General features: G+C 36.3%; 1 protein-coding gene across 2 annotated transcripts; it reads right to left on the bottom strand.

The window, feature by feature from the left end:
• Nucleotides 1-30,466: 30,466 nt before the first annotated feature.
• On the bottom strand, nt 30,467-66,702 carry LOC141513389 (Fc receptor-like protein 2). 2 transcript variants are annotated; one of them, XM_074223140.1, is made up of 14 exons: nt 66,605-66,702; nt 52,821-52,841; nt 51,436-51,672; nt 48,314-48,580; nt 47,699-47,983; nt 46,075-46,362; nt 45,051-45,329; nt 41,842-42,120; nt 41,151-41,267; nt 34,309-34,336; nt 33,110-33,174; nt 32,649-32,774; nt 31,262-31,308; nt 30,467-30,995 (listed from the first exon to the last, which is right to left on the bottom strand). In XM_074223140.1, the coding sequence occupies exons 1-14, from the start codon at nt 66,633-66,635 to the stop codon at nt 30,876-30,878; spliced, it is 2,190 nt and encodes a 729-aa protein (XP_074079241.1). In that variant the 5' UTR covers nt 66,636-66,702; the 3' UTR covers nt 30,467-30,875. The 2 variants fall into 2 exon arrangements, with proteins under 2 accessions (XP_074079241.1, XP_074079242.1); XM_074223141.1 differs by lacking the exon at nt 41,842-42,120.
• Nucleotides 66,703-67,191: the final 489 nt, after the last annotated feature.

Below are 67,191 nucleotides of genomic sequence, written 5' to 3'. Positions count from 1 at the left end.
GTCTAATTGAATTTCTGTCATTTCTGACATGGAACAGAACTTATGGATGGGTTAAAGAATCATAACGTAATCAATGACACCTTTATGTATACATGTGTTACTTGATCAACTGAACATCAAAATTTATGATCTTTTGTTAAAATTCTATAAATATTAGTTATTCATTTAGTGTTGTTGGCATTTGCAAGGATGCCATCCACCCATGGGTTTTGTAAGATGCTAGTGAATTAGACTTCATTTATAAAACTAGCTTTGCTATTTCATTTTATTTAGCTTAAGGAAATTACAGTTCATATTTGGTTGCAGTTTTGTACTTAGAGAAAGAACTGCTTATGGAGCCATATGGAAGAACAAATTGGGTATGATCCCAATTGTCACTGATTTTCATAACTTTCAGAACACCTTGACTTCTATCTGTAGGCTTGGTCTTCTCAGAATTTCTAGGTCAATGGGAGGGGAAGGGAAGGGAAAGGAAAATACTGGGTGGGAATATAGTGGAACAAGATAAGGGACAGAGGAAAGAATAGTCAGGGAGTGCAATGTACCTTGTCCTCTTATGGGTTCTTTGTGTTGTTAGCTGTAGAAGGAAGCAAAGTTTTGAGTTGTGAGTAATGACTTTCCCATTTAAAGCCCATGTTTGATCCTTTTTGGTCACTCTTGCCTCTCTTGACAGTACTTTCCCCCCATACTGGTCCTTATTCCACTAAACTCACCTTTTTGCTTTGTCCATCCATTAACTCTGTCTTTTGCCATGTTTCTCAGAAGTCCCATTGATCTCTAATCTTCCCCAATATCAGAAGGACAAAGATGTTTAGAGGGTATGGTTTCCAGTGTCTGTGATCACAGTAATTTCCTAATAAAGGCTACTTCTAGGAACTATCTCTGATTTTAGATTTGAATATTGAGTACTTAACTCAGTGCTTGCAAATAGTAAATCTTTAATAAATCCCTTTTCATCAGTTTTTATTCTTCCATTTATTTCTTTGAGCCAATTCTCAGTATCCTGGACAGGGAGCTGCAATAAGAGGGAGGGGCCAGATCCTTTAACCAAGCACATGAAAATTTGGATTATCAGGAGAGAGAAACAGACCCCAAGACACAGCAATTTCTCACAAAGACAGGAAAAAGAAGTCACTCAGAGATGTCTTAATGTTTCTTTCTCTTTTTTTTTCCAGGGGGACCTGGAGTGGTTAAGATCTCCTTCCCAACCCTATGCCAGTAATTCAAGTTTCCAGCAATTAGGGCCCAGAATGCCACTAGCTCATCCAGAATACAGTAACTAACCCTTAGCTTCTATTATTTTTTTTAAGAAAGATTTTATTTATTTTGAGTTTTATGATTTTTTTCCCCCTTATTCTTGCTTCCCTCCTCCCACCCCCCATAGAAGGCAATCTGTTAGTCTTTACATTGTTTCCATGGTATACATTGATCTAAGTTGAATGTGATGAGAGAGAAATCATGTCCTTAAGGAAGAAAAATAAAATACATAATAAGATGACAGTTTTTTTCCTAAATTGAACGTCTTTGGTCTTTGTTAAAAATCCACATTCTTTATCTGAATACAGATGGTGTTCTCCATTGCAGATAGCCCAAAATTGTTCCTGATTGTTACATTGATGGAATGAGCAAGTCCATCAAGGTTGATCACCCCATGTTGCTGTTAGGGTACACAATTGTTTTCTGGTTCTGCTCATCTCACTAAGTATCAGTTCATGCAAATCCTTCCATGCTTTCTTGAATTCCCATCCCTCCTGGTTTCTAATAGAACAATATTGTTTCATGACATACATATACCACATTTTGTTAAGCCATTCCCCAAATGAAGGACATTCACTTAATTTCCAGTTCTTGCCACCGCAAAAAAAGGTCTGCTATGAATGTCTTTGTGCAAGTGATGCTTTTACCCTTTTTTCATAATCTCTTCAGGGTATAGACCCAGTAATGGTATTGATGGATCAAAGGGTATGCACATTTTTGTTGCCCTTTGGGCATAATTCCAAATTGTTCTTCAGAAAGGTTGGATAAGTTCACAGCTCCACCAACAATGTATCAGTGTCTCAAATTTTCCACATCCCTTCTAACATTGACCTTTCTGGTCATATTGGCTGGTCTGAGGGGTGTGAGGTGGTACCTCAGAGATACTTTAATTTTCATTTCTCTAATAATTAATGATTTAGAGCAATTTTTCATATGGCTATGGATTGCTTTGCTTTCTTCATCTGTAAATTGCCTTTGCATATTCTTTGACCATTTGTCAATTGGGAAATGGCTTTTTTTTTTTGAAAATTCAACACAGTTCTCTGTATATTTTAGAAATAAGTCCTTTGTCAGAAATACTAGGTGTAAAAATTGTTTCCCAATTTACTACATTTCTTTTGACCTTGGATATAGTGATTTTGTCTGTGCAAAAGCTTTTTAATTTATGTAATCAAAATTATCTAGTTTTTTTTTAAATGATGTTGTCCATCTCTTCTTTGGTCATAAACTGCTTCCCTTTCCATAGATCTGACAGGTATACTATTCCTTGATCTTCTGGTTTGCTTATAATATTGTTTTTTATGTCTAAATTCTGTATCCATTTTGATCTTATCTTGGTATGGGGTGTGAGGTGTTGGTCTAATTCAAGTTTCTTCCATACTAACTTCCAATTTTCCCAACAGTGTTTTATTGGTGAGAGAGTTTTTATCCCTGAAGCTGGACTCTTTGAGTTTGTCAAATAGCAGGTTACTATAATCATTTCCTGCTATTGCACCTAGTCTATTCCACTGGTCCACCACTCTATTTCTTAGCCAATACCAGACAGTTTTGATGACTGATGCTTTATAATATAATTTTGGATGTGGTAAGGCCAAGCTACCATCTTTTGCACTTTTTTCATTGAATCCCTGGAAATTCTTGACTTTTTATTTCTGCATACGAATTTACTTACTTTTTTTTTTCTAACTCTAATATTAAAGTAATTTTTTGGAATTTTGATTGGTAGGGCACTAAACAAGTAGTTTAATTTTGGTAGAATTTTTATTTTTATTATATTAACTTGACCTATCCATGAGCAGTTGATGTTTGCTCAGTTATTTAAATCTGATTTTATTTCTGTGAGAAGTGTTTTGTAATTGTTTTCAAAAAGTTTCTGAAATTGGGGCGGCTAGGTGGTGCAGTGGATAAAGCACCGGCCCTGGAGTCAGGAGTACCTGGGTTCAAATCTGGTTTCAGACACTTAATAATTACCTAGCTGTGTGGCCTTGGGCAAGCCACTTAAGCCCATTTGCCTTGCAAAAACCTAAAAAAAAGTTTCTGAGATTGACTTGGCAGGTGGACTCCTAGGTATTTTATATTGTCTGAGGTTACTTTGAATAGGATTTCTCTTTCTAGGTCTTTCTGCTGTATCTTGTTAGTCATATATAGAAATGAGGATTTATGAGGGTTTGTTTTATATCCTGTGACTTTGCTAAAGTTGCTAATTATTTCTAGTAGATTTTTTAGATGAGTTTTTGGGATTCTCTAGGTATACCATCATGCCATCGGCAAAAGGTGAGAGTTTTGTCTCTTCCTTACCGATTCTAATTCCTTCAATTTCTTTTTCTTCTCTTATTGCTTAAGCTAACATTTCTAATATGATGTTGAATAGTAGCAGTGATAATGGGCATCCTTGTTTCATCCCTGATATTATTGGGAATGCTTCTAGCCTATCCCCATTGTATATAATGCTTGTTCATGGTTTAAGATTGATACTGCTTATTATTCTAAGGAACAATATGTTTATTCCCACACTCTCTAGTGTTTTTAGGATGAATGGATGCTGTATTTTGTCAAAATCTGATTTAGCATCTATTGATATAATCATATGATGTCTGATAGGTTTGTTATTGTTATAATTAAATATGCCAACAGTTTTCCTAATATTGAACCAACCCTGCATTCCTGAGATAAATCCTACTTAATCATATTGTATTATTCTAGTGATAATTTGTTGTAATTGTTTTGCTAAGAATTTATTTAAGATTTTTGCATCTATGTTCATCAGGGAGGTTGGTCTATAATTTTCTTTCTCTGTTTTAACTCTTCTTGGTTTAGGTATCAGTACCATATTGATGTCATAGAAAGAGTTAGTCAGAGTTCCTTCTTCATCTAGTTTCCCAAAGAGTTTATATAGAATTGGAACCAATTGTTCCTTAAATGTTTGATAGAATTCACTTGTGAATCCATCTGGCCCTGGAGATTTTTTCTTAGGGAGTTCAATGATGGCTTGTTGAATTTCTTTTTCTGAGATAGGGTTATTTAGGTTTTTTTAATTTCCTCTTCATTTAATTTGGCCAACTTATATTTTTGTAAGTATTCATTCATTTCACTTAGATTGTCAAATTAATTGGCATAGAGTTGGGCAAAATAATTCTGAATTATTACTTTAATTTTCTCCTAATTATTGGTGAGTTCACCTTTTTCATTTATAATACTAGCAATTTGGTTTTCTTTCTTTTTTTAAATCAATTTAATCAAAATAAGTATATCAATTTTATTTTTTTTCATAAAACCAGCTCTTGGTTTTATTTATTAGTTCAGTAGTTTTCTTACTTTTGTTTTTTTAATTAATTTATCCTTTAATTTTCAGAATTTCTAATTTGTTATTTTATTGGGGGTTTTTAATTATTTCTTTCTCTAATTTTTTTAGTTGCATATTTAGTTCATTTATTTCTTCTTTTTCTAATTTATTCATATAAGCATTAAAAGATATAATATATCCTCTGACAGCTGCCTTGTGTGTATTCCATAGGTTTTGGTATATTGTTTCATTATTATCATTTTCTAAGATGAAATAATTAATTCTTTCTATAATTTGTTGTTTGATCTACTCATTCTTTAAAAAATTAGTTTCCAATTAGTTCTGGGGTCTATATCTCCCTGGTCCAATATTGTACATGATTTTTATTGCATCATGATCTGAGAAAGATGTGTTAACTATTTCTGCCTTTCTGCAATTCATCATTAGGTTTTTATGCCCTAATCCATGGTCGATTTTTATGTAAGTGCCATGTACTACAGGAATAAAAGTATATTCCTTTCTAGCCCATTCAATTTCCTCCATAAGTCTATCATATCTAGATTTTCTAACAATCTATTTACCTCCTTACCTTCCTTCTTGTTTATTTTATGATTAGATTTATTTAAATTTGAGAGTGGAAGGTTGAGGTCTCCCACTAGTAGAGTCTTGTTGTCTATGTCTTCCTGAAGCTCTTTCAACTTCTCCTCCAAGAATCTGGATGCTATACCATTGGGTACATACATATTTAGTATTGAAATTATTTTATTGTCTATGGTACCTTTTAGGAGGATATAGTTTCCTTCCTTACCTCTTCTAAGGTTATCTATTTTTGTAACTGGTTTGTCTGAGATAAAGATTGCTACCCCTTCTTTTTTCACTTCAGCTGAAGCAAAATATATTTGGTTCCATCCTTTTACCTTTACTCTATATGTATCTCTCTGTTTCAAATGAGTTTCTTGTTAGCAGCATATAGTAGGATTCTGGTTTTTAATCCACTGTTCTATTTGCTTATGTTTTCTGGGAGAGTTCATCCCATTTTTATTCAATGTTATAATTACTAACTCTTTATTGCCCTCCATGCTATCTTTCTGTTTGTATTTTTGTCCCTTTTCCCTTGATATATATTCCCCAGTGTTTTGTTTCTGAATATCACCACATTCAGGGTGTTTTCCCTCCTATATCAATCCCCCTCCCCTTTCTTTCCCTTTTTCCTTTTCCCCTTCTTCCCTCCCTTCCTTCTGTTAGTTCCCTTTTTTTCCCCTTCTCTGTTCCCCCCTCCCCCTTTCCCCCTTTTAATACTTGAAAGGTGAGATAAGTTTTTCTTAACTTAACTGAGTGGGTGTAAGTAATTTTAAGCCAAGTCTGATGAGATGAAGATTTAGGTGGTTCTCACCTTCTCCTTTCTCCCCCTCTATTGCAATGGGTCCTTTGTACCTCTTAATGTAGTGAGTTTTACCCCATTCAATCTCCTCAATCCTCCTGTCTTCTTACTGTCCCCCTTTTAAGGAAGTATTGTTTTTAAATCATTCTGAGTGACAGAAAATTTATGAGTGTCCATCACATCCGGCTAAGTATATTCTCTCTAATAGAGTTACAATTCTCAAGTTATTAGAATCTTTCTCCCAGGTAGCGATTTAAACAGTTTCATCTTATTGGATAACAGTCTCACAGATAAGTCATGAGTGACCATCACTTCTGGCTAAGTATATTCTCTCTAATAGAATTACAAGTCTCAAGAGTTATGAAAATATTTCTCCAAAGTGGGGATATAGCTAGTTTCATCTTATTGGATAGCAGTTTTTATTAACTTTTTTTTAAACCTTTTCATGTGTCTCTTGAGCCCCCTATTTGATGTTTAAAATTTCTATTTAGTTCTGGTGTTTTCTTCAGAAAACATTGGAAGTCTCCCACTTCATTAAATGTTCATCTGGATTCTTGGCCACATTCCAAGGTCCCTTGCTCTTCAGAATATCTCTTTCCAGGTCCTTCAATCCCTTAATGTTGATACAGCCAGGTCCTGCATCATCCTTACTGTGGCTCCTTAGTATATTGTTTATTTCTGGCTGCTTGCAGGATTTTTTCTTTTATCTGATAGTTCTGCACAACATTCCTTGGTGTTTTCATTTCAGGATCTCTTTCCAGAGGGGATCAATATATTCTTTCAATAAGTCTTTTGCCTTCTGATTCCATGATATCAGGGCAATTTTACATCAGTAAATTCTGTAATATTAAGTCCAGGCTTTTTTTTTCTCTTCAGTGTTTTCAGGGAGACACATAATTCTCAGGTTGTCCCTTCTTGATTTATTCTTGAAGTCAGTGGTTTTGCTGATGAGATATTTTACATTTTCTCCTGTTTTTCAATCTTTTGGTTTTGTTCAACAGAATCTTGTCTCATGAATCTTTAGTTTCCACCAATTCCATTTTTATAGAAGAATTTTCTTCATTTACCTTTTGCAACTCCTTTGCCAGTTGGTCAATTCTATTTTTGAAGGAGTTTTCCATTTGCCCAAGTTTAGTTTTGAGAGAATCATTTTCTTTTTTCATTTGCCCAATTGAAGATTTGAGAGAATTATTTTCTTTTTTGTATTTGTCCAATTGTATTTTCAAAGGATTTGTTTTCTCGTTGTGAGATGTTAATTTTCTCTTGCATTGTGTTAATTTTCTCTTGAGTTTCTTTTCTTAAGTTTTCCAATTGATTTTTAAACTCCTTCCTGATTTCTTCAAGGAAGTCTTTCTGGGATGAAGACCAATTCATATTCTCCTCAGGAGTGCTAGATCTTTCTGGGTTGGAATCTATTTCTTTGGAGTATTTCTCCATGGCCCCCCTTTTAACTGGTCTTTCTTCATCTTCTTACAATCTTGTGTTGGGGTGGGATTGGCTCTCAGAGGTTTGCTTTTGAAGATCCTAGAGGCTTTGTTCACTTGGTTTAATAATTACAAGGGCTGGCCAGTAGGGAGCGGTAGTTGCTTTCTCTGGAGTGTTTGAGGCCTTCAGCAGCAGGGTCTGAGTTAACCTTTAATAATGGGCTGAGTAGAGAGTTGATCTCCCTTTCAGTTGAGTGAACTCTGTTGCCCACACCTGAGTCTGAGGGTCTGGAGGTTGTTTACCATTTGTTATGAGAAGAGGGCTCTGCTGAAAGTATGGAGCTCGGGTCCCAGCCTAGCTGGTTGTTTTCCAGGTCTGCTCTGAAACTCTCTGCTGCAACTCACCCTCTCCGTAGCTCCTCTCCCTGCGGCCAAAGATTCTGTGACTAAAGGTGGCTCTCACCACACACCAAAGCCTCTGTGGCTAATGCTGGCCCTCTGGTTTGTCCCCAGCTGCTGTGCTGGCTCTCTAGTCTCCATTCCTGGTTCACTCGTGGTCCCCTGAGACACACCTTGTTGGTAGATGTTCTTCTCCTAACTTTTCTTTCTGGGTTTTGTTAATCGAATTTCTGTTAAAATGTTCCTTTCATGTTATTTTTTAGGAGAATTAGGAATACTTAACACCATGCCTGTCTTCTCTCTGCCATCTTGGCTGGAAGTTAGCTTCTACTATTTTTTAAAAAAAACTTTTAATTTATTTTTATTTTTTGCATTTTTTTACCCCAGCTACATGCAAAAGCAAGTCTCAATATTTACTTTCAAAACCTTGAGTTCCAAATTTTCTTTTTTCCTCCCACTCCACTCCCCTAATGAGCAAGCCAGCTACTTGATATAGGTTAAAAATGTTTAGCCATGATACCTGTTACTACAATAGTCTTGTTGTAAAAGTAAACATATCTACCCCCAAAGAAAGAGAAACATTAAAAAAAAATAAAGTGAGGAAAAAAAGAGTGTGCTTTAGTCTGTATTCAGAGACCATTAGCTCTTTCTTTGGGGTGGATAGTATCCTTTATCATAAATCCATCAGAGAAATTGCTTCAATATTTTTTTCCTCACAGTTCTATTGCTAGTTATATTTCCATATATCCTATTCCCCCACCCCCATTTATTCTATTCTCTCTCTCTTTTCACCCTGTCCCTCCTCAAAGGTATGTTGTATCTGACTATCCTCTTTCATGATCTTTCCTCTTTTCTATCACCTATATTCCCCCTTACCCTCTATCTGTCCCCTTTCTCCCATCCCTTTTCTCTCCTATTGTCCTCCAGGGTAAGATAGATTGCTATACCCAATTGAGTGTATATGCTATTTCCTCTCTGAGCCACTTCTGATATGTGTAAAGGCTCACTCTCTCTCTCTCACCGTTTTCCTCTTTCCTCCATTGCAAAAGCATTTTTCTTGCCTCTTTTATGTGAAATACCTTACCCCATTATACCTCTTCTTTCCCTATCTCCCAGTATATTCCTTTCTCATTTATTAACTTTATCTTTTTAATATATATTATAACTTCAAATTCAACCCCCTCTTGTGCCTTGTCTATATATGCTCTTTCTAACTGCCCTAATAAATGAGAAGGTTCATATGAGTTATCGGGAATATTTTCCCATACAGGAATACAAGGAATTCAGCATCATTAAGTCCCTTATAATTTGCTCTTTCCATCTGCTGTCTCTGTGCTACACTTGGGTCCTATACTTGAAGATCAAACTTTCTGTTCAGCTCTCGTCAATTCATTGGGAAAGTTTGAAAGTCCCCTATTTCATTGAATGTCCATCTTTTCCCCTGAAAGAATATGTTCAGTTTTGCTGGGTAGTTAATTCTTGTTCTTCTGCTTTCCAGAATTTTATATTCTAAGCCCTATGAGCCTTCAGTATGGAAGTTCCTAAATCTTGTGTTAACCTGACTGTAGTTTCATGATATTTGAATTATTGTGTTTTTTTTGATTGCTTGTAATATTTTCTCTTTGACTTGGAAGTTCTGAAATTTGGCTATAATATTCCTAGGAGATTTTATTTTGGGATCTTTTTCAGGAGGTGATAGGTAGATTCCCTCAATTTCTATTTTACCCTCTTCTAGGATGTCAGACCAATTTTCCTGGTTATTTCTTTTTTCTTTTTTTCTCTTTTTCTTTTTAGATTTTTCAAGGCAATGGGGTTAAGTGGCTTGCCAAAGGCCACATGGCTAGGTAATTATTAAGAGTATGAGGTCGGATTGAACCCAGGTATTCCTGATTCCAAGGCTGGGGCTCTATCCACTGCTCCACCTAGCCGCCCCTGGATTATTTCTTGAAAAATGAAGTCTAAGCCTTTTTTTTTTTTTGGTCATGATTTTCAGGTAGTCCAATAATTTTAAAATTATTTCTTCTGGATTTGTTTTTCAGGTCAGTTGTTTTTCTAATGAGATATTTCACATTTTCTTCTAGTTTTTCATTCTTTTTGCCTTTGTTTTATTGTTTTGTGTTTCCTCACAAAGTCATCAGTTTCCCTTAGCTCCATGCTACATTTGAAAGAATTATTTTCTTGAGAGAGCTTTAGTATCTCCTTTTCCATCTGACCAATTCTGCTTTATTTTAAAGGCATTCTTGTCCTCATTGGCCTTTGGACTGCTTTTTTCTATTTGATCCATACTGGTTTTTAAGATTTTTTTTTCTTCAGTATTTTTTTTTTTTTGTAATTTCTTCTTCAAACTGCTGACTTGGTTTTCCCTCATCACTCTCATTTCTTTTCCCATTTTTTTCTTCTACCTTTACTTGATTTTCAAAATCTTTTTTGAGCTCTTCCTTAGCCTGAGACCAATTCATATTTTCCTTGGAGGCTTTGGATACAGAAACTTTGGCTGTTATCTTCTGAGTGTGTATTTTGATCCCCCATAGGACCATAGTAATTGGCTATCGTTGGATTTTTTTTTCTTCTGTTGTTTGTTCATTTCCCCAATCTGTGTCTTGATTTTAACTCTTTTTTTAGTGTGGGACTGTGCTCTCAAGATGGAGAAAGCACTGTTTCAAGCTTTTGAGGGTTTTTGCAGCTATTATCAAAGATCCCTCCCGCAGGGACCTCAGTTCCTCCAAGATCTTATGAGAGACTATGACTGTACTCCTGACCTGTGCTCTGGTCTGTGGTACCACAAGTACTCCTTTCTGCCCTGGAAATTGTGAATAGTACCCTGTTCCACTATGGAAATAAAGTTCTTTTTCCTGAGACTGGGACCCTAGACAATGACCTGGACTCGAGTTTGAGAAAAGCAACAGAGTCCTGTCTCAGGGATAGCAAAGAGACCTCTGCAATCTCCCCTGACCCCTTTTGTATCTGAGGGCTGAGTGCTCTGGAAGCAGCTGTTGGGTGATTCACTGAAGGTTGGCTCCCCAGACCTATTCTTGGTTCCCAGGTCTGGGTCTGTGCTAATGTCTGTACTGGGATCCCCTCTCACTCTGGTAAGTTTTCATGCTGAGCTTCCCAATTGTCCTTGGCAATTCCTGGGCTGAAAGGTCTGGAAACCATTTCAGCTTTCTTGGACCCAGGCATCTTCAGGGACCCAGGCACTCCCAGGGACCTAGATGCCCTACAGGCTATTCCTGGATTCCTGAATCCATTTCATTCTGGCTTGACTGGCCTGCACTGCAGGTCCTTTCTAACCCTGATGTAACAGACTTTTCACACAGATATTCCAAGTTGTCTTGGGCTAGAAAGTTTTTTTTCACTGTCTTTTTGTGGATTCTACCACTCTAGAATTTGGTTAGAGTCATTATTTAAAGGTATTTGAAGTGGTTTGAGAGAGAACTTGTGGGAGTTCCTGCCTCCACTCTGCCATTTTGGCTCTGTCCTCCTAGCTTGTACTTTTTGACCTGGATAGTACATAGCAAAAATAGGAGAATAAAATATAAAGAAATCAGCATGTGAATGTACTGGAAAGTGCTACCTCATGTAGAGTAGGTACAGAAAAATCTGTGGAGGTTTCCCTGAAAGCCTGTGAATGTTTAGGGAAGACTCCCTAGAGGGAGGATCAAAGAAGCCTGAGCCACTCATCAGAACAGGATCTAACTCAGTCCTTAAATCTTTACCTAAATTCTTCTGCCTCCTTATCTGCCCAGTGGGAAAACCTTGGAGGGATTTTCTCCCAACTGGTGAATCCTTCCCAAGGGACACCATTTTCGGAAGGGTTCCATGTTTTCCTTCCTTCCTTCCTTCCTTCCTTCCTTCCTTCCTTCCTTCCTTCCTTCCTTCCTTCCTTCCTTCCTTCCTTCCTTCCTTCCTTCCTTCCTTCCTCTTCCTTCTGCTTCCTTTCACTTCTTTTCTTTTCTTTTCATTTCTTTTTCTTTTCTTTTCATTTCTTTTCTTTTTCTTTTTCTTTCTCTCCTCTCCTCTCCTCTCCCCTCCCTTTACCTCCCCTGACTCCTCCTCTCCCTTCCTCTCCTATGTCATAAAGCCTTCCATGAGGCTCTCCTACTGGATATTACATTTCTTTCTCTTCAACACTTTTTAATTCTCTTACAACACCTTCCCTAATCCTGTTTGTATTATAGTTAGTGGTATTCTTGCTTTATGTCCTATTAGGGATGATGGCGCTTGGACCTTAGTTTTTGCATCCCTTTGCACTTATAGAGCTAGCAGACCAAGTACAGAGCTTACAGACAGGAGTCACTAGATAAACATGTTAGTTTAAACCATTGGATGATCATATAAGCTTATTTTCTTTTCCACATTCTTGTGAGAGGCCTCAGAATAAACCACATTTCCAGCTACAGGATGTACTAAAAAAGGAGACAAAGTTTTCCAGAACATACTGGCCAAGGCTAATACCACTCCTTTTCTTTTGGTTTGGTTTTGTTTTTTTGCAAGGCAATGGGGTTAAGTGACTATTTGAATTCAGGTCCTCCTGACTCCAGGGCCTGTGCTCTATCCATTGCTTCAACTAGCTGCCTAATATCATATACTCTAAAGAGACTTCAGCGGTCATCTAATCCAAATCCCTTCCCAATGCATTTCTACAACTATCCTATACAAGTTATCATTAGCACTAGGGAAAACCTCTAGTGCTGGGGAGATTACTATTTACAATGAAGCATATTTCATTTTTAGACATCATTATTTACTGTTATACTCTGAAATCCAGTTAGATAGAATTTAGAATCACAATCACTTCCCCTTGACTCACCTTCACTTGCTTTTCCCTTCTAGGTACTCTGGAACTCAGAATAAACTGTGTCCTTAATTTAGGATTCCCTGTAAAGAAAACAAAATTGATCAAAAGATCTTGATCAAAAGCTTGGACTACTAATCATATTCCTCAGAATTCTCCTTACTTAATGATGATCGACCAAACTTAGGGAGAGAAGAGAGGTAGCACATGCTAAGCAAGTTAATCTACAGCAATTGTCTCTATCATCATCCCCATTGAAATCCAGAGAGAATCAAACTAGGACCCTGATTTCAAGAGCCTTGGAGCCTATCCCACAGACCACTGGTGCCTGCTTTGCCAACTGTATCATGGGACCTTTCCATCTGACTTGCAGGAAAAACCTTTATGTATTGTCTATGCCCATTAGAATATGAATTTCTTGAGTGCAGGGATACAAGCATTTATATCACAAGCAGTTAGCAAAATGATTTGCTTATATTAAATGTTTAATAAATGATTCTTTCATTCATTCATGATCAGTTCATTGATGTTGGGTGACTGAACCTTTAGTATCTACAAGGATTTAGCCTTGCTTGCCTCATGTTCCCTTTCTTCTCCTTTACTCTACTCACAGGACCCAAATCTTCAACCCTTGTCCAAAGGTGATGTCCTTATCTCACCTCACCCTTACCATACATTGGGCAGATGAATTTCACCAGACAGATTCTTGAAGATTCTAGATGGGAGAGGCCCTTTGGGAAACAGGAACACAAGCTTTGCCTTAGAACAGAAATGTAAGTGAATGTAAATAAATCATGGGTTGAGTCCTGGAAACAAAAATAATAGAAATGGTATTGAATTTTAGGGAAATCGAAGTCAAAAGGTCACTGAAAGTTCTGGGTAGTCTAAGAGGTTATATTTATTCCTTAGGACCACAGGCATCAATTACACAGGAAACACATGGGTTCTTCTAAGAGAGGAACAATAAGAGGTAATCAAAGAGGAAATACTCTTAAGTTGGGATGATTTGGGAACAAGATGAGTCCATGAATAAAAATGCCTCACTGATGGAATGGGTACTCTTAATAGTTAAAATATCTATTCTTTACATTATCATAGCAATTCTCAAAAGGAATTAATTCAGCATCTTTATTTGTCTTTGTCTGGGTTAGGCTATTTATAGAATCAATAAGAAAAACAGTCTATGCTACTTGGGATCTCATAACCTAAGAAGCCTTGACAAACAAAAGGTTAGAGGAATATAGGGAAATGAATAGCATAGGTCAAGCCTTTGAGTTATATAATCATATCAATATTAATTAGAACATCAGTATGTACAACTCATGCCTCCAATCATTTGGTTGGTTGTTGTGGTGCTCTTTCATACTGAAGGACTACTGGTATTTAGTATTCTTGCTTTATTATACATACACACATGCACAATCATATACACATGCTCAGACACATTTATGCACAAACACATACATGCACACACAAACACAGATCCCGCCTTTCAGCTTCTTTTTATGTATTGCCTTTCCCCATTACATTATGAACTTCTTCGGGCAGAGTATCTTTTAGCCTCTCTTTTCCCCAGCAATCATCACAAGGACTGGCATAGAGTGACATTGAAAAGCTTGTTGATGTCCAAACCATGAGAATCTCAGGGAAAGACTAGTCAGATAGGATAACAATTGACATTTCTGTAACACTTCAAAGTTTACAAAGCTCTTTACATCTAATTTCTGCTTCCCAACAACATTAGGCTTCTTGAGATTTGGGTTGGACTACATGGTCTCTGAAATCTCTCCCGTCTTTTCTGTGTTTCTGTGATTCTATGCCACTAGACACTTGCTAACTTAGCTAGAACACTGTGTCTAAAGATAAGGAAAGAGTGTCTTTCCTGGAAAATGAATTCTTTGGGGGTGGGGGGAAGAGACAGCTAGATGAGACCTTGGAGAGGTATTGGACTTGAAGTCTAAAAGACCTGAAATATTTAACTGTTCTCTTCCTCAGTTTCTTCATCTGTAAAATGGGGAAATAATAATAGCAATAACTTTCCTGGACTGGTGTGAGGACCAAATGAGATAATATTTGTAAGGAGCTTTGAAAACCTTAAAGCTATCTGGGGAACAGTATAGGTGATAATCTAAATTGCCTTGAATTGGATTAAGAAGCTGACAAGTGGGAATTTTAAAGAATAGAGTACAAAATTATAGGCATGGAATAGGTTTTTTTCCTCCCCCATCAAGAAATGTTGGAAGATAGAATTCCAAAGAATAGTTTCTAAAATAATTGATTTATAAAATTCTTTTGAAAATGTTCATTTCACATAGATTTATCAAAATCTACACCCTCATGTCAAATTACCTACCATTTTTAGGAAGGAGGAGGAGAGGGAGGGAAGGAAAATGTTTGGAACTCAAAATCTTGTTAAAATGAATGCTAAAAATTGTTTTGAAATTTAATGGGAAAAGACTACTATTAAAAATATCCTTGCACTCGTCTCCAGCTCATCTCTAATCTGTTCACTATTTTGGGGGAATGTCTTATATCTCCTAATGCTGTTGTCAGCTCCTTGTATTCAGAAGCCATACTTGAAGCCTCTTTGTATCTTACCATTCTGCCTCAAGCATTGAGAATGGTAGAATGAAGGAATTAAGACATACTTTTTTTTGGAGGTGCTTATATTGGCATGAAGAACAATGGCATAGGGTTGTAAAAAATATTATTAATTAATCCTGCAATTCTAGACCTCCTTTGTTCATTTTAGTTTTGATGACCACAGCTATAACTTGGCTGGTGCCCTGAGGTTTTCCTTCAGGTCACCAAAAATTAGATACTTCTGAGCATAACAATGTATTTCACTCCTTTCTTCTTACTTCCGCCAGTAGTTGTTTCCCAGATATGGGTTAGATTCACACTTATAGAACTTTTTAATTCTATGATTACATAATTTTTTATAAACCTCAGTTTCCTTACCTGTTAGATGGAACAAAAAATACTTAGAAATTCGTGATTGCTAATATTTTGATTCTAATGATGGATCTATATACCTACAATTACCCATCTGTACCTATTTGTATTCTGAGGAATGTTTAGTCTTGTAGACTAAAGCAATTCTTGTTTTAGTCCAGAATATATTTTCCTCAGTTTCCTCATCTGTAAAATTAACTAAAGAAGGAAATGACAATTTCTGCCAAGAAAATCCCAGATGGGGTTTTGAAAAGTAAGACACAATAACAGGAACAACAACAAAACACTGTCTTTGTTTAACTGTTATTGCACTGCTTGTGGGGATCTGTAAGAAATAAGAGCAGGGTCTTAATTCTGGAAGCCTTATCACTTCAGGGAGGGCCCAAGAAGCCAGGGAATCTGTCATGATACCATACTACCACACCAGAGAACAACCTGGATCCCCAGAGTTAGGATTTTCAATATTGTAATGTGCTATCTGTTCTGGATATGGCTTCCAACTGGGAAGAACCAATGTACCTCTGACTGAGATTATGAATGCCTTACTAGACTGTAGAAGTAATTCCCAGCATATTGTTTGGTCAGGGATAGATTGAAGGATGCTACACCTCCAAAGAGGGCTGAACTGGTCCTCATAATTTTACTCTTGTGAAAAAACCAATTTAGGGAGGGAGCTGATCCTCTCTGGGTGTCATATCAAAACTCTATACATTTTCCCACAATCATTTGTGTCTCAGAAATGTTGAAGATGAGAAGAGGAAGAGACACTGGAATTGAGAGAGATAAGGACAAGCATAAAAGGTGAGCTTTTCCTGCTGTGACTCCAGACCCTCTGACCCCAGGCTCCTGGGAAAGGGAAGGAGCCCTCTTCAGCCCTGATTTTTGTCTCCTTTGCTCTGCATCTAGCTTCCTTAGAATCCTCTCTTTAAAAATCTAAGGAAAGAATTTCCTAATTACTTTGACATCAACCCTGTTCCTTTCCTAATCTTCATCCTACTATTTTTCTCACCATTCCTTCTACCCCAAGGGCTCCCATGATTCCTCCTTGCTGCATATTCCCTGTTATTCCATAACAAATTGCAATTTTTAGAAGGTATGGGGACCATTAAATAAAGTTTTTTTCCTCCAATGTTCTGATTTTTGTGAAATCTTTGAAGACCAGTCCATATACTACTGAATCATCTCTAAAGGGATCCCTAGAAGCTAATTTTAAAAATTGATTGAGAATGAATAACATAGTATGTAATAAACAGGAAGAACCCTCTCCTTGCCACGGAAGAACCTGGGTTCAAATAACAGTGCCAATAATTATTCTTTTCTTTGACCATCAGCAATTTACCCTCTGTTCATCTAAATCTCAGTTTGCTCATTTGAAAAAAGGAGGTCTAGAAACAATTTGTAAAATAATGGTAATAACACTTCTACTTGTGTGACAGGGTTATAGTAAGTGGAAGTAATAGTTGTCCTTTGATCTTGAAGAAGACCATGCCATCAGGAAAGTGATGTTATGACATGCACATAAAATTGATTAAAGTGAGCCTAGTGACTGACATAGTAAGATCAGGATGGTTGATGATCAATGGGAGACCTTGACCTTTTCGAGTCAGGTGTTTCCCATATCACCAAGCCTTTTTGACAGTGTGATATTGTGAGGCAACAATGACAGTAGTGAAAAAGCTAATCCATTTCTTGATGACCTAATTTTATGGCAAAAAGTCTATGATAAAGTTAACCTGTCAGTTGATGATCAAGACTTTGGTAACCTGGGGTACTTTCTAATGGGTTATGGGAATAATGTCATTGGATCACTAGTAATCATTGTTTATGGTTGAAGCTATAACTATATTCTGATCATCTTTAAACCTCTGAATTTCGTTCTTTTTATATTTTCATTTATTTATTTTTTGAATTTTACAATTTTTTCCTCCTAATCTTGCTTCCCTCCCCCACCCCCCATAGAAGGCAGTCTATTAGTCTTTACATTGTTTCCATGCTATACATTGATCTAAATTGAATGTGTTGAGGGAGAAATCATATCCTTAAGAAATAAAATAAAATATAAGAGATAACAATTATACAATAATGTTTGTTTTTTAAATTAGAGGCAATAGTCTTTGGTCGTTGTTCAAATTCCACAATTCTTTCTCTGCATACAGTTGGTATTCTTAATCACAGATATCCCCAAATTATCCCTGATTGTTGGAATGAGCAAGTCTATTGGACTGATGGAATGAGCAAGTCCATTAAGATTGATCATCAACCCCATCTTGCTGTTATGGTGTATACTGTTCTTCTGGTTCTGCTCATCTTGCTCAGCATCAGTTCATACAAATCCTTCCAGGTTTCTCTGAATTCCCATCCCTCCTGGTTTCTAATAAAACATTAATGTTTCATAACATACATATGTCACAATTTGTTCAGCCATTACCCAATTGATGGATATTCACTCAATTTCCAATTCTTTGTCACCACAAACAGAGCTGCTATGAATATTTTTGTACAAGTGATGCTTTTACCTCTTTTTTATGATCTCTTCAGAGTATAGACCCAGTAGTGGTATTGCTGGATCAAAGGTTATGCACATTTTTATTCCCTTTCGGTGTAATTCCAAATTACTCTCCAGAAAGCATCCTCCAGAAAGGCTGAGTTCACAGCTCCACCAACAACGTATTAGTGTCCCAGATTTCCCACATCCCTTCTAACATTGATCATTGTCCTTTCTGGTCATATTGGCCAGTGTGAGAGGTGTGAGGTGGTACCTCAGAGATGCTTTAATTTGCATTTCTCTAATAATTAATGATTTAGACAATTTTTCATATGACTGTGGATTGCTTTGACTTCTTCGTCTGTAAATTGCCTCTGCATATCCTTTGACTGTCAGTTGGGCAATGGCTTGTTTTTTTTTTTTTAATTTGACTCAGTTCTTTGTATATTTTAGAAACGAATCCTTTGTCAGAAATACTAGTTGTAAAAATTGTTTCCCAGTTTACTACATTTCTTTTGATATTGGTTGCAGTGGTTTTGTCTGTGCAAAAGTTTTTTAATTTAATGTAATCAAAATTATCTGGTTTGTTTTTAATGATGTCTATCTCTTCCTTGGTCATAAACTGCTTCCCTTTCCATAGATCTGACAGGTAAACTATTCCTTGATCTCCTAGTGTGCTTATAATGTTATCTTTTATGTCTAAATCCTGTATCCATTTTGATCTTCTCTTGGTTTAGAGTGTGAGATGTTGGTCTAATCCAAGTTTCTGCCATACTAACTTCCAATTTTCCCAACAGTTTTTATCAAAGAGCAAGCTTTTATCCCAGAAGCTGGACTCTTTGTGTTTATCAAGTAGCAGATTACTATAATCATTTCCTGCTATTGAAGCTAGTCTACTCCACCGATCTACCACTCTATTTCTTAGCCAATACCAGACAGTTTTGATGACTGATGCTTTATAGTATAATTTTAGATCTGGTAGGGCTAAGCCACCTTCTTTTTCACTTTTTTTCATTAAATCACTGGAAATTATTGACTTTTTATTTCTCCATATGAATTTACTTACACTTTTTTCCTAACTCAAAGTAATTTTTTGCAATTTTGATTGGTAGGGCACTAGATAAGTAGTTTATGAATTTCATTCTTCATCAATGAAATCAATCTTGGCAAATGCTTTCACTCTAGTCCATCTTGAATTTCACTCTAGCAGAACAATACACATGCCCTTAGCCATCCCTCTTAATCATGACTCTGGTTCCAAAAATAAACAACAACAATAAAATGAACTGGAGTCCTAGTCCCTCATTCCTAGCTGGTGTCTGGTAACTCAGAACTACTTTGAACACTAATTTTTTTCAAAGAAAATGTTTCAGGCACCATTAAATGCATCAAGCTGAGAGGCAGGGGCTGGGACAGGCAGTTGCCTTGAAGTTGACTTCTAGCTCAATCCCAAGATCCAACTACAAACTTTTTATTTGTATCAACTTTAATATATGTTTATTGGAACTAGATTTACATTACCTGTTGGCACCAGACTTTCCCACCAACAGATCTTCATTAAAGGATTTAAAGTGTTCTTATTCCAACTAAAGGACCTTGAAATAGTCGTATATTGTTATTTTCCTAAATACTTCCCCAGGTCAGGAGCAGGCAATTTGCTCACCTGCAGCCTTACTTGGATATGGTAGTCATTAAATGTCAGAGGATGAGGTAAGCATGTTATTACTAAGGTGATGAAGAAAGGGATGTAACATTTACTTTTCATGGGTCTACAATGTAGAATGTTGTATTGTCAGCTGTACAGTAATGTCTCCCAGAGTCAGATTTTCTCAAGGTCAATATTTCAAACTTTGCCACTTCTTCAGGAGTTTTCCTGTGCCCTCCTTGTGCTTTTAAGAATGTGATGTCACCTGGGTCCTCAGCTATTGCACAGAAAGTACTAGAATTTGCCCTTCTTTAATTCCCCCAGAATTTAACAATTAGAAACCAATGAATCTATGAGACTACAAGATTCCATCAAGCAAAACAAACATGAAGTTCCTTTTAGAGAAAACAAATGATCTGGATAATAAATCTGGAAGTGACAATATATGAATCATTGGACTCCTAGAAAACCTAGATCAAAAAAAAAAAAGACCCTGGAAAACATTATGTAGGAAGTTATAAGTGAAAATTGTCCAAATCTTTTAGAACAAGATAAAAGCAATATAACCATTGAAAGAATATACAGAACCCTTCCAGAAAGAGACCCCAGGATAAAAACTCCAAGGGCTATTATAACCAAATTACATAACTCTCAAATAAAGGAGAGAATATTGTAAGCAGCGAAAAGAAAACAATTCAAATACAAAGAAAACACAATTAGACTCACATAGGACCTATCAGTTTCAACATTGAAGGATTGGAAGACCTAGAATACCATATATCAGAGAGCAGAAGACTTGGGGTTACAACCCAGAATGTACTACATTGCAAAATTCAACATATACTATTAGGGAAAAAGATGAATGTTCAACAAAACAGAAGACTTCCAAAATTTCCTGACACAAAGGTAAGTGAAAAAGGGAAGGAAAAAAATATTGATCAGGACCATCAAATTGTATACAACCCTAAAAGGGAAGTTATAACACTTCTGATTCTTTAGAACTTTACTTCTCTTAAGATAAATAAAGGGTTGAATAAAATTGAAGAGATTGGATTTAAAGGATATGGGTATAGTTGGGTCTTGTCTCTCCATTGAAGAGGCCCAAGATGACATCACTATGTTTGAGACAAAAAAGCCCTGATGAAAAGCAGAGGTGTTAACCTTAAACTTGTGTCTTGTTATCTATTGACCCACTTTAATTCAGCTGTGCTGACAAAAGCCTAGCACCTTATCTAATGAGGGCATCATAAAATGAATGGTCCTGAATCACTGTCTCTCATAACTTCCAATCATTTGTAAACTTCTCAGGTGAGACCTTCAGAACCTCCCAATACTTAGAGATCTTTAAGATTCTTGAACTTAATTTGATCAGGGTTTGACTTAATCCTTACTTCACTTAACTGGGGCTAAGTACCCTGAGTAGGGAGGGGGGGTAAAATGTGAGAGAAGAAAAGATTCTGCTTCACTTAATAAGGGGTTAAGTACCCTGAGTAGGGGAGAGGGGGGTAAGGTGTGAGAGAAAATAGGCCCTGGAAGGGTCTTGTATTTGGAGGGTACTTGAAAAGGGAGCAAGGTAAAAAATGATTAAAATTATAATTTTATCAAGCACTCAATCTGTGATAATATCTTGATAGTACTATGAGTTATCAAGCAATCAAATAATAAAACTGTGATTGATGATACCTGATTAATAGTAGTAGAGTGATAAATAACACCAGGGGTAGAGGCATAAAGATTTATAATTTTAGAGGGGAAAGAAGGGAAAGTGTGAATGCTGAGTAAATTCTTTTCAATAGATTTGACCAGATTGGGAATAAGATATATTCCCACTTGGGTTTAAAATCTATCCTAATCTATAGGTAAGGGAGGGGGGGCAGGGAAAGGGAAAAATAAAGGAAGAAGGGTCTGATAAAGGTCAGGCAAAGGTATAAGTGAAAATAAACTGAGAGTTAAATTTTAAAAGAAAAGTCAAAGAGGAAAGGAAGTAAAATTTTGCTGAGGAGGAATACGAGGAAAGGATAGAGAAAAATTTAAAGGGAAAAGTTAGCAGAGAGGGAAATACAGAATTAGTAATATTAACTGTAAATGTGAATGGGATGGTGTCCCATAATATAGAAAAGGATAGCAGAATGGATTAAAAACTGGAGTCCTACAATATATTGTTTACAAGAAACACATTTGAAGCAGAGAGATACATACAGGGTAAAGGTAAAAGGTTGGAGCTGAAGTAAAAAATCAGGGGTAGTGATCCTGATCTCAGATAAAGTAAAAGCAAAAATCCATCTCATTAAAAGGCACAAGGAAGGAAACTACATCTTCTTAAAGGGCACCATTGGTAATGAGACTATATTATTACTAAACAAGTATGCTCCTAGTGATATTTCTTCCAAATTCCTAGAGGAAAAGATGAGTGAATTACAGGAAGACATAGACAGCAAAACTTTAATAATGGGGACCTCAATCTCCTCTCTCAGATATAGATAAATCTAACCACAAAATAAACAAGAAGGAAGTTAAGAAGGTGAATGAAATCTTAGAAAACTTAGATATGATAGAGCTCTGGAGAAAACAATGGGGAGAGAAAAGATTATATATTTTTCTTGGCAGTATATGTAAACTGTACCAAAATTGACCATGTACTATGGTCAATCAAATACAGGAAGGCAGAAATAAGCAATACACACTTCTTAGACCATGATGCAATAAAAGTTACATGTAATAAAGGGTCATGAAAAGATAAACCAAAATTGAAAACTAAATAACTTAATTTTAAATAATGAGTGAATCAAACAGCAAATAATAGAAAACATCAATAATTATATTCAAGAAAATGATACTAATGATATATCATACCAAAATTTATGGGATGCAACCCAGGCAGTTTTGAGGAGGAACTTTATATCTATAAATGCCTATATGAATAAAATAGAGAAAGAAGAGATCAGTGAATTGGGTATGCAACTAGCCTAGAAAAAGAACAAATTAAAGATCTCCAATTGAATACCAAATTAGAAATTCTGAAAATCAAGGGAGATTTAATAAAATTGAAAGCAAAGAAACCATTGATCATAAATAAAACTAAGAGATGGTTTTATGAAAAAGCCAATAAAATAGACAAACCTTGGATTAATCTGATTGAAAAAAGGAAAAATATAACCAAATTACCAGTATTAAAAACAAAAAGGGTGAACTAATGAGTAGGAAATTAAAGAGATAATTCAGGCTAATTTGCTGAACTGTATGCCAATAAATTGGATAACCAGCATGAAATGGATGAACATTTACAAAAATACAAATTGCCCAGATTAATAGAAGAGGAAATAAATTACTTAAATATCCCCATTTCAGAAAAAAAGAAATCGAAGAAACCATCAATATACTCCCTAAGGAAAAATCTCCAGGTCCAGATGGATTTACAAGTGAATTCTACCAAACATTTAAGGAGCAATTAATTCTTATTCTACATAAACTGTTTAAAAAATAGGAGAAGCAATTCTGTAAACTCCTTTTATAACACCAACATGATGCTGTTTCTTAAACCAGGAAGAACCAAAACAGAAAGAAAATTATAGACCTATCTCCCTAAAGAATATTGATACAAAAATCTTAAATAAATTTTAGCAAGAAGACTACAAGTTATTACTAGGATAATACACCACGATCAGGTAGGATTTATACCAGGTAGGCAGGGATGGTTCAATATTAGGAAAACACTCAACATCATTGTACACATCAATAGCAAAACCAACAGAAATCATAAGATTATCTCAATAGATGTTGAAAAAGCCTTTGATAAAAATACAATACCCATTCCTATTAAAAACACTAGAAAGTTTAGGAATAAATGGAGTTTTCCTTAAAATAATCAATAGTATCTATCTAAAGCCATCAACAAATATTATATATATTGGGAATAAACTTTAAGCATTTCCAATAAAATCAGGGGTTAAACAAGGATGCCCATTATCACCATTACTATTCAATATAGTATTCGAAATGCTAGCTGTGGCAATAAGAGAAGAAAAAGAGATTGAAGGAATCAGAATTGTCAATGAGGAATTCACTCTTTGCAGCTAATATGCTGGTATATTTAGAGAACCTAAGAAAACCATCTAAAAAAACTCCTTGAAACAATTAACAAATTCAGCAAAGTAGCAGGATATAAAATAAACCTACATAAATCATCAGCATATATGAACAACAAAACCCAAGAGCAAGAGATAGAGAAATTCCATTCCTTTTAGGTTATTGTTGTTGTTGTTCTTTTGCAAGGCAAACGGGGTTAAGTGACTTTCCCAAGGTCACCCAGCTAGGTAATTATTAAGTGTCTGAGGCTGGATTTGAACTCAGGTACTCCTGACTCCAAGACCAGTGCTCTATCCACTGTGCAACCTAGCCACCCCAGAGAAATTCCATTTCAAGTAATCATAGACAACATTAAATATCTGGGAATCTACCTCCCAAGACAAACCCAGAAACTATACAAACACAATTTTAAAGCACTTCTCACCCAAATAAAGTCAGATCTAAATAATTGGAAAAATGTCAATTGTTAATGGTTAGGTTGAGCTAATATAATAAAAATGACAAGTCTACCCAAATTAAAATACTTATTCAGTGCCATACCAACCAAACTACCAAATAACTACTTTACTGAGCTAGAAAACATAGTAACACAATTCATGTGGAGCAATAAAGAGGCAAGAATAGCAAGGGGACTAATGGAAAAAAATATAAAGGAAGGTGGCCTAGCTCTTCCAGATCTAAAACTATACTGTAAAGTGGCAGTCATCAAAACTGGTTAAAAAAATAGAGTACTCAATAAATCAGTGGATTTGGATAGGATCAAAAGAAACTGCAGTAAATGACTACAACAATCTACTGTTTGACAAACCCAAAGCCATCAGCTTCTGCCATAAGAACTTACTATTTGGCAAAAATTGTTGGGGAAACTGGAAAATAGCATGGCAAAAACTAGGCATAGACCCACATCTCACATTCTAGACCAAAATAAAGTCAAAATAGGTACAGGATTTAGACATAAAGGGCGACACCATAGATAAATTAATAGACCAAGAAATACTCTACCAATCAGATCAAAGGAAAGGGGACAAATTTTTGACCAAACAAGAATTAGAGTACATCATAAACTGCAAAATGAATGATTTTGACTTTATTAAATTAAAAAGTTTTTGCACTAATAAAATCATTGCTGCCAAAATTAGAAGGAAAGCAGCATGCTAGGAAGCAATCTTCACAGCTAGGAGAAATAAGAAAGGTTTCATTTCTAAAATATATAGAGAATTGCATCAAATATATAAGGTTACAAGTCATTCCACAATTGATAAATGGTCAAAGGATATGAATAGATAGTTTTCTAATGAAATTATAATAATTATATACATAATGATATGAAAATATACATCTAGACTATATACATAATTATATGAAAAACGCTTCAAATCAGTACTGATTAGGGAAATGCAAATTAAAACAATGAGATTACCCATCAGATTGGCCAAGATGAAAAAAATAGAAAATGATCAATGTTGAAGAGCTTGTGAGAGGATTGGGACAATAATGCATTGCTGGTGGAGTTGTGAATGGATCCAACCTTTCTGGAGAGCAATATGGAACTATGCCCAAAGAGTAATAAAACTGTTCATATCCTTTGACCCAGCAATTCCAGTTCTAGGCCTATATCCAAAAGAAATCATAAAAATTCAGAAAAGTTCCATATGTTCCAAAATATTCATAGCAATTCTTTTTTGTAGTGGCAAAGAATTGGAAATTGAAGAAATGCCCATCAATTGGGGAATGGCTAAATAAGTTATGGTACATGAATACTATGGAATACTATTGTTCTATAAGAAACCATAAATGCTCAAACTCTAAAGAAGCCTGGAATGAGTTACTGCGAAGGGAGCAGAACCAAGAGAACAACGTACACATTAACAACATTGTGAAATGATCAACCTTGATGGAAGCAGCTCCTTTCAGCAGTTCAGAGAATTAGGTCAACCATTTTAGAATGGTTATGAACAATGTATCCCAATCCAGATAAAGGAAACAAAAAACAGCCCTCCAGAAACTAATGAACATTTTATAAAAATTATCTCTTATGTATATTTTCCCTCTTAAACCTAATTCCTCACATACTAACCTATAAACATGTTTATCAAAAATATGTATGTACCATGCTAACTTGACCGTTCATTTCTGAGGGGAGGGGAGTGGGAAAGGAGGGTGGAAGGCAATTTCGTAACTTAAAAATATACATGTGCATATAGTTGAAAAAATCAAAATCAAAAATAAATATGTTTTAAAAAATTAAAAAAAATTCATGTTAATGACACCAGACCACTGCAGGCTTTGATATTTGGAAGTAGGTCAACAGTTTAAAAAAATTGAAGGGGAAAAACAGTCTGGTCTAGATGTAATAATATTGAATTTCAAGTCATAGTATAGTAATAGTACTTATATATGTTTGGGACAAGACCCTTTTCCATTCTAGGCCTCGATTTCCTTATCTGAAAAATGAGAGGGCTAGACCATATAATCCCTAGAATCCCTTAAAAATCCCATGATTTTGACTTTTAGTTGACTCAGGAAATATATATATTTCTGACCCATGAACTTTTACATTTTATCTAGTCTAAGTGTCCCATTCCCCAGCTCCCAGGAATAGAGCAACAGATTCCTTCTTGGGCAGCTTTGGGGTATTTCCCTGAAAGTTTGGATGGGTAGATCATTCTGTTTAAAGGATATGGAAGAACAGTAAATGCAAACAAATTTCAGCCGTTCCTAAAGCTGCATCTCCTTATGACTGACTATATGATAGGACAACCTAAGCCTTGGAAACCTTGAGGTAGGAATGGAAATGCTGCCTGCACCTCCCTCTCTCTCTTTATAAAAAATCTCTTCATTTCTGTTTTACTCCCAATGCCACATTCACTGGGTAATTCATCTCTGTAGTAGAGCTGTCATACCCATTGCCAGAGGAATAATGTGGAGTGGTACAGGAGCAGCCAAATAGTACCAGTGGGTAGAGTATAAGACTTGCATCCAGACACCTGAGTTCAAATTTGACTTTAGACACTTCTTAACTATGTAATCCTGGACAAGTCATGACTTCTTTTTGTCTTAGTTTTCTCTTCTGTGAAACAGGGATAAGAATAGCACCTATCTCCCATTGGGTGGATTAGCAGAGATAATATTTATAAGTGTTTAGCACAGTGCCTTGAATGTAATAGGTCCAATATAAAAATTAGTTCTTCTTCTTCTTCTTCTTCTTCTTCTTCTTCTTCATGGAAATAGCACAAATGAGGTCTCAAAATGCATGTTGGCATTTACTCAGCTTCCCTCTTTTTTAACCCTAAACTTTTTAGATCTTTCTCTCTCTCTGACATGTAGTCCTGACTTTGATGTTAACTAGATGACTCCGTTTCCACACTGTGACACCCCAAATTTTATATAAATGTTCATTTCCTTCTCTTTTCCTGTTTCTTTTCTGTATACTTTGCTCTGTTTCAATTCATACAAATCTATTCAGATTTCTTTGAAACCATCTCTCTGATAATTTCTTATATCACAAGTCCAGTCTCTTTTCATGATAGCTATATGAATGCAATTTCCATATAAGCTCAGATATCCTCATAGTACATAAAATTCTAGATAAGACCCTCTATATTCCTCCTCCTTAGTTAATCTTGACTTAGAGAACATTCCATTCTAAATGAATTAAAATGGATAGGAGAAATTGATTATTTCTTTTTCAGTTTTAAATTCTTGAATTCAGGAAGGCTTCAATGTAATTTTCTTTTTTTAAAGGTTTTTGCAAGGCAAATGGGGTTAAGTGGCTTGCCCAAGGCCACACAGCTAGGTAATTATTAAGTGTCTGAGACTGAATTTGAACCCTGGCATTCTTGACTCCAGGGCTGGTGCTTTATCCACTGCACCACCTAGCCTCCCCTTAATGTAATTTTCTTAATGAAATGGCTATAATTTACAAGTTCTAGATCAGAGTATGCACAGTTTTATTGCCTTTTGGGCATAGTTCCAAAGTCTTCTCTAGAAAGGTTGGATTAGTTCACAACTCCACCAACAGTTCATTAGTATCCCAGTTTTCCCACATCCTCTCCAACATGAATCATTTTCCTTTTGTCATCTTAGCTAGTCTGATAGGTGTGATGTGGTACCTCAGAGTTGTTTTAATTTGTGTTTATTTAATCAATAATGATTTGGAGCACTTTTTCACATGATTGTAGATTTATTTAATTTTTTCTTCTGAAAACTCTCTTCATATCCTTTGACTATTTATAACTGGAGAATGAGTTCTATTCTTATAAATTTGATTCAGTTCTCCATATATTTTAGAAATGAATCATTTATTAGAAATGCTAGCTGTAAAAATTGTTATATAAACAATAATTTAATAAAATAGTTAATTTTAAATACCAATTTTAAGGACAGATGATAAAACATACCTCTCTCCTTTCAGCTGAGGTGGGAGACTATAGGCCCAGGGTGTTGAATATACAATCATATACTATATATCTATTGGTTTTGTTTAACTGTTCTTTGTATAAGGGAAATGTCAATGCTAGGTATGGAGGAGGGTAAGGTTATATCTAGAAATGAATTTTAAAGACATAAGTAAAACCTTTTTTAATCATACAATTATATTACACATGCAGTGTATTTGTTTGTGTTGTGTGGTTTGACATATAATGTCCATGTGAATCTTCTAATTGTAGTTTGAAGAGATATGAATAGATATCTCTAGGGTTTCTATCACCCATTCTTCTCTAAGAGAGAGACTGATGCCTTCTAATCCAGGAGACTGGGACTAGGATTATAATCTATTCCCCCCCCTTCCCTATGCCCATCCCCTTAGAAGGTTCCCCACACCTCCTAAATATTGTTAATTTAGGGAAAATAATTTTAAAATTCAAGTTGAGCTCCTGATCTCTATCCCTTGGCAGGAAAGCTGTGGTACTTTGTATACTCAGCTATATTCAAAGCTTGATTCCCTTCCCAACAAATATCAGTTCCACAACAAATACACATAACAATTAGCAAATAAATTCACTCATCCAAACTGATGGAAAACCAAAGTCAGAAAATTTACCTATGAGAATATATACCAACAACTCTCAAGAATGAAAGAGTTATCCTTTTGGGACTGAGAAATCTCAGTATTTGTGAGACTAGGTAGAGCAAGAGAGTGAGAGAGAGAGAGAGAGAGAGAGAGAGAGAGAGAGAGAGAGAGAGCAAGAGAGAACAAGAGGAGAGGGAGAGAAACAGACACACAGAGAGAAACAGATAGAGAGATATAGAGAACAGAGTGACAGAGAGACAAAGAGACATAGAGACAGAGAGACAGAGTCAGAGACAGAGAGAGACAGAGACAGAGAGTGTCTCAGATTTCATCTTAGGGAAAGTTCTCAACTTTTCTAATGTTGTAAACTGGGATAGGGGCATGATCAAGCTGCCATATCCTCTACATGTTATGTTCTTCCCAGAGTCTTTTTCTCTCTTCAGGAGTTCTATTCTTCCATGCTCTCACAAATTTTGCTCCTCAGGTAAGCTCAGAACATTGAATAATCAGTCTTTATCTTTGAGGAAAGTTTTATGTAAATAGACATTGTGACCAGGGTTACATAATGATAGGTAACTGAATGTGAATTAAATCCATTAACCAATCTTGGATCCAGAGGACATATGATGGAATACACTGCTCTATTATTAGGATGGTAAGAGGTGAGAATATTTTGTTAATTATCAGATATTATTTATTGTATTGGTTGGTTTTGCTGAAGAGCGTTTCTTAATTACAAGGAAAGATGGTAAATGGTTGGGGATAATATTAGGAAATTTATGGTGTATAGGTGGATTGGTGGGGCAGTGACTTGAGTGCTTGGCTTAGAATTACCAAGAACTGAGTTCAAATATGACTTCAGACACTATGTGACCCAGGGCAAGTCATTTAACTGTTTTTTTTGTCTCAATTACTTATCTATAAAGTGAGGACACATTGGAGAAGCAAATTTCAAGCCACTCGTGTATTTGCCAGGAAAACTCCATATCCAAGTCCATGGAATTACAAAGAGTTGGATATGAACAACTGCAAAAAGTAGAGGAAAGAAGATGAGCATTTATATAGCAATGAGCTTTACAAATATTTTCTCAGTAGACCCTCGCAATTACTCTGCTTGGTAGGTACCCCCATTTTATTATCCCCATTTTACAGTTGAGAAAACTGAGACATAATAGAGGTTAAGTCACTTGCCCAGGATCACACAGCTAGTAAGTGTCTGATGCTATATTTGAATTCAAGTCTTCCTTTTCCCAGATCTAGCACACTTTGTCACCCAGCTGCCTTGTTGTTGTGAAAGATAAAAATAAAAGATGTAGTAAAATGTCTAGGCAGCTGGGTGGGACAGTGGATAGAGTGTTGGACTTGGAGTCAGGGAGACCAGAGTTCAAAACTCGCCTTAGACACTTCCTAGTTGTGTGACTCTGGACAAAAAACTCTCCTAGCCTCAGTATAGCCATGTGTAAGATGGGAGCAATAATACCATCTACCTCCCAAGGTTGATGGAGGACCAATTGAGACAATATATTTAAAGCACTATGAAAATCTTTTTTTTTTTTCTTTTAGGTTTTTGCAAGGTAATGGTGTTAAGTGGCTTGCCCAAGGTCACACAGCTAGGTAATTATTAAGATCTTCCTGACTCCAGGGCTGGTGCTCTACCTACAGCATTATGAAAATCTTAAAGAACTATATAAATGCTAGTTGTTATTAGAAAAAATGTGAAAAATAAAACAGTACCTAGAGATTTGGGTCTGAATTCTAGTTTTTAATTCTCTGCAAAAAAGGGATAATAAGGAATGCTCAATTCCATTATTTCCTATTATGAGAAGGGAAACTTGTAAAATCTTAAAGTTCTGTAAAAATGTGAGTGATTATTTTGGGTAATAAATAATAAGATGAAATAAACACACACTGCTAGAAGACTGTAGGCCTTCCTGTTTTGTTTCATCCAAGTGAGGGAAAGAAGTTCAGTATTGTCTCTGTGTTGTCCAGGTGATAACAGAGGCCTGGGAGGAAAAACTTCTCTCAATTTGCCCCTAATTCTTCAGGTCTTCCTGCCCTACTGTTTTTCCTTCCGTTTCCACGTCTCTACAAAGAGATGAGAAGCTCTTGACCTCCCTAGGGAGCTCATGTTTGTCGGGCTCAGGGCTGAAGTTAGATGTTCTCATAGTTGCCTGTGTCATCTTCCTGTGTCTTGTCTGTAACCTCAGTTACACTGACTCTCTCCTCCAGAGGTGATTGTGCCTTCACTTCAGTGTACACAATGGAGAAATCCTGAGAGAGAAAGCATATGGATGAAGAGCTAGAAGGGAGGGAGGGAGAAAGGGAAGTGGGGGGGGGGCGGGAGAGAGAGAGAGAGAGAGAGACAGAGAGAGAGAGAGAGAGAGAGAGAGAGAGAGAGAGAGAGAGAGAGAGAGAGAGAGAGAGAGAGAAGAGACAAAGAAGAAGGAAGAGGAAGAAGAAGAAGAAGGAAGGAGGGAGAAGGAGAAGAGAACAGAGAAAGGGGAAAGGTAGAGAATGGGGGAATAAAGATCATTCACCTGGGAGGATGGTAGCATTGATGCAAGGTAATTCGATGCAAAGTCATCTGTGGGGGAAAAGGCAAATGTTCTAGGCAATTATTCCATTTAAAGACTGGCTCTCAGAACTGTAATATCTTCATGTTATTATACATAATCTGAGCTGAAAAGTCAATTGGTCCAAGCTGCACCTGAAGAAGAGTACTATTCTGCAGCCTTCTGATGGCTGTTTATCACATCTTTGTTTTTAAAAACTTCTAGTAATGGAGAACTCACTACACCTCATATAGTCAATTCATTTCAACATTGCTTAAGAGCTTATATGAATCAGGCATTGTGCCAGGTACTGGACCTTAAAAGAAAAGAAAAGAAATGATAAAGTTCCTGCCCTCAAGGAGTTTATATTTTTACTAATATTAAGGAAATACCCTAATGCACTGCTCTATATACATTAGGTGACCAATAAATGCTTATTGCTATTGTTAGCGGGGGTGTGCCCAAGATTAGCTGATCAAGGCAAACTCCTTGTTAATTTAGGCAATTTCTGGTATCCAGGTTGCCTTCATTGCTAGAATTTATTTAGCACTTAGGGTTCAAAGTCCAAATCTCCTTGTTCCTACCTATGTGACTGATCTTGAGTGTAGCTCTTAACTCAAACTCATTTTCTTCATCCAAAAAAATGGGGGAAACATCTAGATGACCTTTAACATCCTATCTTGATATAAACACATTATCTCCTAGGAAGGGAACTGTACATCAGAGGTTCTCTAATTCCTGTCCCAATTTGGGCCTTGGTGAGAGTTCAACCACTATTTGTTCCTAGATTGGTAGGAAACTAGGAAAGGAAAAATAATTTGGGAAAATAAAAAGTGAATTTCCTTCTCATCTCTCTCAGCCCTCAACTCTCCCCCAGGCCAAGGAAGATTTTTTTAACCTACCTTGTTTTATTTGAATTAAAGAGGATTTGTCAATACATGACCCAGAAAGCTAGTGAAATGGCTGCATTTTAAGATAAATTACAAGAGATTTAGTGAAGAAGGAACCCTTTTGGGGCACAAACTCTGCCATTTATCTGCAAGATATTTTCCTTATTGTTCTCATTTTGTCACAAGTAAACAACAATGAAAAGTTATCATTCAGCCAAATCCATCAGTATATAAATATGTTTATCAATTAATCAGCAAGTATCCATTTTGTGCTTAGAGCTGAGGATGGAAAGACAAAAAAAGAATGTTCTCTCAAGGAGACCATCAGGGCTATTCTACTGAACAGGTTGTCTGCAGAGAAGGGACAGCAGTAGGACGGACAAGAAATTCTGGGGCTGGGTAGGAGGGGCCTAACATGAATTGGAATAGGTCACATGCAATAGGATAGGACAGAACTCAAGAAGCAGTTCTCATTATCTCACCTGCATCTTCTTTTTTTTGCTGCAACATCTCGACCTCAGAATACATTATATCCCTGATGACTGGATTCACTGCAAGTTCTGGTTCTGCAAATACTGGGTGGTGTGTTCTAGACATCTGACCTAGGTCTGTAGATGGCCCAAAGTGGAGAATGTGGGCAGGTCAAAAGATGTGCCAGAAGTTAAGATGAAGTCCTTCCCCCCTCCATTTTGCAAAGGAAGAAACTGAATTCAGAGAGAATAACTAATTTGATCACATTTGCAGAGGTGAAATTCAAATTCAAATCTCTCTTGATTTCCAGTGTATCACCATTTCCTTTAAGTCTGGCTGCTTCACTGGCTTAGGAAAACCTGGGACAATTTCTAGGTAAAACAAACAAGATAGTTTGTGTTCCCTTCTCCTATCCCTCTCTTAATTGCTTGAGCTCAGGCCTGGAGCCTTTGCTCAATGAAGAGGTCCTTACCATTGACATATGTTGGCTCTAGCTCCATTTGGATAGGTTCTTGGGATCTTGGAATTGCAGGATCCCTGTGAAATACACACACGTACACATCTTATTTCCTGGCATAATAGCAGCATTAATTATACATCAATGAGATCATCAAGGAGACAACCCTGAAAGAAGTGTTAAGTGTGGTGACACCGAATTTCAGCGAAATCAGTAACTGAAAGATATAGAGAACTTTGTGTGATTCATGGGATTCTACCTCTCATAAATCTGTCCTTAGGTGGTTTGGAAAGGACGTTTTTAGGAGATGCAATTGAATAGTAGGATGTTGTAATGATGGCAGCCTGGGGACAGAATTAGAGGGTGATAGTAGTCACTTAGTCACAGATTACTGCTTTATCCTATTCACTTCATTCAGTTGATCACTTCATAAGGCAGTGTCTTTGTGGTTGTCCTCATCCTTCACCCCTCCTTCCTCTGCCTATTTCTCTCTTCCCCCCCCTTTTCCTCTCTCCTCCCCTCTTCTTCACTTTCTTTCCCTCCCATCCCTTCTTTTCTTCTCTTCTTCCTCACTTTTCTTCTCTTCTCCCCCTTTCCCTTTCCCCAAAGGCATAAATTATTGCTTAGGTTACAATATAAAAACCCAGTTAGATGAGTGAAGTATCTTCTCCTAAGGACCAAGATGCTGCCATGCAAAGATTTAATCAAGTGGACAAACAATTAAACATTTTAGTTAAGTAAAGAAATCATAACATATCAGTCCTAGGGATAAGTAGAATTTTCTATTTGGTGAGTGATTTTTCTTTAGGTGTCCTGAAACATATAGGACAGCTAATGGATAGAACACTGATTCTGGAGGTAGGAAAACTCCTCTTCCTGATTTCAAAACTAGCTTCAGACTCCAACTACTTTATGACCCTGAACAATTCACTTAACCTTGACTGCCTCAGTTTCCTCATCCATAAATTAACTAGAGAAGGAAATGGCAAAAGCACTCCAGTATCTTTGCCATGAGAAACCCAACTGGGATCACAAAGAGTCAGATATGACAAAAATGATTGAACAACAACAACAACAACAACAAATCCCAAAGAATGTGAAATCAGGAAATGGATTGGTTTAGGCTCAAGAATAAAGAGCATTTTCCATGTTCCTATATTGTAGGCCTCTAGCAAACATCAAGAAGCCAACCACAGTAAGAACTGAGAACTTGCCTGGAGAATCCAAGAGCAAAACTTTCTCCTGCAAAGGAAAGGAAGATTAATGTCAAAAAAATAAGAAAGAATTAAGCATCTACTATAACTCAGACACTATTCTAGATACTAGGAATGTGAAGACAAAAACAAGGATCTATACACCTTGCCTTCAAAGAACTTGCCTTCTATTGGGGTATGTCAGTAGAGCAAGTGAAGCTCCGCATCAATTTTAAAGCATGGACTGAACCTTTTGTCTTTTCTTGTGCTAAGGTCAACCAAGAGGACACAGAGTAAGGGAACAGGCATGATTCTTACCTGCTAGAATTTCTCTTCTTGGAATTCAAATGAATCCCTTAGAAGTCACTGTGGATTTTCCCATAATACCCCGAGATGTTGATTGTTCTGACAGACATAAATTAACATTTAACCAAAGTTGGAAGCCCCCAACTATCCATAAAGCCCTGTGCTAAACCTTGCCAGAGGATACAAAGTACTGGTCTCAGCACTCAAGGAACTTGTGAAATTTGTAGAATTGTGGGTTTATAGATTTAGTTCTGGAAGAAACCCTGGACATCAACTAATTAATTTCCCTAGCCTTATAGGGGAGAAATCATTAAGAATTGAACTGGAGTCTTGCTACAGATACTTAATATACTGTGTTGTTTCATGTAAATCACTTAATTTCTCTCTGTAAAAGTAGAGATAATAACACCTATTATCAAATGAGATATTATGCATAAAGTTCTTTGAAATAATTAATCTGTCATATATGTATAAGTGTATATAATTTTGTAGGACTTAAATGTCAGTCGCTATTTTTATGATTAGCTATGATTATGCTATTGTTGTGGACTTTGTACAGAAATATGGGTTAACTAATACTTCAATTAAGAACTTTTGTTGTGAAACCCTATATACAAACCAGATTCTGATGTTTTCAGGTGAAACTCTGAGTTGGAGAAATAGTCAAAGGGATTACAGAGAAGTTCAAAGATTGAACCTAGTTCATGCATAATCAGAGTTTCAGGTCTGAACCAGAGATTACATGGTAGTTTTCAAAATATGTATTGTATAAAACTGGTATTTGGTTTGGAAAGTTTTCATCAACCACTCCAAGGACTACCTAAACTTGCCCCTTCTTCCTTGTTCTACCCTCTTGTTTAGTGGACCCAGAGAACACAAGTATATTCTCCACAGATTCTCATACATCAGAAGAGATGGGAATAGATGTTTCTTAGTTTCTACTTGGGAATAGAGATAAAATCTTGGTCATTTGAGACTTAGTCCAGGGACTATGACTTGATCCTTGATGCTTTATATTCAGTTGTGTCTGACTCTTTGTGACCTTAGTTTGGGTTTTCTTGGCAAAGATACTGGAGCAGTGTGACATTTCCTTCCCCAGCTCATTTTATAGATGAGAAAATTGAGGCAAATAGTTAAGTGATTTGCCTTAGGTTCACATAGCCAGTAAATGTCTGAGGCCAGATTTGAACTCAGGAAGAGGAATCTTCCTGATTCCAATGCCAACACTCTATCCATTGAGACACTAGCTGGATTCTGAATTGAAGGATTTTGGGAGAAAATGGGTCAGAAGAGGATTCCCTTCTTAAGTCTCAAATGTCTAGACTCCTAGGAATAGCATTTGGATCTGGGGTTGGGGTGTCAGCATATGAGTCAGAATCATCTCATGGCATGTTTTTAGACTGAGAAATTAGCTAGATACCTATGAACAGTCAGCAAGCATTTATTAAGCAGCTGCCATTGTGCCAAGGCCATGTAGGTATTCAATAAAAGTTGATTGATTGATTGATTGCTCTGCATGTTGGGTTAAGCCCTAGGGATAAAGAGAAATGCAAGAAAAAGACCCTGTCCTTAAGGATTTCACAGGGGAGGCAATTAGACATACATGAGCTACTGACAGAGCAGAAGGTAGGACAAGAAGGTGAGGAGGGACTGAATTTCAGACCAGGGTAACAACAATCAATATACAGACTTGAAGATAGGGGATGAATGGAGTGCCATTTGTGGAACAGGAATTAGGTAAGAATAGCTGGATCACAGAGTATATGGAGGGGAGTAAGGTTTAGAAGACTGGGAAGGTAGGAAGGAGCTGAATCAGGAAGTGGTTAAATGCTAGACATAGAACTTTATATTTGATGCTTAGGGAGACAGGGAGACACTGAAGTTTGTTGAGAAGGTGGAAAGGGAGAAAGAACCCAACCATAGACAGTTACTATGAAAATAGAGAAGACTGGAGTTAGTCTTTAGAGAGAGAGATGCTGAAACAAAGTCTCTCCTACCCCAAAGAATAATGTGAAATGACTACCTGCTCAAAAAGAATTCGTAGAAGAGCTCAACAAAGACTTTAAAAATCAAAAAAGAGAGACTGAGGAAAAACTAAAAAGAAAATAAGAATACTCCATGAAAAAAACAAGAAAATTATGAAAAGGAAGTAAACCAGTGATCCAGAATCCTAGGGAGAAAAATGACTCTTTGAAAATTCAAACGGGGTGGGGGGGGACAGCTAGATGGGGATAGAGCCTCATCCCTGGAGTCAGGAGGACCTGAGTTTAAATCAGGCCTCAGACACTTAAGAATTGCCTAGCTATGTGACCTTGGATGAGTCGCTCAACACCCATTGCCTTGCAAAAAAAAAAAACAACCCAAACAAAACCCCAAAATTCAAACTGGGCAAGGGGAACCAGTGAAGTTATAAGAGACCAAGAAATAATTAAACAATATATAAAGAATGAAAAAAATAGAAGAAGTGGTAAAACACTTCACAAGGGAAAAACAATAGATTTGGAGGACAGCTCAAGAAAAGAAAACAGGAATAATTGGATTACCTGAAAGCTAAAAATCAAAGATTCTTTCTCTAATTAGTAAAAGAATACAAAAAGTAAAGAAATTTGTTGGGCGGCTAGGTGGTGCAGTGGATAGAGCACCAGCCCTGAAGTCAGGAGTACCTGAGTTCAAATCTGACCTCAGACACTTAATAATTACCTAGATATATGGCCTTGGGCAAGCCACTAAACCCCATTTGCTTTGCAAAAAAAACCCTAAAAAAAGCAAAACAAAACAGAAAATTGTCCTGAAGTGGTAGAACAAAGAAGGGAAGTAGAAATGGAAAAAATTCACTGATCATCACCTGAAAGGGATCCTAGGAGGAAAATTGAAAAGAATATCATAGTTAAATTTCCCCAAACCACAGATTAAGGAGAAAATATTAGGAGCAACAAGAAAAAAATTCAAATATGGCAGAGCCACAATTAGAACTACATAAGACCTAGCAGCACCTTCTTTGAAAGACTGCAGGTTTTGAAACAAAACATATTGAAGAGCAAAAGAACTGGGATTCAGCTGAAAATATCATGCCCAGCAAAGTTAAGCACAATCCTGAAATGAAAAAAAGAACATTCACTGAATTGCCAGGATTTTATTTCAAAAAGATCTGATTTTAATTATTGAATGAAGAGAAATATAAGGTGAACATCAAAGACATTACAACTCAATAAGGACAAATAGTTTGCTTTCTACATGTAGAAATATAAACCATATGTCCAAGATTGTTATTAGTGATTAAGTAGTTAGAAGGAAAAATAAGGTAGGATGGGATTCTTAACAGTAAAACTGTGTAGGAAAAGATGAAAAATAGTTACTATCTCACACAAATAAGGTGTGAGAAGAAAAATTGAAAGATGAATTAGATGGGGAAGGAGAGTCAATAGTTCCTGAAACCTACCCTCATTGGGAATGGGTTAAGAGGGAACAATACATATATACACATACATACACACATGTAGATATTTGTATCTGGAGGATAATGAGTTAGAGGGTACGGGAATAGGATAAGAAGGTATATAGAAAGGTATATAGATCTATGGGGAGTATAGAAGGGTGTGTAGATCAACGGGGAGGGAGGTATAGAAGGATGTATAAGGGAGGAATTCTTTGAAGGATGGTTGATTAAGGAATAGGAGGACAATGTTTATACTTCGTTTTTGAAGAAGACCATGACATCAGGGAGGTGATGCCCTGACAAGTACTCAAATTGGATTTGAGTGAAGGGAGGCTGTGCTATGCCACCAATCTCACTTTCTCCTCCAGAGCTATCTGAGTTTGGTGGCCAGATATGAATCAGGACAACTGGACATGGCCCTGGATGTGAGACAGACAGGCACGGTTAAGTGACTTGTCCAAGGTCAAACAGCTAGTAGGTGTCAAGTGTCTGAGGTTGGATCCAAACCCCCACCTCCTGACTTCAAGGCCAGTGCTCTATCCACTGTGCCACCTAGCTGCCTCCATAGGTGGACAAAGTACCAAGTCAGAAGTAAAGTAGAAGAGTAAAGAAGGATTGTTGCTTTTGGGAAATATTATAAAAATGAGAGATATAAATAAATATATTAATGAATATGTTATGTGTATATGTTTCTATATATATGTGGATGTATGCAGATGTGTTTGTATGTAAGTATGAATATATAAGCATGTCTATATATGGGTGGATATATATATGTATACATCCATATATATCCATATATGAGTACATATATATATCAGTGTGTGTATATATATATGCCTATGTCTATATACATATAATATATATATATATATATATATATATATATATATATATATATATATATATATGGTCATGCCTAATCATAGTCTTCCTGGGTGGAAGAGGAAGAAAAAATAACAGTGTACAGCAGAGAACAGAAGAAAACTTACAAGGAAGTGAAGAAAAGATGGACAATTTTGAACATAGCATGCAATATTTATTATGCAGACATTCTTGAAAGAAAAATTTATTACTTTATATAATGAATCCTTTCATGTTTTTCTGCACCCATGACAACTTTAAAATTTTTTTATAAAATATAAGGGGCAGTTTTGTAAAATAAAGTAAAAATGAAATAAATTATAAAATAAAAATGGTGCAGTGAACAAAGCACCAGCCCTGTAGTCAGGAAGACCTGAGTTCAAATCTGATCTCAGATACTTAATGCTTATTTAGCTGAATGACCTTGGATAAGTCAATTATCCAATTGCCTTGCAAAACCAAAAACAAGACAAACCCAAACCCCAAACCAAAAATAAAATAAAATAAAATCTCATTTAAAAACATCTCATTTTCTCCTTCTAACAATCTTGGGAGGTTGTTACAATTATTATCCCCTTTTATAGAAGAGGAGACAGTTTAAGTGATTTGCTCAGGGTCATACAACTAGTAAGTGTCCAAGGTTCCATTGAAACTCAGATCTTTCCCACTCTGAATCCAGAGTTTGGCCCAGTTTATATCTCCTCAAGAAGTCTCTCTCCAAAATATCCAACAAATACTCCTTTAAGCTCTCCTCAAAGATTTCAAGTGATTAAAAGGGGCAGGAATCAACTGTTTTTCTCATTTGTGTCTTCTGTCCATAGTGATATCTGATCTGTAATGATGATAATGATGATGTTTGTCCTTCATTCTCAAAGAAGACCATGACATCAGAGAAGTGATGTCATGACAAGTACACGAATTGGATTTGAGTGTTGTGCTGAATGATAGTGTCACTTTCTCCTTCGGAGCCATCTGGGTCCAGTGGCCTTATATGAATGACAACTGGAGATGGTCCTGGATGTGAGGCAATTAGGGTTAAGTGACTTGCCTAAGGTCACAGCTAGTAAGAGTCAGTGTCTGAGATCAGATTCTTACTTCTGTCTTTCTAACTCTAAGACAAGTGCTCTATGCTCTATCCACTGCACACCTAACTGCCCCTGACCTGTAATAAACTTCTAATAAATGTTTATTTAATAACTATTAATGGGAAACTCACAAACTCCAATTCCATTTTTGGCCAATTCTCATTGTTTAGGAAATTTTCTTTGTAAAAAGAGGGAATCTTTCTCTGTATTTTCTTTGCACTTTTCTTCATTCTTCTCTCTGAGAACAATCAGTTGTTTGTTTGATTGGTGAAGGAATGGAGGGGAAGAAAGGAGGGTTTCTTATAGGGAAACCCAAGGACATTTAGACTTGTTTAATATTTAGATCCTCATAATGCACAGATAATGTGACCTATGTATTAAAAACAAAAGCAAAAACAAAAACCAAGTTCACCTGGATTTCCAATGAGTTACAGGATTTGATGATAAGTTTTGGTTGTCTTCATATATTAAAAAAGCAGGGGGAAGCTAGGTGGCACAGATGATGGGACATGGGTCCTGAAGTCAGGAGGATCTGAGTTTAAATTGACCTCAGATGCTTATTACTGTTGTAACCATGACCAAGATGCTTAACCCTCCACTGACTTCAAAAAACAAACCAAAAAACTATAATTATGTCATTTTTACTGATCTAACTCTTTTTTTTTTTAGTTTTTGCAAGGTGATGGGGTTTTAAGTGGCTTGCTCAAGGCCACACAGCTAGGTAATTATTAAGTGTCTGAGGCTGGATTTGAACTCAGGTTTTCCTGACTCCAGGGCTGGTGTTCTATCCACTGTACCACCTAGCTACCCCAGGAGGTAACTCTTTATGAGAGGTATGACTAAATTTTTATTGTGAACATTTATACCTCAGGACTCTTCAAACATTATAGACCAGGAATTGATTTATGTTTTGTTAATTGTCTGGACAAGAAATTGATTAATAAAATGTTTATAATGCAGATTCAATTTAAGAGTATGTCCTCCACAAATTTTTAAAATTTAATATTTCAGAGATCTGATTGCTAAGCATTTTTCTAGTGTACCTCTGGTCAGTTCTGTTCTTTACTTGATGCTACACTAGTTGTTCAGTGAGGGTCTGTCAAGGTGATGGTCATTCTGGGCATGAGTCAGGATGGGGATTCCAAAGAGATTAATGAGGAAAATCTACAAACCTGATCTCCTCTGGGTCCTGAAGTACAATAGAAGGGCAACACCAAGGAGACCCAGAAAAATGAGCAGGCTCAAACTGACTCCTCCAGCAACAAGGCCCCTTTGTTTCCCTGTAGAAACTGAGAGAGGAAAGTTTCATATTGAGTCCAGGATAGGGAGAGCAGGTCTGAGAATTCCTGAGCCCTTGGTCCGGATGTCTCAGAACACAAGAAATTTGATGGGGTGACTTTTTGAATTGGGCTTAGAGCTAGGAAGATGGACACCTAATTCAGTTTGGGTATTGGAATACAGGAAATATCCTTTTTTGTCTTTAAGCAGCTGAATCCTGATGTTGGGTTTGAGAAGTGATGGTTTACCAGGAAGCCAGGGATGGAATGTGACCAAAATTGTACTGTCTTTAGAAGTATTTGCTTATTTGTCTAGTTTTAGTGAAGTGATCAACTAATGAGGTAGAGGGACCTTGGGGACTTAGGGAGAAGAGATGCAACCAGTCATCTTTTCCCCAACATTAAACTAGTGACATCACCCAGGACAACATTAATGCCCAAGGATTCAACCTTCCACATCCCTAGATGACCTATCCTCAGAAATAATGAAGCATGATCTGATATCATGAGAAATGCCACAACCTCCTGGGAGGAGCTCAAATATTCATCATCAAGATATCTATCTGGTCCTTTCTTCCTTATATACCTGTGACAGAGAGTTTTACTCCTTCACTAATTTGGGAACTGAAGCCATTGTCAGCCTCACAAGAGTAGATCCCAGAATCTTCAGCTGTCAGATTGAGGTTGAGAAATGCAGCTCCTCTTAAGTGGACCCAAGCACTCCCCAGGATTGTACTCTGGAGAAAAAACTTATAGAGAATTGGGGTTGTGCCTGTCTCAGCTTCACATTGAAGCTCCACCACGTCCCCTGCAGTGGCTTGACGCTTGGGTACAGTGATAGTAAGGAGAGGACGAGACACTGGAACTGAAGGAGAAAATGAAAATCATTTTCTTAGCTTCTGGAACATAAGCCCTTTATTTCAAGAACTTATCTAAAGGATATGCCCACAATTTTTTTGAAAAATAATATCTTTTGTTTTTACATTACCAAAACTTCTCCCTGAATATATCTCCCCTCCCAAAGAGCCATTTAATATAAAACAAAGAATATTTTTAAAAGAAAAAAAAGAAGAGAAAAGTAAACACAATCACTAAAACTCAGGTTTTTCAGTTGTTTCAGACTCTTCTTGACATCATTTAAGGATTTCTTGACAACTAAAGTTTCCTTCTCCAGCTCATTTTACAGATGAGGAAACTAAACAAATAGTTCAACGTCACATTATTAGTGTCTGAGACTAGAGTTTAACTCATTTTCCTGACATCACACTCGGCACTCTATTAACTCCCTGATCTAGCATTCCTAGTTCCTATTTTATCTAAGATGCTGATTTAGATTTCGAAACCCACCCATGAAGAACTGGAAAAAATTTCCATGTATCACATTGATGAGACTATCTTTTTAAAAATTTTCTTTATTTAAGGCAATGGGGTTAGGTGATTTGCCCAAGGTCACACAACTAGGCAATTATTCAGTGTCTGAGGTCAAATTTGAACTCAGGTCTTCCTGACTCCAGGGTTGGTGCTCTATCACTGTACTACCTGGCTGCTCCATGATAAGGCTATCTTACATCAATGTAATGCTTTATGTTTTTCAAATCTGGGAGATCTTTGTCTCTGAAGGTCTTTAAGCTAGGGGCTAGATGGTTACATATTGAACATGTTTCTTTTTCATAAACAGAGTTTAAACTGGATGACCTCTGAAGTCTATTCCTATTCTGAGATCTTACTGTACTGTGGCATGAAGGTCATTCTATATATCTCTAGGCTTCTCTCTTCCCTGAGCAGCTTTTCTCCATTATTGTCCCTCTTCCTATTCCAATTATTCAATTGTTATTTTATTAATATCACTGTTATTTAGTAATTTTTAATCATGCCTTATGTTTCATAACTCAATTTGAGGTTTTCATGGAGAAGTTTGCCATTTCCTTCTCCAGCTCATTTGACATATGAGGAAACTGAGGCAAGCAGGATTAAGTGAATTTCCCAGGGTAGCACAGGTAATAAGAATCTCAAACTAGATTTGAACTCAGGAAGATGAGTCTTCTTGATTGCAGATCTAGTGGTCCATTCATTGTGGAGGTAACAAGATGGTACAGTGGGAAGAGGGCCAGTCCTGAAGTCAGGAGGACCTGAGTTCAACTTGTTTGTGTGACACACTAGATGTGTGACCTTGGGTAAATCATTTAACCCTGATAACATCCAGAGTTATCCAGCCCCTGAACCGAGAGGGCTCCAGAGGATAAAGTGAGGCTGAAATTCTTTTGTATGTCATGGCATCACTTCCTTGATGTATAAAGAATAATTTTACATATACACAAACACACACACATATAGATATATACATATATATACACATTTGTGTCTAATGACAGCCATTTTTAGGGCGGGGGAGGAGGGAAGAAAATACAAAAAAATGAATGAAAGAGGAGAGAAGAAAATAAAAGAAATTTACATAATAATTTTGTTGAATATTTGAAAGGAATGGCAAGTTGTACATAGTAGATGTACACTTTCATACATAATTATCTTTTTTGTTTTAGTATGTCATGGTGACCCTTATTTTTTCCTTAAATTAAAAAATAAAATTAAAAGAAAAAAAGAAACATGGAAGACTTTTGCATGCTTTAGAAGTCACGTGGTTTGTGAACATTGTGAATATGTCTCAGACATTAAGAAAGACTGTGTGAAGCTGGGCAGGTTACTTAACTCCTCTTTCCTCAGTTTCTTCATCTGTAAAATAATCTGGAGAAGGAAATGGTAAACTACTCCAGTATATTGGCCAAGAAAACCCAAATGGACTCTTGAACAGTTGGATATGATTGAAAAGACAGAAAGAAAAAAAAAATTTCCATGGGGAACTAACATGAGACTTTTCCTGGTTCGCCAAGGAAAGATTTTTAGTGGAAAGAACTGATTTTAGAATCAGATTTAATTCTGTAAGGTACTTTTGAGTGCATTTAGTCCAGTTTCTTCATTTTACAAATGAAGAAAATGAGACCTGGAGAAGTTTAGTGACTTATCCAATGATATATAGGTAGCAAATGACTGAGCCAGGTTTTGTACTTAGGCCATTTGACTCTAAATTCCATGCTTTCCCATTCCTTCGTCCTCACTGTCTACTTACTAGCTGATTCCCAGATGTGGATGAAATCACAAGTCTAGTGCTTATTAATTATATGATTCTTGACAAGTCACAATTTTATAAGCTCAGTTTCCTCATCTGTTACAATGGAACAAATAATATTTGTCCTTTATGCTTTATAGGATTGTTGGGAAGAAACTAAATCTTCTTTGAAAACATCAAAGTATCATATAAATGAGTGATTGTTATTATTTTGAATCTAATGATGGACCCATAAACCTACAATCATCTAATGACATTCTTTGTATTCTGAGGAATGTTCACACTTGTTGTATAAAGTAATTCTTGTTACATACCAGAACATGTTTCCTTGTTTCCTCAGCTGCAAAATTAAGAGGAGATTGCAACCATTGCAGTATTTCTGCCATGAAAATCCCAGATTGAGTCATGAAGAGATAGCATGATTGAAAACAACTGATCCACCTCAAGAATGACAGCACTGTTGCACTGACTTACTATGAAGGAATCCAAAGGAAATAGGAGGAAGATCTCAGTTACTGAGGCTCCAATCCCTCAGGGAGGGGCAGATAAACTAGGGGACCTGCCATGATACCAAACCATCCCACTAGAGGATAGCCTGGGTCCCCATAGGTAGGATGTTCAAATTGGGGATGGCCATCTGAATATGACACCCCACAGGGAAGCCAGCATACCTTTAACTGAGACCCTCAGCACCTTACTGGACTGTACAGAAATGCCATTGTCAGCTTTGCAGAAATAATTTCCAGCATGTTGTTCGGTCAGGGATAAATTGAAGAATGCTGCACCTCCAAAAGGGGCTGAGCTATTCTTCATGATTTTACCATCATGATAAAACTGATACAGGATTGGGGCTGATCCTCTTTGGACATCACATTGAAGCACCACAACCTTTCCCACAAACATCTGTGTCTCAGGGACGTTGAAGGTAAGGAGAGGAGGAGACACTGGAACTAAGAGAGATAAGGACAAGAGTCAGGGTGAGCTTCTGCTCCTATGATTCATGACCCTCTGACTCTAGACTCCTAGGGTAGGGAAAGACCCTCTCATCAATCTTAATTTCAGTCTTCTTTGCTTTGCATCTAACTCTTTCAGAGACCCTCTCTTTAAAATCTAAGAAGAGAATTTCCAAATATTTCGAATAAGGACATCAGTTCAATATCCTTATTAATCTTCATTCTACTATTTTTCTTACTATCCCTTTACCTTAAGGGCTTCCATGATTCCTTTATACTCCATATCTCCTGTCTTTCCACACTGAACTTCAATTTGTTAACAGGTAAAGACACCATTAAATAAAGGGTTTTTCCCCTCCAAAAGTTCTGATTTTTTGAAATCTTTGGATATCAGTCCATATACTACTAATTCCTCTCATAAGATAACCCTATAAATGTATTAAAAACACATTGGTTGAGAATAAATAGCATACTATATAATTAACAGAAAGAACCCTATCCTTGGCATTGGGGAATCTGGATTTCAAGTCCCAGTGCCAACATTTTTTTCCCTTATGGACCATCAATAATTTACCCTACTCCTCTAAATTTTCTCAGCTATACAATGAGATTTAGAAACAATCTGTAAAATAAGAATAATCTTTGTCACAGAGATACAGTGAAGAAAGCACATTACAAACATGCAAGCATGAAGTAAGGTGTATTACTATTAAGAAACAGAAGTTAATGATGTAATACTTACTTTTCACAGATATGCTCACCAGTTTACTATATAGCTGACTGTTGGTATTGTCAGCTGTACAGTAATATCTCCCAGTATCAGTTTCTATCACAGTCAATATTTTAAACTCAGCCACTAGTGACGTCTGAATTTTCTTCTTCAGAATTTTTCCAGTGCCCTCCTTGTGCCAAGTGAATGTAATGTCCCCTGTGCCCCTAGTTACTGAACAGAGGAGGATCAGAACTTGCCCTTCTGTCACTTGTCCTCCAGGGGGCTGGATCTCCAGAAGAATTCCAGAGACAGGGATTCCTGGGTGGAAATAAAATAAAATATAAGGAGCCTGACTGATCCTTGGAGATTTCATGTCTGGATTGACTGTGGAAGGTTTGGTTAATGGTAGCTACTTGTGTGATTGCAAAATAAATGATAGTTGAGTTCAAGTTAATGAAAACACACCATTGCAGACTTTGATCTTAGGATATAGGTCAATAGTTTAAAAAAATTGAAGGGGAAAAACAGTCTGATTTGGATGTAATATCATCGAATTTGAAATCATAGTATCTGGGTGGGAATCTTAAATTACTATTTATATATGTTTGGGGCAAGTCCCTTCTCCCATCTGGTTCTCAATTTCTTTATCTGTGAAATGAGAGAGCTAGCTTGAATAATCTCTAGAACCTCTTAAAAGTTGTAAATCCTAAGACACTGAAATTTTGTTTACCTAGGAGCATTTATATTTCTGACCCATGAACTTTTTAACTTTATCTAGCTTAAGTTCCTATTTCAGGGGCTCAGGTCTTCCTGACCTCTCTCCCAGTTCCAGGAATAGAGAAGCAAACTACTTATTAGGCAGCTTTGGGGCATTTTCCTGGAAGTCTTGATGAGCAACTCATTCTACTTTAAAGGAATGTGGAAGAATAATAGTAAATGCAAGCAAGGATCATCTGTTCTCAAAACTCCATCTCCTTATGACTGACTATGTGATAGGGCAACATAAACCTTGGAGACCTTGAGGTAGGAGGAGAAATACTGCTTACAACTCTCTCTTTCATTTAAAGAATCTCTATTTTCACATCATTCCTAATGTTTCAATCCCTCTAGCAGAGTTGTGCAGGGGCAGCTAAATAGTATCAGTGGGTAGAGTTCAGGGTCTGGAAAGATTTGAGTTCAAATCCAGTCATAGACATATTAGCTGTGTGACCTTGGTAAGTCACTTGAATTCTTTTTACCTCAATTTCCTCATCTGTAAAATGGGGATAAGAATAGTCCTGTCTCCCATTGGGTGAATTAATTGAGATAATATGTGTAAGTGCTTAATACAGGTACAATAAAAATGTTAGCTATTATTATTATTATTATTATTATTATTATTTAATATTATCAATGCAAGTAGCATGAGTATCAAAATGCATGATGTTATATATCCAGTCTCCCTCTTCTTTTTTTTTTTTGGTAAGGCAGTGGGGTTAAGTGACTTGCCCAAGGTCACACAGCCAAAGTAATTATTAAGTGTCTGAGACTGGATTTAAACTCAGGTCCTCCTGACTCCAGTCTAATGCTCTATCCACTGCACCACCTAGTTGCCCCCCACCCCAGTCTCCCTCTTCTTAATCCAGGACCTTTTAGATCTCTCTGTGTTACGTACTCCTCACATTGATGCTAACTGGAGAACTCTTTTTCCAAACCCCAGATGTCACTGCTTTTGCCTCACAGAAATAAGAACCAGAGTCTTCCTTCCAGACATTGGTGAGATAGAGTACTGAGGCACTTTTCTGGCTAGACAAGATGATTCTGTCATTTCTGAAGAAGGAGAAATGTAGCTGGGTATTTGCTTTCTCTGAAGGTAACTGAGTCTCACAGCGCAGAGTCATGGGGGTCCCCTCTAAAGGCTCAAAAGTTGTGCTTCTCAGGATGGGAGGTGAAAACAACTCTAGAGAGAGAAAAGATAAGAATGCCCAGGAATTGAGCTTCAGTGATCCTAGGGAAGCAAGTCTTTGCTTTCATACAACAAATAGCAAACCCAATGTTAGACCAAAGGACATAATTTTTCTTTTGTCACATTTTTCCTTCTAAGTTTCTTCCATTCAGCTCTCACTTAAACCAATCCCTCCTTAGTCAAGCCTGTAATGCCCCAGAATTCCAATTCTTGGTCAACCCATGAGATCGAAAATTTACCCCTACCACCACCCTGTCAATCCCTCCCTCTCACTCCCTCATAGACTCTATTCCCATACATCCCTATGGAACTGAAATTCTTTACCTTGGATTTGGATTGATTCTCTTTCTGACTTTATTTCACGTGGAATAAAGGAGTACATTAAACTTCTTGCGCTGCAGCAATACCAGCCACTATCAATTAATTTTGCTCTTGGAATAAAGAAATCTGAATATTTTTGAAAACTTTTAAGATTTATCTCATTCTTATAATAAGTGACTTGAGTAAATTCTGTTTCCTTCTTTCCCAGGCATCTTAAAATCAGTGAGTCTCCTTCAAATGCAGGATATGGGGTCTGTAGAATGAGCTCATCTGTATGAGATAGAAGGAGACATTAGTCATTTATCATTCCGCTGATTTCTCTCCCTTGGGTCTTTTAATTTTTTTTATCTCCTGGAAAGAATGGTTTGTGGATCCTCTGAGAATGATCCAAGGATTACTCTGCAATTGTCTCAGGTTTTTAATGCCTTTTATGTATCCCATAAGACTCATATTTCTTCCCTCTCCTGGTTGTTGTGACTGTCCTCTTCCAAACATCTGCAGAACCATCTGTGGAATGATTAAAAATCTGATGACTACCTAGGTCTGTAGCTATAGGAACTAAGTGCCAAGGTCTGGAGATGGATGGAAGTTCCAGAGACCATCTAGTTCAATCCCCTCAGTTTTTAGATGAGGAAAATGTAACTTAAATTAGCTCTGACTTGTCGAAGGTTACACTAAAAGTGTGGGAGATGGTATTTGAACACAGATACTTTAATTCTAGAGCTCCTTCTACTTAATCATACTGAAAGAAAAACAAAAGTTCAGAGGGAAATATATGACCCAAATCCTAACATACTGAAGGACCAACACCTAGTTCAATCCTGCCCTTATCTCTACTTAGGTCCACTTCCATTTTTATCCTGGAATTATTTTTTTAATTCTCTATGAAATCTCTGTCCTATCAAAGCTCAATCTATTAGGAAATGCCAAGACTACTTAACTGAACCTTAGTTTCTCTCTCTCTCACACATGCACGTATGCACACATGCATGCATGCACACACACAAACACATACACACAGAGGCACAAAGTGCACACATGAACATATTCCTACACAGCCATACACAGCCTGCACACACACACACACACACACACACACACACACAAACACAAAAAAACCACTGCTAAAGAAAAAAAGGGGGAACAGCACTATCCAAATTCAAGCCATACAAAGATTCAAAAATCTTTGTTGTCGTTTAGTCAAGTCTGACTCTTTATCATCCCATTTGGAATTTTCTTGGTAGAGATTTGGCATTTCCTTTGCCAGAGGAGGAAACTGAGACAAACATGGTTAAATGACTTGCCTAGGAACATACAAGCTAGTTCATGTCTGAGGCTGAATTTGAAGTCAGGAAGATAAGTTTTCTTGCCTCTAGGCCTTCACTGCTCCATTCAGCTGTTATGCACATACAGTGCAAGCATACATATATGTCCACATATCCATACATATTGACATATATGTATATAGAAACACATACACAAAATCAACAAACCTTTATTAACTTTATCAACTGCTTCCTATGTTCTAGTCACTCTCCTCAGCATTGTGCCCACAAAGAAATGCAAAAACAGTTTCTACCTTCAAGGATCTTTTATCCTAATGGAGGGATATATAGAAACAACAATGATCACGCATTATGTATGCTGGGTAAATGGGAGGTGATCTCAGAGGGCAGGTACTAGTGATGAAAGGGTGGGGGATTGGAAGATTAGGAGACACATTGCTTAATATGGTGCCTTACACATAGTAAGTACTTAATTGATATTTGACTGACTGAAACACCAATTGCCAACAACTGAAGTAGAATAATAAAAGATCATTGATTTGGAGGCAGAGAACATACATTCACATCCCGGCACTGCCTTTCAAAAATGTCTGTCCTTGGATAGTGACTTAAATTCCTTGTGCCTGTTTCCTCAATTGTAAAGTGAAACAGTTCAATTAGATGGTCTTTGGGATTCCATCTATAGCTAAATCTTTTGGGACAGAGAAATCCGGGTCTTGTTTAAAACTAGGAAGAGTTGGTCCATTCTTATATGTCACCTCAATAAATTCTGTTCCTTCATTTTCTGGGCATTTTAGAATCAGTGTGTCTCCTTCAAACAAGAGGGAATGGGGCCTGTAGGATAAATTTGTCTGTTATGATGAAACTGGGATGAAATCCTAGCACCCCCCTGCCCCCCCTCCCACCTTAGGCAAGTCACTCTTCTCTATATCTATTTACTTATTTATAAAGATACTAGGCCGAACTAAGGTTTCCTCCGGGTTCAAATGAATGATCTTTTGACTCTCTGGCTCAATAGTTTTTACCCCAGACTTTGCAAGCTTCCTCTGGTTGTAAATGGTTGCAAGAAGATTATGGCAATAGACACATATTTTTCTTTCCAAGAAAAATGAGGATGCTTGGAGGATACACTGTGATCATTTGAGCTTGTGATAATGGAGGAAAAACTATCCTATTCTAAAAGTCTCACTTGATGATATTGCCAGAGAACTGAGGGTACAGTGCAGTATATAACTGTGTAATTCTCATACTCTTAATCAAGAAATGAGTCCCATGAAATTCCATTATCTTATTTAGGGGAATTGTCTTTTAATGTACATAGTGGAGGACCAGAATGTTATTCCCATTATCTTACCCCATCTGGAAGTAAAAATGAACATCCTGAAGTCCAAAGTTAAGAGTGGAGAAGGAGATAGATCAATGACTGGTCCTAAAAATGGGGATTTTCTAAGATTGTCTTTAAGATTTCTATCTGATCACTGGTTTCCAGTCTAGGAAACATTAACATTCAAAGCTAAAAACCTGCAGGTCATGGAAATTGTAGTCCCCAGTCTGGAACAAGATTTAGATAAGGGAACTGAGTCCTTAGATGAACTGAAACCAATTTTCAGGGACCAAATCAATAGATTTCTATCAGTATTTGCTATTTATACATTATCTACATTTAAAAAAATTAAAAAGAGGAAGGAAAAAACAAATTCAAAACTAGTCAGCATGTTGAAAAAGTTTGATGTTATAAGTATTATTTTACACCTATGAACTCTAATTTTTGCAAAAGAGTAGAGGAAAGCCTTCTCATATGTCTTTTTTTTGGGGGGGGCACTAAGCTTTCTCTCTTACCACTTAAAAAAGACAAGGATACAGGGTTACTGAGGGGTGAATCCTCAGTTCTGCACTGGTATTTTCCAGAAGTTTCAACCTTAATGTGGCTTAGGTTTTCCTTCAGTAGTTTGTTGTTGAAGTACCACTGTGTTTTCCATGTTACATAGGATCGAAATCCTTTGCATGTCAGAATCACTGATTTCCCTTTGAAGTGAGTGGTCCATGGAGGTATGATGGAAATCATTGGCTTCAGTGCTACAGATGAGAAGAAGGACAAAGGGATAAGGTTGAAAGAACTCACAACCACAGCTGTGGCAGTTAGCATATGCTTTACAGAAAGATGATTGTCCCTTTAAGTCAATGTATTTTGGGCTCATAGAAGGAATCTCTATGTATTTCCCAGTACTTCAGTCCCTCAGATGTGCCTATTTTTCAAAGGTTGCCTCCCATATTTCAGATATCAGCTTACTAACTGGGAGAAGTTTTTCAATGTATTTCAAACAATGAAAGAACACTTAAGAAAGGGCATCTACAGGAGCTATGAAGGACTTCAGGAAGGGAAAGGACTGAATAAGTTGTTTTTGGAATTGACCATTCCTAGAACAACATTTTCTCTCACTTTTCTTTCATCTCCTTCACAATAATAGATTTTTACACCAGATATCATAGCATCATAAGTTATGATTAGGAAGAGACCTCAGAAATTATCCAATCCCTCACTTTATAGATTGTCAAATGTTACTTGGGTGTTAAGTATTAGATTTGAATGAAGGTTCTCTGACTCCACTATAGAAGGGTATGGCCACTTTCCTTAGGAAGGGAGCTCAAATGCCACCATTTCCAAAAAAAAATTCATAGAATATTAGTGCTGGAAATGAAGTCATCTACTTCAAGCTCTCTTTTTCATAAATCAAGAAACTAAAGACCCCAAAAGTTGTGATGTGGGCAAGAACTGGGATTTGGATTCAGGTTTTCTGACTCCAGATACTATATTCTTTAACTATTGTATTTTAGGGGATGGGTACACTTGTGTGTGTGTGTGTGTGTGTGTGTGTGTGTGTGTGTGTGTGTGTGTGTGTGTATGTGAGTATGTGGAGATATAAAACATAAATACATATAAATGTATGTACACAATCAATCCATCAATAAGGTCTACTATATGACAGACACTGTGCCAAGTTCTCTCTGTCTCTGTCTCTCTTTCTCCAATATGTTATTAGTGGCAGAGTTGGATTTAGGTTTCAGGTCTAAAATCTGAAAGCAGAGGGGAAAATAGATAGTTTCAACATCCTGGGAAATGTTGATCTGAGGAAAATGAATAATGTCATGGATTCTGGCTATGTGATTCTGAACTTGTTAATGAACAGGGGTGTCAAGACCATGAAAAGTAAAATGTAACTCACCAGATTGTCCACAGGCTGAAGCTGCAAGAGAGGTAAGAGACAAAGATTATCCAGGGTTGGAATTATCAAATTATTTTATTTAATAAACCTCCTATTCTGGCAAAGAAAAAGAAGAGAAAGAAGAAAAAGGAAGAGAAAGAAGACAAGAATGAAAAAAAGCACAAGGAGGAGAAAGAGGAAGATGTTCTTTCTTGCACATTTTTTTTAGGCTTTTGCAAGTCAAATGGGGTTAAGTGGCTTGCCCAAGGCCACACAGCTAGGTAATTATTAAGTGTCTGAGACTGGATTTGAACCCAGGTACTCCTGACTCCAAGGCTGGTGCTTTTTCTTGCACATTTTAATTATGAGACTATTATTTACAGAGTTTTTCTTTATCATCATCATTTTCTTCATTTCAACATAATTGTCAGAGGTAGCATTGTATAACATTTTATAGTCTCTTTACATAGCACTTTACATAAATTAGTTTGATCACCACAACCACCCTTGGAGATAGGAGGTATTATCACCTCCATTTTATAGAGACTGAAATGTGCAAAGTGACTTATCCAGAGTCACACTAGGAGTCTGAGGGAGTACTCCTCCAGTAGTATGTACATGGTGTCCCCTGGCTATTTCCAGGTGACATTCCTAGAATGTTTGTCATCTTCTTGCTCACCTAAGTCATTTGCACTCATTCTACCACCATTCAAGTCCAGTCTTACCCAGAAATCCTTCTCTGACTATTGCAAACTAAATTAAAAATAGTTTTCCTCCAATCTTATTGCATTGAATACCTGTACTAGGAGTTTGACACTTAGCCTATACAGACTTGGGCTAGCTAGACTGGGTAATTCTCATACTTTTAATCAAGAAATAATTTTTTATTGTCTTTTTATTATCTTTGTCCCTGTGGCAGGGAGGGAATAGATTCCCTTATCCTTCATAGGTGGACTAAAAATTTGACTTTCATTCATTTCTGGTTTGAAATTTTGAGAGAAGGCAGATATAATCATATTTTGATTAGCTGTTAACATTTTTGCTTAACTGTTATGCTTAAGGTGGCAATGAAGTCTCTATTCATTCAAGCCTTTGTCTTTTGGACCAATCAGATCCTTAGAATATCCTTCTCCCCTTCTCTCTCCCCCCAAAGAAACCCACAAAATAGACATAAAATACCATTTCTACAGCAAATAATGCTATTCTATTGCATTATATTATCAGAATTTTTGAAGGTATTGGCTTTATCTAAACTGTTTCCAGGCTTTTTTTTTGGCTAACACAAAAATATTTTATTGTAAATATTTTGACATGTGTGATACTTATATCTTTGATAGTCTTGGAGTATATACCCAGTAGCGAAGGGTATGAACAGTTTAGTCATTTTTCTAGCATAATTCCAAATTTTAAAATTAAAATTGTTGGACCATCTGATAACTTCACCAATAGTATATTACTATATGGGTCCTTAATTTAAAGGAGAGGTGAAAGCAGGGATGTTCTGATAAATGTTCATCAATTGGCTCTCTGTGAATAAACCTTATCCAGAAACCTTTAAGTTTAATGTGTTTCTCTAATGTTTCCTCCATTACTTTCTTAAGTCTAGACGGTCATTAAAGCAAAAAAAAAAGTCAACCCTGATTTGGAAGATTTACAAAATTCTGAGGTATAAATGCTCATAGTAAAAATCCAACAGTTGTTTCTAGGGAGTCAATTTGAACAGGCTCTAATATATTCCTGGATTAAAGTATTTTACCTCCCTGAATGTCTACTTAATAGAATGAAAGAAATGATTCACTTATGAAGTCAGAACATCTGGGTATACATCCTGCCTCTGATATATATCAGATGTGTGACTTACTTGTCTGAGCTTCAGCTTCCTGCTCAGTACCCTGAAGATGATGATGATAATAATAATAATAGTTTTTCTTCTTTTTTCTTCTTTTTATTTTTATTGAATTTTACATTTTCCCCCTAATCTCACTTCCCTCCCCCTACCCCAGAAGTCAGTCTGATAATCTTTACATTGTTTCCATGCTTTTACATTGATCAAAATTGAATGTGTTGAGAGAAAAATCATATCCTAAAGGAAAACATTAAATATAAGAGATAGAAAAATTACATAATAAGATCACTTTTTTTAAAAAAAGTTAAAGGTAATAGTTTTTGGTCTTTGTTTAAACTCCACAATTCTTTCTTTGGATACAGATGGTATTCTCCATTGCAGATACTCTAAAATTGTCCCTGATTGTTGCACTGATGAAATGAGCAAATCCATTAAGGTTGATCATCAACTCCATGTTGCTGTTAGGGTGTACAATGTTCTTCTGGTGCTACTGATCTTACTCAGCATCAGTTTATGTAAATCCTTCCAGGTTTCTCTGAATTCCCATCCTTCCTGGTTTCTAATAGAACAACAGTGTTTCATAATATACATATATATACAATTTGTTCAGCCATTCACCAATTGATGGACATTCACTCAGTTTTCAATGTTTTGCCACCACAAATAGAGCTGCTATGCATATTTTTGTCTAAGTGATGTTTTTACTCTTTTTTCATGATCTCTTCGGGGTATAGACCCAATAGTGGTATTGCTGGATCAAAGGGTATGCACATTTTTATTGCCCTTTGGGCATAATTCCAAATTGCTCTCCAGATAGGTTAGATGAGTTCACAACTCCACCAACAATGTTTTAGTTTCCCAGATTTCCCACATCCCTTCCAACATTGATCATTATCCTTTCTAGCCAGTCTGAGAGGTGTGAGGTAGTACCTCAGAGATGCTTTAATTTGCATTTCTCTAATAAGTAATGACTATGGATCCCTTTGATTTTCTTATCTGTAAATTTTCTCTACATATCCTTTAATTATTTGTCAATTGGAGAATGGCTGTTTTTTTTTAATTTGACTCAGTTTTTTATATATTTTATAAATGAGTCCTTTGTCAGAAATACTAGTTGTAAAAATTATTTCCCAATCTTGGTTTCAGTGATTTTGTCTGTGCAAAAGCTTTTTAATTTAATGTAATAAAAATTATCTAGTGTGTCTTTAATGATGTTCTCCATCTCTTCCTTGGTCATAAACTGCTTCCCTTTCCATAGATCTGACAGATCTCCTAGTTTCCTTATAGTATTGTCTTTTATTTCTAAATCCTATACCCATTTTGATCTTATCTTAGTATAAGGTGTTAGATATTGGTAGTTTAATTTAGATAGAGTTGTCATTTTTATTATATTAGCTTGACCTATCCATGAGCAGTTGATATTTGCTCAGTTATTTAAATATGATTTTATTTTTGTGCGAAGTGTTTTGTAGTTCTTTTCATAGAGTTTTTGAGACTGACTTGGCAGGTAGACTCCAAAGTATTTTATATTGTCTGAAATTACTTTGAATGGGATTTCTCTTTCTGACTCTTGCTGCTACTATCTTGCTAGTAATATATAGAATTGCTGAGGATTTATGAGGGTTTTTTTCTATCCTGCGACTTTGCTTAAAGTTGCTAATTGTTTCTAGTAATTTTTAAGACGATTTTTTTTGGGATTCTCTAGATATACCATCATGCCATCTGCAAAAAATGAGTTTTTTTCTTTCTTCCCAATTCTAATTCCTTCAATTTCTTTTTCTTCACTTATTGCTGAAGCTAGCATTCTAACACAATATTGAATAGTAGTGGTAGTAGTAGTGCCCATTAGGGTATCCTTGCTTCACCCCTTATCTTATTGGGGATGCCTCTAGCTTATCCTCATTGCATATAATGCTTGTTGATGGTTTCAGATAGATATTGCTTATCGTTCTAAGGAAAAAATCATTTATTCCCATGTTCTCTAGTGTTTTTTTAGTAGGAATGGGTGCTGTATTTTGTCAAAGGCTTTTTGAGCATCCATTGAGATAATCATGATTTGTTAGGTTTGTTATTAATATAGTCAATTATACTGAGAATTTTCCTAATATTGAAACAACCCTGCATTCCTGCTTGGTCATAGTGATAACTTGCTGTAATCACTTTGCTAAGCTTCTATTTAAGATTTTTGCATCTACATTCATTAGAGAGATAGGTCTATAATTTTCTTTCTCTGTTTTGACTCTTCCTGGTTTAGGTATCAGCACTATATTATTGTCATTGAAAGAGTTAGGCAGAGTTACATCTTCATCTATTTTTCCAAAGAGTTTATATAGAATTGGAACCAATTGTTCCTTAAATGTTTGCTAGAATTCACTTGTGAATCCATTTGACCCTGGGGATTTTTTCTTAGGGAGTAGTAATGGCTTGTTGAATTTCTTTTTCTGAGATAGGGTTATTTAGGTATTTAATTTCCTCTTCATTTAACTTGGGCAACTTATGATTTGGTAAATATTCATCCATTTCATTTAGTTCATCAAATTTATTGGAATACAGTTGGGCAAAATAATTATGCATTATTACTTTAATTTCCTCCTCATTGGTGGTGAGTTCTCCTTTTTCATTCATGATACCAGCAATTTGGTTTTCTTCTTTTGTTATTTTTTTAAATCAAATTAACCAGAGGTTTATAAATTTTATTGTTTTTTTCATAAAATCAACCCTTGGTTTTATTTATTAGTTCAATAGTTTTCTTGCTTTTGATTTTTACTAATTTCTCTTTTAATTTTTATAATTTCTAATTTGTTATTTAATTGAAGGTTTTTAATTTGTTTGCTCTCTAATTTTTTTAGTTGAATATTTAATTCATTGATTTCCTCTTTCTCTAATTTATTCATATAATCATTTAAAGATACACTATATCCCCTGACACCTGCCTTGGCTGTATCCCATAAGTTTCAGTATGTAGTCTCATTTATTGTCATTATCTAGGATGAAATCATTAATTCTTCCTATAATTTGTTGTTTAATGCACTCATTCTTTAAAATGAGGTTATTTAGTTTACAATTAATTTTGGATCTATCTGTCCATGGCCCATTATTGCATGTGATTTTTATTGCATTGTAATTTTAGAAGGATTTATTCACTATTTTTGCCTTTCTGCACTTGATTATTAGGTTTTCATGCCCTAGTACATGGTCAATTTTTGTATTAGTGCCATGTACTGCCAAAACATGTATATTCTTTTCTATCTCCATTAAATTATCTCCAAAGGTCTATCATATCTAGGCTTTCTAACATTCTATTTATGTCCTTAACTTCCTTCTTGTTTATTTTATGTTTAGATTTATCTAAATCTCAGAGTGAGAGGTTGAGGTCTTCCACCAGTAGAGTTTTGCTCTCTTTGTCTTCCTGTAACTGATTCAACTTCTCCTCTATGAATTTGGATGCTATGCCACTTGGTGCATACATATTTAGTATTGAAATTTCTTCATTGTCTAGGAGGGTATAGTTTCCTTCCTTATCTCTTTTAATGAGATCTATTTTTGCAGATGCTTTGTCTGAGATAAAGATTGCTACCCCTGCTTTTTCACTTCAGCTGAAGCAAAACATATTTTGCTCCAACCTTTTACCTTTACTCTTTATGTATCTCTCTGTTTCAAATGAGTTTCTTGTAAGCAGCATATTGCAGAATTCTGGTTTTTAATCCACTCTGCTATTCACTTATGCTTTCTGGGAGAGTTTATCCCATTCACATTCAAAGCTATAATTGCTAACTCTTCATTGCCCTCCATGCTATCTTCCCTCTGTTTGTATTTTCCCCCCCTTTTATCACTTTATCCATATTCCTTAGTATTTTGTTTCTGAAAACCACCACCTTCAGTGTGTTTATCCCCTTATATCCAACCCCCCCACCTTTTCTTTCCCCTTCCATTTGCCCCTTCTTCTTTCCCTTTCTTCTTTTAGTTCCTCTTTTCCTTCCCCTTCCCCTTTGAATACTTGAAAGTTAAGTTTCTTGACTTAATTGAGTGTGTGTATGTTAACTTTATGCCAAATCTGATGAGCATGAAATTCAGTGGTTCTCACTTCTTCCTGTCTTCCCCTCTTTTGCAATAGGTCATTTGTACTTCTTTATGTACTGTGATTTACCCCCAATCATTCACCTCCATCCTCCTGTCTCTTTACTGTCCCCCCTTTTAAAGGAGATATTGTTTTTAAATCAATTGTTCAGTCACTGATAAATTATGAATATCCATCACTTCTGGCTAAATATATTTATTCTCTCTAATAGAGTTACAGTTCTTCAGTTATGAGAATCTTTCTTCCAGGTGGGGATATAACCAGTTATATCTTTTTGCATAGAAGTTTTTTTCCCTTATCCCTTTTTTTTTTACCTTTTCATGTGTCTATTGTGTCTCCTGTTTGAAATCCAGATTTTCTATTTAGCTCTGGTCTTTTCATCAGGAAATGTTGGAAGTCTCCTATTTTGACATTCACATCCATCTTTTCCACTGGAGGAAAAGATTCAGTTTTTCCAACTAGTGAATTCTTGGCTGCATTCCAAGCTCCCTTGCTCTTCAGAATAATCACATTTCAGACCCTTTGATCCCTTAATGTTGATTCAACCAGGTCCTGTGTAATCCTTACTGTGGCTACTTGGTATCTAAATTGCTTCTTTCTGGCTGCTTGCAGGATTTTCTCTTTTATCTGATAGTTCTGAAATTGGACACAATATTCTTTGATATTTTAGTTTGGGGATCCCTTTCAGCAGGGAATTGTATATTCTTTCAATAACTATTTTACTATTTCAATGATATCTGGGCAATTTTCCTTCACTAAATTTTGTAATATTGAGAGTCCAGGCTTTTTTTTCTCTTCAATGTTTTCAGGAAGCCCAATGATTCTTAAGTTTTCTTTTCTGGTTCTATTCTTGAGGTTCAGTGGGTTTGCCAATTATGTATTGTAATTTTCTTCTAATTTTTCAATTTTTGTTTTAACAGATTCTTTTTGTCTCATGAAGTCATTAATTTCCACAGACTCCATTCTTTTTTTAAGAGAAGAATTTTCTTCACTTACCTTTTTCAACTCCTTTTCCAATTGGTCAATTCTATTTTTAAAGGAGTTTTCTATTTACCCAATTGAGATTTTGGGAGAATTATTTTCTTTTTGCATTTTTCTAGTTGTATTTTCTAAGGATTTTATTTTTGGCCCAAGGTGTTAATTTTCTTTTGATTTTCTTTTCCCAATTTTTCTAGTTGATTTTAAAACTCTTTCCTGATCTCTTCTAAGAAGTCTTTCTGGGCTGGAGACCAGTTCATATTCTCCTTAGTAGTTCTAGCTCTTTCTGTGTTAGGGTCTCTATCTTCAAGGTAGCTTTCAATGGATACCCCCCCACACACACTTTTCTATGGCCTTTCTTCATTTTTCTAGGATCTTGTGTTGGGGGTGGGGAGGGGCTGGTTCACAGACCTTTGGTTTTGAAAACACTAGAGGCTTTGCTCACTGGGCTTAGTATCTCCAAGTGGGCCAGTCAGTACAGGGCGCTAGATGCTTTTTCTGGAGTGTCTGTAAACTTGATTTGTTGCCCATTCTGTAGGCCTGGTGTGGGGGGGTAGGAGAATCAGCAGGGTCTGAATTATCCTTGGACAATGTGGGCTGGGCCCCTGGGCTATTTAGTTAAATTTATTATTCACTCAGCACTAAGAGAGATCTGCTGCCTACACCTGTGCCTGGGGGGAGGGGGAGGATGGGGAGGCTGCCATTGTGTTTGCTCTGGGAAGAGTTGTTTTCTTTCACAGGGATGGGGCAAGGGTCTCATTTGGAAATATGATAACTCTGCTGAAAATATGGGGCAGGTGGCCCTGGTCTTCCTGGCCAGAGGAGCTGACCAGATTGATGTCTAGTCACCATGCTAGAGCTCTGCCACCCATTGTGCTACTCTCCTGCCTGCTCACAAAGCCAAAGCTTCCAAGGCTATTCTGAAGTTAGTCCTGGGTCTCACCTCACTGTCCCTAGGCAGGCTTTCTGCTCTCTGTACCTGGCTCACCCCTGAGATAGACCTTATTGGCAGATGTTCTTCTCCTTTGCTCTTTTTGGATTTTGTGGATTTGAATTCTGTTAAGTGGCTTGATTCATATTAATTCTGAGGTAAAGCCAGGAGAATTTAGCACAGTGTCTGGCTTCTCTCTTCCATCTTGTCCAGAACCTGATAATAATGCTTATAGCACCTTTCTGCATGTTAAGTATATAGAAATGATTATTATTTAATTAATTTTTAATATTTAAAGAAAATAGTTATCAAATTATATTTAATTGAAACATTAACTTTATCAAAATGTTAGTATTGAAGAATCTTGAGTAGAAAGTGAAGTGAGAGATAACCATGATCTTAAGTCCTACCTCATTATCTCAAATATACAAGAAAAATGCCCAATGATATAGTAAAAAGCAATAATGAGGAGAGGAGAAACAAAGAGCCTTCCACTTGTTAATCACATACAAGAAATAACTGAAAACCATCTCACTGGTCATTAATGTAACCTCCAAAATGACTCAGAAGAGCAAAGAATTAAGTAAAAAAAAATCAAAGAATAAGAAATGAGATTAGAGTTCTTAAGGAAGAAATCAATTAGTTTAACAAGAAAATGAAGAATTTAGAATAATGGAAAATGACAGCATGGAATGCAAAAATTCAGAGGTATGGGAAAAATGAATTGAAAGAAAATCCTAAAAGGCATCAAACTGGAAGACTATCTTAATATTGTACAAAAGAATACTTTCTTTGAAGACAGCATATAAACAACTAATCAAAAGACTGTAAGCTTTTGGGAAAATGATGAAAAAGAAAAACTTTTATACCATAATCAGGAAATTCATAAAGAAGATTTACCAGAAATTCTGAAAGCAAATGACAAAGTACAATTGAAAAAATTTCCAGAATGTGTTAACAGAAAGAGATCTCAATTTTAATTCATCAACAAACTTTGTAGTCAAGTTTAATAGATACAACACTAAGAATAAATTTTATAGGCTACCAGAAAAAGAAGTTTCAAGAGTAATCAATTTGAATAACACACAATAAAAAGGAATATTTTAGAATATATTACAAAAAGAAATAAAATTGAATTATATCCCCAAAATTATATTTTAAAGCTATGAACTTTAAGCAAAAGGAAAAATTTAAGTCATTATATAAAAAAAATACTCCATCAAACTGGGGGTGAGCAAGATATTTTATGTGTGAACTGACCAAACAGAAATGAAAAGCTTGAACAATTTAAAAGATTTTGCACAAATAAAATAAAATTTAATAATAAGAAATGTCAGATAGGAATATATGTGCATCACCTATCACTCATAATAGTCTGATCTCAAAGCTGTCTAGCTAATTGGCAGAAGTATAGCAGACCAAGACACTTCCGGTACATAGGTGACTAAAGAGTCTCAAAAGAAGAATTGCAAATGATAAACGGTAAAAATTACAAAAATGAAACATGCTTTAACTTTTAAAGAGTAAGGAGATAATGAAAGTATTGGAGATTTTATTTCATCCTTAAGAATAATAAATGTAACAAAAATGAATAGTTAATTGGAAGAAAAGATTACATTGCCTCTAGATGGAGCTGTAACTTTGTCCAACCATTGTGGACATCGGTTTGGAAATGATACTAAAATAGTTACTACCTTGTTTAAATTCTTTTACCCAGTAATTTCATTAAAGGAATATTTTCTTTTTTGTGATAATTTTTTTTAATTAAGATATCTTAAAAAAATGGCACACCTCCCTCATGTTAGAAGAGAAGGGCAAGAAATTCCAGAAATGGAAGGTCTTTTATGCAGCTTGAAAGGTTTTGTTCTTGTCCCTTCATGCCAATCATAGGCTGGGGTTACAAATCTAATTAATCTATTGGTTCCTATGCATTTCCCCCGCCCTACTCATTATACTAATGAGCAAGAATAGCTAGATCTCCTTGAGCATGAACAAAGGAAGTCAAGACTCTTGGTTAAGTTTAACAGGTGGGGCATTCTCATCAGTTTTTGATCAAATGGAGGCTAAATCTTCTATCTTAACTCAGTACCTGCCTGTAGACAACAATATAGGCAGACCCTAGTCTTTCTAATGTAAACTATCAATCCTCCCTTCACATTCTTGTGGAACCCAAACACCCACATTTTCCTCACAATTCCCCCTTTTCTTTTATAATAAGAGTTTGGGGTTCCACACCTTATTAGTGATTTATTGCTTGAATCACAATCACTATTTTTGACATAACTACTGACTTTTTTCTTCTATGAAGATTTTTACTTCCTCATTATCAGAGACATGGACCAATCATATTTTCCAAGTTTGTGTAGGAGTACATGTCAACTTTCTGATGTCTTTTACTACTTGTCTATTGACATCCATCTTGATAGATTCAATCTGCCACAAACTCCTTCTATCAACAGATTTGTTTACATGGTTTAGCCAGCCAGCAAGTCAAGGCCCTAGCTGTCTAATTGATAATTTTTTCCAATACACTGTAGAATCTAATCAGTATATAAATTGGGGTTTCCATAGTCCAAATTCCCATCCTATGCCCAGGTAGTAGGCCCTTAAGTCTAGATAACAACTCCCTGACCAACCCTTTGGTCAAATGGGTGTAGGCAGTAGTCCCACAAATACAATAATGCCCCTTTAGTGCTGGTTGATCTTCTAGGAATATAGTTTCCCAGTTTACAACATCCTTACTGCCAAGGGGCCCTCCTAAATAAGCTATATAATTGTCATGATAATAGGTACATTTCCAAAGTTGCTGTACCTCCTTCCACTGCTAAGTTTTTATACTTGGTTCCAAAAATTGATCAAAATAAATACCTGATTTTGTGCCCTAAGAATAGCTAATATATCTAGTGATGTATTTTGAATTATTTCTCTTGCAAATGACGATTTCCGCACTTTCCTTGCAAGTCCATACTAACTCACAATCGGTTTCCCTTAACAAGTCCCCTAATTTGTGCATCTTTTCAAGGGATTCAGGTACCATCATTACATCTCACAGGAGTCTCAGTCCACCTATGTCCTTAAGCTGTACAATCCAGAATATATGTATCCTAATTCTGGATATGTACAGACATTTGCTACTCCCCAGGAAAATATCCTGGCCAGACTGGTATAAACAATAGTCACCCTGAATTGATTCAGTCTTATGCCACTGGTGTTTCTCTCATCTGGATCAGAATCCTGCGCTGCAGTGCATCTTGGACCAGGAACTGAGAATCTAGGCTGGACTCAGGGGGACTGGCACGAAAAGCCAATTCTCACACTGCTGTGGACTACCATAAGTTAACTACTTCAAAAGAAGGGCAAGAAGAGAAGGGCAAGGATGGATGTCAATAGACAAGTAGTAAAAAGACATCAGAAAGTTGACATGTACTCCTACACAAACTTGGAAAATATGATTGGTCCATGTCTCTGATAATGAGGAAGTAAAAATCTTCATAGAAGAAAAAAGTCAGTAGTTATGTCAAAAATAGTGATTGTGATTCAAGTAATAAATCACTAAATAAATAAATCACTACATAACAGTTAACTACTTCAAAAGACTGGGCATTGACTTCTGTCAGTTAGATTCTCCTCCCACTACTTCTCCTCCCACCATTGTTAATACCCCATTGTCTAAATCAGAGATAGGACTCTCCCTAGATAGGATATACAGATAAAGGAATATTTTCAAAAGATAGAAAAAAAAACAGAAATAAATACCCTAAATATATTCCAAAATCTTCTTGGTCAGGAAAGGGAAACAAAGTGAATGTCCATTGATGTTTGTCCTTAATTTTTTTGTTTTGTTTTGCTTTGGTTTTGTTTCTTTTGGCAAGACAATGGGATTAAGTGACTTGCCCAAGACCACACTGCTAAGTAAAAATTAAGTGTCTGAGGCTGGATTTGAACTCAGGTCCCCCTGACTCCAGGGCTGGTACTCTATCCACTGAGCTACCTAGTTGCCCTTGTCTTTCATTCTTGAAGAAGATCATGACATCAGGAAGGTGCTGCCATGAGAGACACATGAATTGGATTTGAGTGAGGGGGGTGCTGTGCTAAGTCACCATTTTCTTCTCTGGATGCATCTGGATTCAGTGACCAGATATAAATCAGGATGACTAGAGATATCCCTGGATGTGAGTCAATCAGAGTTAAGTAAATAGCCTAGGTTCACACAGTTAATAAGTGTCTGAAGTCAAATTTGAATTCAGGTCCTCCTGACTCCAGGACCAGTATTCTATCCACTGCACCACCCAGTTGCCCTAATTTCCATTGATTAAGGAAGTATAGAGTAAAGGAGTATGGCATAGTGGAAATATCATAAGCTCTGGTGTCAAAGTTCTTGGGTTTAAATTCCATATCTGATACTTATTACCTTTGTGACTTTGTCACTTCAGTGGACCTCTATTTCTGCATATTATATAAAATGAGGAGGTAGAACTAGGTGGCCCCTGAGAGACCCTTACAGTTTGTGATCCAGATGTGAAAGTAATAGAATATTATGATTAATTATGAAATAATGAATTTCTACAAAGGGACTTATTATGAAGGAAGATGCTATCTACCTCTAGAGAAAGAACTGTTAAATAGAGTATGTATATTTTTATATATCTGAATGGTGATCTTCTCTAATGTAGGGTGGGGAGGGAAGGAGGGAGACAATTTGAAACTTAACATTAGCCAAAAAAAACCCGATGAAGATGAGTTTAGAAAGGGTGGTAACAATGTATAAAGCACTAGACCCAGAATCAGGAAAATGTGGGTTCAAATCTGAACTCTGATACTTATTAACTATATGACCCTAGGCAAGTTATTTGATTGCTGTTTGCCTCAGTTTCCTATACTGTAAAATAGAGATAATAACAGCACTTATCTCCTTGGGTTGTAGTGAGAATCAAATGAAATAATAGTTGTAAAGTGCTTAGCAGAGTGCTTGGAATAAAGAGTTGTTCAGGGGCAGCTAGGTAGCACAGTGGATAAAGCACTGGCCCTGGAGTCAGGAGTGTCTGGGTTCAAATCTGATCTCAGACACTTAATAATTACCTATCTGTGTGGCCTTGGGCAAGCTACTTAACCCTATTTGCCTTGCAAAAACCTAAAAAAAAAATAAAGAGTTGTTCAGTCATTTCAATTAAGTCTGACTTTTCATGACCCCATTTGGGATTTTCTTGGCAAAGACTTTGGAGTGGTTAGACATTTCCTTCTCCAGTTCAATTGCAGAGGGGGGACTGAGACCAGCAAAGTTAAATCATTTGTCTAAGATCACACAGCTAGGATGTGCTTGAGGTTAGTTTGGCACTCATGAAGATGAGTTATCTGTATTCCAGACTTACCTGCCCTACAATACCTTACCTATATATGCTTAATTTATGCCCTATATCTGTATATGCCAGGGGCAAAATAATGTTAGATGTTATTATTGTTAGAGTAACATAGGAAAATTTGAATGAATTTATGCAGAATGAAATAAACAGAACCCAAAAATGCTAAACACAGTTTGTTGAAAATATTACCAGTAGGAAGCTGAGACCTGAGTAAACAAAAAAAACCCCAATAATTGTCCTCAAGGGTATATTATAAAGCATATTACACTCTTCATGGTGAGGTACAGAGGAGAACAAGGGCAGAATATTGAATATATTGCCAAATTTGGTTTTTCATTACTTGTTGCTTAATTTTATTTTTTTAACAGAAGAGTTCTATCTGGTAGACAGGGAGAGTGGGGGATGAAAAGTTTTCCTAACAAAAATCTCTATAATATAAAACCGGTAGTTGGTAAACTTGTTTGAATAAGGAAAAAAAAAGAGAAATTTAAACTATCATTGCTACTATACCAGGCTGCTCAGGGCAACCTCTGAAATTGACTCAGAGTTTTCAGTTTGCAGAGGGCTTTGCTTCTGTCTTAACCCAGATCCCACTTTGAAAATTTTACTTACCAACTACCAGCAATGACACCCACAGGAGCATGAGGACAAGGTCCAAGGGAGACTGGGAGAGAAATGTTCTTTGAGTAGCAAATAGATTCACCTCTGAGTCTTGAACCAGAAATGTGTGAATCTGGGTAAAGAGTTTGTAAGTGGCTTCTAAGAAGGGAGATCTCTGTCTCAGTTAAAAAACAGGAAGTAAAGGATCTTCTTTGAATGCTAATTAGCATTTCATCTCTTAAGATTGACTTTTTTTTAAAGAAAACAATTTGATTTCCACAATCTCTTTATCTTATTATTTGTCATATTCTCTTAGCTTTGAACTTTCTCTTAAAAACATTGTTCCAATTCTCTCTGGTACCTGACTGGGGTTCAGTTAAATTTCATATAAATTTCACATAATTTGTATTCCTTGAGGGATCTTCATTTTCACTTATGTGAAAGTTTTAATACATAATCTTCCTTTCCTCCCTAGGCGAATCAAACCTTCTAATTCTAAACACACAAAATGACAAGGACAGTTTAGCACTTATCCAGTCAATTAAGATCAAGAACAGAGGATTGGGGAATATAAAAGGCAAATTTTTTTTTTTCAGTTG

Source organism: Macrotis lagotis, chromosome 2 (genome assembly GCF_037893015.1).
Source record: "Macrotis lagotis isolate mMagLag1 chromosome 2, bilby.v1.9.chrom.fasta, whole genome shotgun sequence".
NCBI classification, from domain to species: Eukaryota; Metazoa; Chordata; class Mammalia; order Peramelemorphia; family Peramelidae; genus Macrotis; species Macrotis lagotis.
The sequence above is the reverse complement of the archived record's forward strand: the minus strand, read 5'-3'. Positions and strand labels throughout refer to the sequence as shown.

Excerpts from the sequence above, each read along its gene's own strand:
- LOC141513389 (XM_074223140.1), bottom strand. The coding sequence starts at position 66,635 with ATGCTCCTGTGGGTGTCATTGCTGGTAGTTG. Across the intron at positions 48,581-51,435 it reads ATCCTTGTCTTTTTTAAGTG|ATGAGCTCATTCTACAGACC; the intron begins GTAAGAGAGAAA and ends TATCTCATACAG. Across the intron at positions 30,996-31,261 it reads CAATGCTACCATCCTCCCAG|GATTTCTCCATTGTGTACAC; the intron begins GTGAATGATCTT and ends TTTCTCTCTCAG.